The following is a 71,768-nucleotide window of genomic DNA, read 5'->3' as shown; positions in this document are numbered from 1 at the left end:
ATCACTATTGAAATCAACATACTCGGGGTGTGTTACCTTAGGACCTTTGGCCATGAAGCATCTTCCAATTCCTTCATTTGGTGAGTCAAATATGTCGTAGGAGTTGGTTGACACAAGTGCTAGACCGGCAACACCTTCATCTTGAGTATCTTCGGAGTCGGAGTGATAACTTCTCTCGGAGTGGCTGTCGGAGTCGGAGCCGGATACCCATTCACCAACATGAGCTTGATGTCTTCGTCTTGTATAGCTCCTTGATGATTTTTCCTTCCTTTCCGAATCCTTGCTTCTCCGTGAGTATCTTCGTTCATAACGATCATCTCTACTCCTTCTCTCTCTTGGTGGTGATCCTTTGCTTCTTCTTTTTGGAGAATCTTCTCTTCTCTTGTAGGGAGCCGTACACTCATTGGAATAGTGTCTGGGTCTTCCACAATTGTAGCAGTTTCGCTCTCGACTAGAAGATCTTTTGTCATTGTAGGACCTTGATTTGGAGCTTCTATCTTTGCTTCTATTCTTGTAGAACTTGTTGAAGTTCCTCACCATTAAGCTCAATTCTTCATTGAAGTCTTGTTTCTCACTTGATGATGTAGAGGCTTTGTAGGCACCACTTGATTTGTTGTGAAGTTCCTCTTTATCCTTAAGTGACATCTCATGAGCAACAATCCTTCCAATCACCTCCGTTGGCTTGAGATCTTTGTAATTGGGCATCATTTGGATCAATGTGCACACGGTATCATATTTTCCATCCAAGGCTCTTAGGATCTTCTTGATGATGAATTTATCAGTCATCTCTTCACTTCCTAAGCCGGCAATCTCATTTGTGATGAGAGCAAGCCTAGAGTACATTTCGGCGACACCTTCACCATCCTTCATCTTGAACTTGTCAAGTTGGCTTTGAAGCACATCCAACTTGGATAACTTGATGGAGTCAGTACCTTCGTGCATATCAATCAAAGTGTCCCAAATTTCCTTTGCATTCTCAAGGCGGCTGATTTTGTTGAATTCTTCGGGGCACAATCCGTTGAAGAGAATATCACAAGCTTGAGCATTGTATTGCAACATCTTCAACTCATCCGCGGTAGCTTCACGGTTTGGTTCTCTCCCATCAAAGAAGTCACCTTGCAAACCAACACACACAATAGCCCAAACGGCGGGGTTATGTCCAAGAATATGCATTTTCATTTTATGCTTCCAACTAGCAAAATTAGTACCATCAAAGTAAGGACCTCTACGGTGATAATTTCCCTCGCTAGACGCCATACTCTCCTAGGTTGTGAAACCAAGGCTATGACCACCAAAAGCTATGGAGATCAAGCAAATGGAGACCAAAGCTCTGATACCACTTGTAGGATCGAAGTATGTCTAGAGGGGGGGGTGATTAGACTACTTGACCAAATAAAAAACTTAACCTTTTCCCAATTTTAGTTCTTGGCAGATTTTAGCTATTTTAGGACAAGTCAAGCAATCATCACACAATTCAAGCAAACATGCAAAGAGTATATTGGCAGCGGAAAGTAAAGCATGCAACTTGCAAGAATATAAAGGGAAGGGTTTGGAGAATTCAAACGCTATTGGAGACACGAATGTTTTTCCCGTGGTTCAGATAGGTGGTGCTATCCTACATCCACGTTGATGGAGACTTCAACCCACGAAGGGTAACGGTTGCGCGAGTCCACACAGGGCTCCACCCAAGGGCAACGGTTGCGCGAGTCCATGAAGGGCTCCACCCACGAAGGGTCCACGAAGAAGCAACCACCCACAAAGGGTCCACGAAGAAGCAACCTTGTCTATCCCACCATGGCCATCGCCCACGAAGGACTTGCCTCACTAGCGGTAGATCTTCATGAAGTAGGCTATCTCCTTGCCCTTACAAACTCCTTGGTTCAACTCCACAATCTTGTCGGAGGCTCCCAAGTGACACCTTGCCAATCTAGGAGACACCACTCTCCAAGAAGTAACAAATGGTGTGTAGGTAACGAACTCCTTGCTCTTGTGCTTCAAATGATAGTCTCCCCAACACTCAACTCTCTCTCATAGGATTTGGATTTGGTGGAAAGAAGATTTGAGTGGAAAGCAACTTGGGAAGGCTAGAAATCAAGATTCATATGGTAGGAATGGAATGTCTTGATCTCAACACATGAGTAGGTGGTTTTCTCTCAGAACATATGAGTAGGAATGATGTGTGTGTTCTGATGGCTCTCTCATCGAATGAGAAGGAGGTGGAGGGGTATATATAGCCTCCACACAAAATCCAACCGTTACACAGTTTTCCAATCTCGGTGGGACCGAATAAATAAACTCGGTCTGACCGAAGTAGTAAACCTAGTGACCGTTAGGAATTTCGGTGGGACTGACATGCAACTCGGTAGGACCGATTCGGTTAGGGTTTGGGCATAACGTAATCTCGGTGAGACCGATTACACAAACTCGGTGAGACCGAGTTTGGTAATTAGCTAACCAGAGAGTTGGTCAGGCAAACTCAGTGGGACCGATTTGCTTTTTCGGTGGGACCGAGTGGAACTCGGTGAGACCGAAAAGTTATAAAGGGGAAACACTGAGTTTACATTGCAATCTCGGTGGGACCGATTAGCTCTTTTGGTGGGACCGAAAAGTTACGAAAGGGAAACAGAGAGTTTGCAACCCCATCTCGGTGGGACCGAGATCCTTATCGGTGGACCGAATTGCTAGGGTTTGGCAGTGGCTAATGACAATTGAAACTCGGTGGCGCCGGATAGGAAAAATCGGTAGGACCGAGTTTGGCTTAGAGTTTAGGTCATATGTGGATATGGGAAAGTAGTTGAGGGTTTTGGAGCATATCATTAAGCACATGAAGCAAGAGGCTCATTAAGCAACACCTCATCCCTCCTTGATAGTATTGGCTTTTCCTATGGACTCAATATGATCTTGGATCACTAAAAATATAAAACGAAGAGTCTTGAGCTTTTGAGCTTGAGCCAATCCTTTGTCCTTAGCATTTTGAGGGTTCCACTTTCACATCCATGCCATGCCAATCATTGAGCTTTCCTGAAATAATCATCTTGGAATAGCATTAGCTCAATGAGCTATATGTTGTTATGAATTACCAAAACCACCTAGGGATAGTTGGACTTTCACTTACCGTGATCATGGAGGTGTGGGAGCGGGCCGGCTCGTGCCGGTAGTTGGAGAAGGATCGTGCGATGCTTGTCTGGAGTTACGCCGCACCAAAGATCATTTCCAATGTCTTGTTAGCATGATGACACTCAAATGTTAAGACTAGCAAGTAGTGTCCATTCAAATTAAACTCACCGTCGTCCCAGGAGCAATCTCTGGCATCAGCGGAGCGGTCTGACCGGACTTCTCGCACACAGACTGCACATTTGGTTTTGACGACTCAGTCATACTAGTTAGTAATGAGACAAACACTACATGAATGTTTTGGCTAATCAGCAGAAGAAACTTACCACAAGGAGCTCGTACATTGCCCTTGCCTGCATGTCATTCTGTGCCCTCTCCTCCTCCAACACCTTTGTCGTCCTCTCCTCCAACTCCCGCTGCCTCTCCGCCGCCTCCGACAGAAGTTTCTCCATTCTATCTCTCTCACTCTGTATAGCAGCCTGCAACACCACTCCCCGTTAGCATTTGTAATCATTGATGGAAGCGCACACAATGTAATGGAGAAAGATAGCTTAGTACGTATAACTAACCTTGAAGGCGAGTTGGACTGGCCGTTCACGAGGCCTTATCTCAGGAGCGGATCTCGACTGGCGCGCCTTGATCTCCGCGAGAGTGCTAGGACAACGGATAAGCCATCTCCAATGGCTATCGAGCCATGGGACCTCCCGCCACCAGCTATCATCACCAACTCTGGATCAATGGGACCCTGGCTCGGGTTAAAGTCCTCCCCTTTCCTCGCCTTCCCTTGATCTCTATATTTCACGAGCTTGTCGTGGGAGGAGATGTTGGTGAAGTTGTTTGCATCATTGAGGTCAGACGGAGAGAATGCCTTGACTTTCTTGTAAGAGGCGGTATGGGCCATGGCATAGAGGTCGTACACCTCTGGCACCTTATCCGCCTTATTGTAGCGTGCGTGAAAGAGAGAAACAACATAAATTAGTAATTAAAGGGCTCAAGCTAGCATGATGAATGAATTGCATGAATCATGAAGCAAACCACATACCCAGTTCTGCCCGAACTGATATAAGTTGGAGCTGCCTTGATGGTGTGGCGCACTGTCGGGGATACCCCGCAGTATGACCCGGCTGGATGTATAACCCAGCCGGACTTGGCGACTCACTAATGACCCGCCCTGACTGGATGACACACTAAGTGATCTGCCCGATCCTGGCGACTTATGGGTGACCTGCAAGCGGATCAGAGGAGCGACAAGACCCGGGGGCCCAGGAGGCTCAAGGCCCAGAAGGCCGGCTTACGTTATGGTAGGCCGGCTTAAGAGGAAAGGCGTGAGGAATATCTCCCTTACAAGGAATCAAGAACCAGACTTGTATCCGGCTTGTAATAGAAGATAGGCTAGTCCTAATCCTATTTGGACTCCACATGTAACCCGCCCCTCTAACTTATATAAGGAGGGGCAGGGCTCCCCAAAGGGGGACAGAAGAGGCAACAAGAAACAATATCTAGGACTAGACACAAAGAGGAGAGCTGGCTTACGGCGACTCCCTCATGAGCATAATGAGACCTAGCCACAAACAACATGTAGGGTTATTACCGAATGATGTTTCCCGGGGACCGAAGCTGTCTAAATCCTTGTCTTGCATGTTGCGTCTCTCGTCCCGATCAACCCCTCTCAAGCTACCACATAGATGCGTTGGCCTCGCGACTAAGTCCTGACACTAAGGACATCTGCTGTGACAAATCCACGACACACACCTTCCATTTGGGCACGTTTGTCCTTGGCCACGTTGTGGACGGCTAGCCATTCTTTTGAGCACCACTCATTGACCAACACCTCCAAACAATCCATCCGATCCGCACACCATCTCGGAGGCGCCTAAGTTAGCAAATAGAAACTTGAGCGCTACGGCTATGAATTACTAAATGAAGGAAGTAAGTACAAGGCCTTAAGAATTACCTTCATGTACTGCTCCTTACTCAGGAACTTCTCGCGGCACGCCGGCTTGGGCTTCTTGATACCACGCAAGGCGTAGTAGTCTCGAACAACCTACACCCGAGCCTCGTGCCATAAGTTATGTAGTAGGCGCTTGCAGACGTTCTCGATAACATTTGCCGCCTCCTCGTATCCCTCCTCACACCTGTAGAATGCCTGCAATCAAATGAGACAATATTGATTAGTACCATTAATAACTAGCTAGTTGAAGATTTTTAATTGTGTAAAGGAGAAATTACCCAGAACTTTCTGATCACCATGTCTACCCTCGTGTCGCACACGACACCGTCGATAATCTCATCCGGCGGGGCCGGGGCAGCCACGTAGTGCTCCCAGCTCAATCCAAGCTCTGGAAGCCGACCCTCACCAGGCAACGTGACAAACCCCGGGAAGTTTTGCCAGCAAAGAACTCCAAGGACGGAGTTGGGCTGGCGGACACTATGATGGTGGTCCCAACCCCTGCAGCATGACAAGGCCAACGCATTAGTTATTTGAAGAAACGTGAATGCAGAAGGTACAAAAATATTAAATGCACTTACGTACCTCTCCCCATCAGGGAAAATCAACCACCTCTGCTCGCGGGTCACCGGCACGGACGGGAGCCGTGTAGCACCACGCTGGTAGACGTTGCCCCCCTCCTCCCCCTCCTCATCAGTCGGCTCCCCGCCATCATCAGCATGGCCACTCGGCTCCCCGCCATGCTCAGGCTGACCCGACCAGGTACCCCATCCAGACGTGTGCTCCTCCGGGGTCTCGTGGGCCCAAGTCTGCTCGCGGGTCGCCGGCACGGACGGGAGCCATGTACAACCACGCTGGTAGACGGTGCCCCCTCCTCCTCAATATCGGTCGGCTCCCCGCCATCATCAGCATGGCCACTCGGCCCCTCAGGCTGATTCGGCTAGGTACCCCATCCAGACGTGTGCTCGTCCGGGGTCTCGTGGGCCCAACTCTCCTAGGCCGAAGGCCCGTGGACCCAAGGCTCGTGGACCGGAGTCCGTGTAGCCTCCTCCTCGGACGAGTCCACCCTAGCAGTCACGTGCTTGGGTGAAACAACTAGGGGTGGCGGCGAGGAAGGCACCCTAGCAGTCACGTGCTCGGGTGAAACAGCTGGGGATGGCGGCGAGGAAGGCACCCTAGCAGTCACCGTACCTCCTCTCCCGTGACCACGTGCTCCAGCTCCTCTCTTCTTCCCTCCCTTTCCTCATCCCCTGCTGGGCACCGCGGTTGACGAAGAAGGGCCCGGCGGTGTCGCCATACTGTCCAGCAACGCTCGGCGGATTTGTGCGGGTGGAATGGAAGACCTCCCACCACGCGCCGACGAAGAAGGGGCCTCGGAGCGCTCCGGACCAGCGCCCACCATCTTTCAACACCTCCCATGAAAAAGAGTAAACAAAATTAATACAACATAAAAAATACCGACATGAATAATAATATATGATGTTTTTCATAACAAAATCAAAAAAAATTTATGTTTAAATGATATGTTGGGGTGTCGGGGTCGGGGTCGGGGTGTGGTGTCAGGGTGTCGGGGGTCGGGGTCGGGGTGTCGTGCCGAGGTGTCGGGGTGGCGTGTCGGGGTCGGGGTGCTGTGTCGGGGTGGGGTGCTGTCTGGGGTCGGGGTGTCGGGGTCGGAGTGTGGTGTCAGGGTGTCGGGGGTCGGGGGTCGGGGTCGGGGTGTCGGGCCGGGGTGTCGGGGTGGCGTGTCGGGGTCGGGGTGTGGGTCGGGGTCGGGGCACGTGACAACCTTTTCTTCTTCTCTTCTTCTCCTCCTCCTCTTCCTCCCTCCTCCTCCTCCTCCTCCTCTTCTTCTTTCTTCTTCTTCTTCTTCTTCTTCTTCTTTTCTTTCTTCTTCTCCCTCCTCCTCCTCCTTCTACTCTTCTTCTTCTTCTGAACTAAAACTAAAACTAATCTAAAATAAACTAAACTAAAAAAAACTAAAACTAAACTGAAACTAAAACTAAAGTAAAACTATAACTAAAACTAGGGTTTGGGGTTTCCTCTTTTTTCTTTCTTCTTCTCCCTCCTCCTCTTCCTCCCTTCTCCCCTCTTCTTCTTCTTATTCTTCTTCTTCTTCCCCTTCTACATATTCTAGCACTAAAACTAAACTGAATCTAACACTAAATCTAACACTAAATCTAATAGTAAGACATATCTAGCACTAAATCTAACACTAACAATTAAACAACAAAAAAAAGAAAAAACAAAAAAATAACTCACTGGAGCGGCGGCGACGGGGCCGACTGTGGCGCCGGGGCGGTGAGCGGCGGCACCGAGCCGGCAGGGAGGTGGGGCCGATGGGGCCGCGGTGGCGCCGGGTGGTGGGCGGGTGGTGGGGGCGCCGGGGCGGTGGGGCGGTCGGGTGGCGACGTGGTGGGGCGCTGGGGCGGCGGGGTGGTGGGGGCGACGAGGCGTCGATGCGTGGGGGGCGGCAGGGTGGTGGGTCAACGGGGCAAGCGGCGGCGGGCGACGGGGGCTGCTCTGGTCGTCGGGGAGGAGAGAGGGAGAGAAACAGAGAGAGGAAGGGGCGGAGTGGGGCTCGGCCGTTAGTTAGGTTATTTCTTTGCCGTCCGCCCACCCTTTGCCGTCCGCTTTGTTTTCTCTTTGCCGTCTGCTAGCAGACGGCAAAGAGGGGGGCCGTTAAGTTTTTTCCAATTAGCTCGTTAGTGGGGGCCAGCTCTCTCTTTGCTGTCAGCCAGCAGACGGCAAAGAACAGGCTGATGGCAGAGAATATCTTTGCCATCAGCCTGTTCTTTGTCGTCTGTTTTCTGTAAGCGGGCGGCAAAGACCTTCTTTGCCGTCCGCCAGCAGACGGCAAAGAACTGGCAGACGACAAATAAGCTAATTCCAGTAGTGCTCTACCCTCGAGAACTGTTGCGATCCCCTATACTTGTGGGTTTTCAAGACTATTTTCTGGCGCCGTTGCCGGAGAGCATAGCTCTATTCTTTGAGTCACTTGGGATTTATATCTGCTGATCACTATGAAGAACTTGAAAGATAAAAGAACCAAAAAATTTCCCTCAACTATGAGGGGAGGTAAGGAACTGCCATCTAGCTCGGCACTTGATTCACCTTCTGTTTTGAGTAAACTTGCGACACCTACTCCTGCTATTCATTCTGATATGTCGCATGTTATTGATGATGCCACTTGTGCTTTGCATGATACTTATGATGAAACTACTTCTATGCTTGATAATACTGTGCCATTAGGTGAATTTCTTGATGAACAACTTGCTAGGGTTAGAGAGAATGAAATTATTGAAACTGATAATATTGATGAAAGTGATGATGAAGATTCTCCCCCTAGATATGAATTGCCTGTTGTGCCTGAGGGTTATGTTATGGATGAAGAAACTGCTAGAGACTTCTTAGATTGCAATGATAGATCTGATCTTCAGAAATTATTAGCTAAGCTTAAAGAAAAGTCTTTGAATGCTAGAATGAAATATGACCCTGCTTTTGCTACTTCACCTATCTTTATTTCCGATAAGGATTATGATTTCTCTGTCGATCCTGAGTTAATTACTTTGGTTGATTCTGATCCTTTTATGGCTATGAATCTGAAACTGTTGTGGCATATCTTACTAAATTAAATGATATAGCCACCCTATTCACTAATGATGAGAAAACTCGCTATTACTTTATCCTTAAGTTATTCTCGTTCTCATTAAAGGGTGATGCTAAAACATGGTTTAATTCTCTTGATCCTGGTTGTGTGCGTAGTCCTCAGGATATGATTTATTATTTCTCTGCTAAATATTTCCATGCTTGTTGTGGGATTGTCACGGCAGATGTCCTAGTGTGAGGACTTAGTCGTGGAGCCATCGCAACATAGTGAACTTAAAGGGGTTAAAGAGGACAAAGGACGCAAGGAATTATACTGGTTCGGCCCCTTACGGTGAAGGTAAAGCCTACTCCAGTTATGATGGGATTGCTATGGTTTCGATGACCAGGGAGCGAATACGCTTTGCCTGGCTCTCGAGTTGTTGTTTCTTGTCCTTGAACCACCACCAGGTCATCCCTTTATATACACAGGTTGGTTTACAGAATCCCGACCGGCTCATAAATGTGTCCGGCTCGGTTTCTACTCTTTCCTATCTTACAACACAAGTTACACACCTTATGGCGGTTTATGTCTACGGGCCCTAATCTCTTATATTAAAGCGCCATACTCCTTGTCTTCATGGGCTTCAATATGAATAACTGATTACAGGTATAACCTGGCCCCTCCTGGGCGGTTTATACTCAGTAGTTATATCCCCAACATTAGGCCTCAGATTGATTTGAACATGTTCATGTCAATCTTCAACACTTTAGAAAAACTTCTTAAGTACCTTCGAGTAAACCTTGTAATCCGCCATGACGTCATCTTCCAGGATTATAATAATCCGCCATGATGTCATCTTCCAGGATTATAATAAATCACCATGATGTCACCTGTTCATTAAAAAACCATATATACCTTACTTTTATTAATGAGCCTCCGAAAATCGAGGCGACAACTCTGGGACATATCCATTTTTTTGGGCTCCTCGATTCCCGCGCCTGTAGCTTATCTCTTCGTCTTATAAATAGGGCCGAGGGTCCCTTTCCTTTTATCCCCTTGCCTCTTCGTCTTTCTTCCACCTCATGTCGCCTCAGCACTCGAGCGCTGCCCCCGCCGTTGACCTTCACCTCTGCCCCGACCTTGGCCGCTGCATCACCCTGCCCGTACCAGAAAATCACGGCGCCTCTCCGCTGTTCAACAGTTTTTGGTGAGTTCTTCTTCCTTTCCTTCATAGATCTATTTAGGGTTCGCACGGGCTCCTCGAAGCTTCATGGTGTTCTTCCCCTGTTCTTCATTAAGGCCTATAGGATAGACTCCAAACGTGATATACTCTTATGCGGTAGTAATGATAATCCTTCTTTTGCCATCAGATCATCTCTTTTGTGTATAAAAACCCGATATGGAACTTCATGAACTGCTCAAGCACCAACCTTTAGGTCTAAATATTTTCCTTTTCCTATCATGCGGTAGATCTGAAATTCTAATGTGAAACTATGAAACTTGTTCGGCTTCAGATCTATACTCTGATTCTCCATCATTGCCATGTTTTGATGTGCTGGAGTGGTATCCATGATAGGAAATTTTTTCTGTCACCTCAAGAGTTGTGTTCAAATTACATGATGCAATCTATGTAAATTGAACTTGCACCATCGAGGCTGCAAGAAGTGCCTCCAGACAAGTTCAGTACACAATTTTAGAGTGATAGACTCTGGGTTGACACTGAAATATTTCAATACTGCAAGTTCAGTAGATAGTTGTAGGCATTGAAATATTTCAGTACTGACCGGTTCACACTGAAAGATTTGAGTAGTGCAATTGCAATACACACGGGTACACACTGAAATATTTCAGTAGTGCAATGCAATTTCAGTAGACATGGGTAGACACTAAAAAATTTCAGTACTGCAGTTTTAGTACACGCACGCAACCCCTGAAATAATTCAATACTACAGTTTCGGTACACGCACGCAACCCGTGAAATATTTCAGTGTAGCAGTTTCAGGACACGCGCGTAGCCACTGAAATATTTCTGGGGTGTTGTTTCAGTACAAGCAAGTAGCCGCTGAAATATTTTGGTAGTACACTTTTAGTACACGCACGTATGCACTGAAATATTTCAGTGGTTCACTTTTAGTACACGCACGTACCAACTGAAATATTTCAGTGGTGCTGTTTCAGTAGACGCATGTAGCAACTGAAATATTTCAGTGGTGCTATTTCAGTACACACACACGTAGTGCTACCTCCTGAGCACTGCGTTGGTTTCCCTTGAGGAGGAAAGGGTGATGTAGTAAAGCAGCGTAAGTATTTCCCTCAGTTTTGAGAACCAAGGTATCAATCCAGTAGGAGGCCACGCACGAGTCCCTCGCACCTACACAAACAAACAAGTACCTCGCAACCAACGCGATAAAGGGGTTTTCAATCCCTTCTCGGTCACTTACGAGAGTGAGATCTGATAGAGATGATAGATAATATTTTTGGTATTTTTGTGATAAAGATGCAAAGTAAATAAAGCAAAATAAACGGCAACGAAAATAGAAAAGTATTGGAAGAATAATATGATGGAAAATAGACCCGGGGGCCATAGGTTTCACTAGTGGCTTCTCTCAAGATAGCATAAGTATTTGCGATGGGTGAACGAATTACTATCGAGCAATTGATAGAATTGAGCATAGTTATGATAATATCTAGGTATGATCATGTATATACGCATCACATCCGAAACGATTCTGCATCTACTACTATTACTCCACACATCGACCTCTATCCAACATGCATCTAGAGTATTAAGTTCATGAAGGACAGAGTAATGCATTAAGAAAGATGACATGATGTAGAGGGATAAACTCATGCAATATGATATAAACCCCATCTTTTTATCCTCGATGGCAACAATACAATACGTGCGTTGCTGCCCCTACTGTCAATGGGAAAGGACACCGCAAGATTGAACCCAAAGCTAAGCACTTCTCCCACTGCAAGAAAGATCAATCTAGTAGGCCAAACCAAACTGATAATTCGAAGAGACTTGCAAAGATAACCAATCATACATAAAATAATTCAGATTTGACTCAAATAATGTTCATACATAATCTTGATCATAAACCCACAATTCATCGGATCTCGACAAACACACCGCAAAAGAAGATTACATCGAATAGATCTCCACAAGAGAGGGGGAGAACATTGTATTGAGATCCAAAAAGAGAGAAGAAGCCATCTAGCTAATAACTATGGACCCGAAGGTCTGAGGTAAACTACTCACACTTCATCGGAGAGGCCTTGGAGATGATGTAGAGGCCCTCCGTGATCGGTCCCCCTTCCGGCGGAGCTCCGGAACAGGCCTCAAGATGGGATCTCGCGGGTACAGAAAGTTGCGGCGGTGGAATTAGGTTTTTGGCTCCGTATCTGGTAGTTTGGGGGTACGTAGGTATATATAGGAGGAAGAAGTACGTCGGTGGAGCAACGAGGGGCCCACGAGGGTGGAGGGCGCGCCGGGGAGGGGGGGTAGGCGCGCCCCCTACCTCGTGCCCTCCTGGTTGATTGCTTTACGTAGGGTCCAAGTCCTCTGGATCACGTTCGTTCCGAAAATCACGTTCCCGAAGGTTTCATTCTGTTTGGACTCCGTTTGATATTCTTTTTCTGCAAAACTCTGAAATAGGCGAAAAAACAGCAATTCTGGGCTGGGCCTCCGGTTAGTAGGTTAGTCCCAAAAGTAATATAAAAGTGTATAATAAAGACCAATAATGTCCAAAACAGAATATAATATAGCATGAAGCAATAAAAAATTATAGATATGTTGGAGACGTATCAAGCATCCCAAGCTTAATTCCTGCTCGTCCTCGAGTAGGTAAATGATAAAAACAGAATTTTTGATGCGGAATGCTTCTTGGCATGGTTTTTAATGTAAACCTCTTAATTGTGGTATGAATATTCAGATCCGATAGATTAAAGATAAAAGTTTAATATTGACATAAAAATAATAATACTTCAAGCATACTAACTAAGCAATTATGTATTCTCAAAATAACATGGCCAAAGAAAGTTCATCCCTACAAAATCATATAGTTTGGTTATGCTCCATCTTCGTCACACAAAATACTCAAATCATGCACAACCCCGGTTTCAGCCAAGCAATTGTTTCATACTTTAGAATTTTCAAACTCTTTCAACTTTCACGCAATACATGAGCGTGAGCCATGGACATAGCACTATATGTGGAATAGAATATGATGGTTGTGGAGAAGACAAAAAAGGAGAAGATGGTCTCACATCAACTAGGCGTATCAACGGGCTATGGAGATGCCCATTAATAGATATCAATGTGAGGAGTAGGGATTGCCATGCAACGGATGCACTAAGAGCTATAAATGTATGAAAGCTCAACAAAATGCAACTAAGTGGGTGTGCATCCAACTTGCTTGCTCACGAAGACCTAGGGCATTTGAGGAAGCCCATTGTAGGAATATACAAGCCAAGTTCTATAATGAAAAATTCCCACTAGTATTTGAAAGTGACAAAACAAGAGACTCTCTAACATGAAGAACATGGTGCTACTTTGAAGCACAAGTGTGGAAAAAGAGATAGTAGCATTGCCCCTTTTTATTTTGTTTTTTTTGGGCCTCTTTTTTTTCTTTTGGCCTTTCTCTTTCTTTTGGGACAACGTTCTATGAATAATGATCATCACACTTCTATTTATTTACAACTCAATGATTACAACTCGATGCTAGAACAAAGTATGACTCTATATGCATGCCTCTGGCGGTGTACCGGGATGGGCAATGATTCATGAGCGACATGTATGAAAGAATTATGAAAGGTGGCCTTGCCACAAATACTATATCAACTACATGATCATGCAAGGCAATATTACAATGATGAATGTGTCATGATGAACGGAACGGTGGAAAGTTGCACGGCAATATATCTCGGAATGGCTATGGAAATGCCATAATAGGTAGGTATGGTGGCTGTTTTGAGGAAGGTATATGGGTGTAATGCACCGGCGAAAGTTGCGCGGTACTAGAGAGGCTAGCAATGGTGGAAGGATGAGAGTGCGTATAATCCATGGACTCAACATTAGTCATAATGAACTCACATACTTATTGCAAAAATCTACAAGTCATCAAAACCAAGCACTACGCGCATGCTCCTAGGGGGGAGGTTGGTAGGAGTTAACCATCGCGCGGCCCCGACCTCCACACAAGGGAAGACACTCAAAAAATATCTCATGTTTCAAATTTTTTACACAACGTTTACCATACGTGCATGCTACGGGACTTGCAACCTTCAACACAAGTATTTCTCAATTTCACAACTACTCAACTAGCATGACTCTAATATTATTACCTCCATGTCTCAAAACAATCATCAAGCGTCCAACTTTTCTTAGTATTCAACGCACTCATAAGAGAATTTTAATTTCTTACCATGCTGTTTTATGAGGTTCTCAAAATGATATAAGTGAAGCATGAGAGAACAATAGTTTCTACAAAACAAATCCACCACCGTGCTCTAAAATATATAAGTGAAGCACTAGAGCAAAAACTACATAGCTCAAAAGATATAAGTGAAGCACATAGAGTATTCTAATAAATTCCGGATTTAGTGTGGCTCTCTCAAAAGGTGTGTACAGCAAGGATAATTGTGGTAAAATAAATGGCAAAGACGCAAATAATACAAGATGCTCCAAGCAAAACACATATCATGTGGTGAATAAAAATATAGCTCCAAGTAAAGTTACCGATGGAAGTATACGAAAGAGGGGATGCCTTCCGGGGCATCCCCAAGCTTTGGCTTTTAGGTGTCCTTAGATTATCTTGGGGTGCCATGGGCATCCCCAAGCTTTGGCTCTTGCCACTCCTTGTTCCATAATCCATCAAATCTTTCACCCAAAATTTGAAAACTTCACAACACAAAACTCAACAGAAAATCTCATAAGCTCCATTAGCGAAAGAAAACAAAACACCACTTCAAGGTACTGTAATGAACTCATTCTTTATTTATATTGGTGTTTAACTTACTGTATTCCAACTTCCCTATGGTTCATAAACTATTTTACTAGCCATAGAATCATCAAAATAAGCAAACAACACACGAAAAACAGAATCTGTCAAAAACAGAACAATGTGTAGTAATCTGTAACTAATGCAAACTTCTGGAACGTGAAAAATGCAGAAAAATTAGGAAGTTCTAGATAATTTGTTTATTGATCTACAGAAAAAAGAATCAACTAAAAAGCACGTTCCTGTGATTTATGAAAACTAATCTCGTGCACGCAAAGTTTCTGTTTTCTGCAGCAAAATCAAAATAACTACTACCGTAGGTTATCCTAACGGTTTTACTTGGCACAAACACTAAATAAAACACAAAAACGAATCTAACAAGAGGGTAGACAAATTATTTATTCCTAAACAGAAGCAAAAAAGCAAAAAAAACTAAAATAAAATTGGGTTGCCTCCCAACAAGCGCTATCGTTTAACGCCCCTAGCTAGGCATTGATAATTCTAACGATGCTCACATGAAAGATAGGAATTGAAGCACAAAGAGAGCATCATAAAACACGTGACAGACACATCTAAGTCTAACATACTTCCAATGCATAGGCATCTTATAGGCAACCAAATTATCATAGCAAGCAAAAACTAGCATATGCAAGGAAGTGGAAAGAAACAATAGCAATCTCAACATAACGAGAGGTAATTTATTATCATGAAAATTTCTACAACCAATTTTTCCTCTCTCATAATAATTACATGTGGGATCATAAGCAAATTCAACAAAATAGCTATCACATAAAATATTTTCAACATGATCCACATGCATGCAAAGTTGACACTCTTCCAAAACAGTGGGATTAACATTAACTAAAGTCATGACCTCTCCAAACCCACTTTTATCAAAAATACCATAAGATTGAACATTCTTCAAATATGTGGGATCTAAAGTTGACACTCTTCCAAACCCACTTTCAATATTATTGCAAACACTATTATCAATCTCATATTCATCATGGGGCTTAAATAAATTTTCAAGATCATAAAAAGAATCACCCCAATCATGATCATTGCAACAAGTAGAGGACATAGCAAAACTAGCATCACCAAGCTTAGGGTTTTGCATATTATTAGCACAATTGACATCAAGAGAATTTATAATAACATCATGCAATCATGCTTTTCATCAAAGGAACTACCAAGTATGGGTGCAATAGCAACGATCTCATGTTTAACATAAGGAACTATAGCAAATTCTTCTTCATAAATATTGGCATCATGGCCACAAGAATAGCAAGCATCATGTTCATCCAGGGATATTTCAATCAAATCATCGGAATCATCATTATCTATAGATTCATGCAAATCATTATTTCCTTCCAAAGCAACGGTCATTCTCTCAATAAATTCTTTGACATAGACATTGTGAGCATAGTTTTCATTGCAATAATTAAGTATGACGGAATTTTCAGATTTGTTGAGAGTAAAATCATACTTTTCAATCAAAAAAGCAACTTCATGAGCACCCTTAAAAACATCAAATTCTTCAATTTGTTCGATATCATAGTAACAATAAACACCCTTTGCATAAGAAGATAGGATTTCATTATCATTGAACTCACATAGGTAGGGAAGGTGTTTTTAGGGTTCTTAGAGCAACAAGTAAAATCACACATTTCACAAAGATTTCAAGCATAACATAGTAATTTGTTTATTTGACCCCATAGGAGTCTCCCTTTTTCAGACAAACGGTGACGCACAAAATGAGCATGCTCATCTAAAGATTTCCCATCAACTAGGCTAGTTGGGGTTTCAGCACGAGTGCATAAGGATCGAAGATGATCCAAGTAGAACACTTTAAGTGGGTCCATATCAATAGATTTTTAGCAAGCAAAGATGCAAGAAAATAGAAGGCACATGGAAACACAAACAGAAAGGCATACGGGAAGAAGGCGAATAAAAACGGCAAGGGTGAAGTGGGGGGAGAGGAAAACGAGAGGCAAATGGCAAATAATGTAGTGCGAGGGAGATGAGTTTGTGATGGGTACTTGGTATGGCTTGACTTGAGCGTAGACTCCCCGGCAACAGTGCCAGAAATCCTTCTTGCTACCTCTTGAGCATTGCGTTGGTTTTCCCTTGAAGAGGAAAGGGTGATGCAGTAAAGCAGCGTAAGTATTTCCCTCAGTTTTGAGAACCAAGGTATCAATCCAGTATGAGGCCATGCACGAGTCCCTCGCACCTACACAAACAAACAAGAACCTCGCAACCAACGCGATAAAGGGGTTGTCAATCCCTTCTCGGTCACTTACGAGAGTGAGATCTGATAGAGATGATAGATAATATTTTTGGTATTTTTGTGATAAAGATGCAAAGTAAATAAAGCAAAATAAACGGCAACGAAAATAGAAAAGTATTGGAAGAATAATATGATGGAAAATAGACCCGGGGGCCATAGGTTTCACTAGTGGCTTCTCTCAAGATAGCATAAGTATTTGCGATGGGTGAACGAATTATTGTCGAGCAATTAATAGAATTGAGCATAGTTATGAGAATATCTAGGTATGATCATGTATATAGGCATCACATCCGAAACAAGTAGACCGAAACGATTCTGCATCTACTACTATTACTCCACACATCGACCGCTATCCAGCATGCATCTAGAGTATTAAGTTCATGAAGGACAGAGTAATGCATTAAGAAAGATGACATGATGTAGAGGGATAAACTCATGCAATATGATATAAACCCCATCTTTTTATCCTCGATGGCAACAATACAATATGTGCCTTGCTGCCCCTACTGTCAATGGGAAATGACACCGCAAGATTGAACCCAAAGCTAAGCACTTCTCCCATTGCAAGAAAGATCAATCTAGTAGGCCAAACCAAACTGATAATTCAAAGAGACTTGCAAAGATAACCAATCATACATAAAAGAATTCAGATTTGACTCAAATATTGTTCATAGATAATCTTGATCATAAACCCACAATTCATCGGATCTCGACAAAGACACCGCAATAGAAGATTACATCGAATAGATCTCCACAAGAGAGGGGGAGAACATTGTATTGAGATCCAAAAAGAGAGAAGAAGCCATCTAGCTAATAACTATGGACCCGAAGATCTGAGGTAAACTACTCACACTTCATCGGAGAGGCCTTGGAGATGATGTAGAGGCCCTCTGTGATCGATGCCCCTTCCGGCGGAGCTCCGGAACAGGCCCCAAGATGGGATCTCGCGGGTACAGAAAGTTGTGGTGGTGGAATTAGGTTTTTGGCTCTGTATCTGGTAGTTTGGGGGTACGTAGGTATATATAGGAGGAAGAAGTACGTCGGTGGAGCAATGAGGGGCCCACGAGGGTGGAGAGCGCGCCTGGGGGGAGGGGTAGGCGCGCCCCCTACCTCGTGCCCTCCTGGTTGATTGCTTTACGTAGGGTCCAAGTCATCTGGATCACGTTCTTTCCGAAAATCACGTTCCCGAAGGTTTCATTCCGTTTGGACTCCGTTTGATATTCTTTTTCTGCGAAACTCTGAAATAGGCAAAAGCGAGCAATTCTGGGCTGGGCCTCCGGTTAGTAGGTTAGTCCTAAAAGTAATATAAAAGTGTATAATAAAGCCCAATAATGTCCAAAACAGAATATAATATAGCATGAAGCAATCAAAAATTATAGATACGTTGGAGACGTATCACGTAGCCACTGAAATATTTCAGTAACGCACTTTCAGTAGAGAGATGTAGACATTGAAATATTTCAGTAGTGCCCTGTCAGTGATCTTGCATCAAAATATTTAGGGCTTCCTAATGATTCAAGAAAAAAACTAGACATAAGCAGTGAAATAATTTTAGTAGGGATGTTGGCTTACTCATGTTGTCGTGTTGTACAACCTTTTGCTTCACTTCCTGTAAGTGCTTCTTGCATGTGCTATGGCCTACATGCTGTTTACTCTCATCACAGCAGTGATTTTTCATCTTGCAAAGGTCTTATTAATTCAACATTGACTTCTATGAACTTTGTATTCAAATTTGTATCCTCCTACAGTTGTTGTGACAGATTTCCTTGGCATCTACAAATTACCGTACTATCATTTTTCCAATACCAACTGTATTCAATCTAAATTTTTTAGTTACTTATATGCTACAAGTGGAATCATGGATAGGTTGCTGAAGATGCTGCGCCTCACAATAAAAGTCCCTTGCTCAATCTCAACATCAGAAGTTGTTTTGCATTTCTAGTTGTCTCAGTATTTCATGTGATGTATTTGAATACCAGAAGTTGTTATGCATTAGAAGTTCACTCAGATAATCGTAGTACCTGCAATCTGTGATTTGTGTTATCTGTTTTGTATGTGTGGGATCAAAATCTAATACGGTTCTGATTCCTGTTTTCATGGCCTTGATGCTAAGTTAAGTACATGCTAGTCAGAGTGATCAGAGGGAAGGGTGGCGCTGGTGGGAAATATTTTAGGGTTTTATCGTCGTGATAACCCTAGAAAAATAATAAAACGTCGAAAATCAATGGAACTAGTCATGGATGCTTCTCATGTTGGTACAAGGGTGTAGAAAGAATATAGGTCCATTTGAAGCATGTCGATAAAAAACCGTCCTTCCACATGGACCCTTACCTCCTACCCGAACGGCCGCCGGTGAAGGAGGTGAATTTTTGGCCATGTTAAGAATGACACCAAATTTTTCCTTGTTGTGGGCATGGCCACCCCAGTGGATCGACAACGTGCGCTTGTCGCATCACCCCCGAGAAGTATTTTAAGCACTTAATCGTACTAGAAAATCCATACAAATCCATACAAGAATGATACAAAGAAGTAGAAATTTTTTGGGTCCATTTACATCATGCCCGGCAAGTTTGTTTGTATGTGTTCTCCGTGTGTGTGAATGACATGTGGGATCCACATGTAAAAACCACGTAGGCAAAAAAGAGGGAACTAAACTGCACGACGGAATTTCGAACCAAGGGCATTAGTATGTGATCGTGAGGGTGTTACCGCTAAGCTGATGATGCATTTTGATACAAATTACGTGCCCTCAGATTTAAGAAATTCATTTACCATATCTATCATGTGTAACCACTGCTGGTGTCCACGTGTCAGCAGTTTGAAGGGCGGCGTGGGGCAGACCGCACGCGAGGTGCACGGTGCAGGGCAAACCCCACGCGTCCTCATTGTGGAAGGCCCTGGTAGGTGAGACAAATCACCCCCCTCAACCCCTCGGTAACTCCAAGAGGCATCCGCATTCATTTTCTTCCACAAATCGGGTAGAAAACCCTCGTCCTCTCCCACTCCAGCCATACCACCTCGTCCTCTCCCAAACCCTCCTCCCTTCCTCACCACTCCACTCCTCTCCTCCCTTCCAACACGTCCCTCGTCCTCTCGTCGACCGCCGATGAAGCGCGGCCGTGAAGATGCGGCGGACGAGCCGGAGGCAACCATCGGTGGAGAGCAGTCTGCTGTCGTGGCTGCCGCAGCGGTTGCAGCGACTGAGTCCGCCGTAGCGGCCACGGGGCGGTGCAACAACTGTTGTGCCTCCTCCCGCTGTCATCCCAGCCGGCGAGCTACCCGACGGCGAGCCTGTGCAAGAGAAGGTCGATGAAGATCTGGACGAGCAGAAGGCGAGGCTGAAGCGCGAGCTCTATGACAAAATCGAGGAGTTCTACGTGGGGAATGACGTGGAGGAGATAGAGTTCGAGATGGTTGTGGATCCCAGGAAGGGCAGCGACTTCGACGAGGACGTCATCGACGAGCTATCTGAGGTACTAATCTGATTTTATTATATTTATATTTCCTGTAAGTACTCTGTTTTTTCATGGCATTGGGGTTTTTCTTGTTAATTACATGAGCATCAATTTCATATGGGCATGCTAGTTGAAAGGGTCTAGCTTAGATTTTCTTGCATAATGAATGGTGGTTTCTGAATCTGAATCATTTTCTTCACGTATTGATGAGGTATTTCTACTCATGCACTGGCCCACCCAGAATGTTTGCATACATGTAGGATTGTAGGGATCTAGCATATATTTTCGGGTTAATTATCCTTTTGCCCTTAGTGGTGTCCATCTGCTCAGTTTTGCCCTCAGATGCAAATTGTGCTCAGTTTTGCCCCTAGTCCGTGCGCACCGACTCGTTCTGTGAACTTTGGCGTCTCCGTCAGGTCAACGTTTTGACTCGACCCTTACAGGTGGGACCAGGCGGCAGAGGCGGCCAATTTTATTCAGACCGTTGCACGCGTGGCTTGCGGGGCCCAGCAGAGAGCCGTTGAGCATAGAGCCGTTGCGGGTGTGCTATATAAGCGGGGACAGCGGCAGTGACCACGGCGACAGAGAGCACGGCGCTGACCACGGCGAGAGAGCGAGAGCACGACGGCGGTGGGAAGCTAGCTGTGGAGGGTGCGACGGTGGGAAGCTAGCTGTGGAGGGCGCGGCGGCGTTGAGATCCCGTTCGGCTCCGAGCTTCATGTCTTTCGCAAGCTCCCGCGCCACCTCGCGGATGCAGAACCAGGCGCATGTGGAGATGCCTGTCCTCGTCTGTCCGCGGTGCCGGGCGAGCGTTGATCGGAGGGTTTCTCACACACCGAGGAACCAGAATCGTCCGTTCTACGTGTGCAGCGAGAATGGGGTAAGAATCGGGGCAATTGCACCATTTTCGTGGTCGGGATCTTTGACCAATCGGTTGATCTGTTCCGTGTTCATGCAGGTGACATGCTTCTTTGTTTGGGTCGATGCTCTGGCCAAGACTCTGATAAATGAACTGCAAGAAGAGCATGAAGAATGGTTGCGCATGCTGCCCCAAACCGCAGTGGCCGCAGCACGAGCTCCCGAAGAAGAGATGGAGGGCGAAGCACACACTGACAGAGAGTTAGCTGTTGAGCTTAGGATGTTTAAGAAGAAGGTTAGGAAACTTGAAGATCAAGCACTACCAATACCCATTTGCAAATACTTTTGGGCATTTGTAGGTATGGTAATCGCACTGGTTGTAATGTTGAAAATGTATGGAAAGGCATGAATTATGGAGGAATTTGTAATCTTGAAATTGTATGAGAAATTCACCTAGTTTAAATGTTGGTCAAAGTTGTTTAAATGTTGAGAAAAAGAGAAGAAGTGACCAACATTTAAATATGTTGAAAAAAAGGAGAAGAAATGAGGAATTCAGAAACTTTTGATCAATGAAATGCAGCTAATGAATTATTCCAGAGCCAAACAATTAAGGATAGAATTTTTTTGGAGCTGTTAAATATTTAATAGCAATTTAAGTAATCCAATTCAAATTCAAATACACCGTGATTTAAATCAAAGACCAAAATGTCATGGAAAATGTGCCTCAGCTCTGGTAGATGTTTACACCTAGTGCCAAAATAAATGAACATTTTTTAAGGGCATTACATTGAGTAAAAACTAATTTGTCTAAAAAAATGAAGGGTGGAAAATGCACAAAAAATTGGAGCGGCTGGGACTCGAACCCAAGATCGCGTGGGTTTGTGGTGTTTAGGGCTGCGCTGGTAACCGCTAGGACAGATGGCAAGAGTTTGACATGGATAGGGAAGGAATGTATACGTAGTGAGACTGTGAAATTTGTCAAAAAAAATAGTGAGACCGTGAATGTTTGCACACGCGTGAGAGTGGTTTTCCTTTGTTGTGCACTAAAATTTTGGAGGGTTGGAAGGTTGAAAATGTATGTTTGCACTGCCCCGTGGTTTTGGTTAGAGTGGCACTTGGTTTAGTGTTAGAGTGGCACTTGGTTTAGGATTTAAACGGAATAAATTTGCATGTTAGTTCATGAATTATTTTTTTGAATAAAACGGAGGGCTTCTCACCCCTCCGATTTTCATTAATGAAAACCACAAGTTCTCGAGCTTCATGACTTGGTTTAGGGAAGAAATTATATGCTTGGGCACGAACATTTTTTAACACACATAATAAACCCTAATAAATAACTTAGATAAGAAGCAACACAAGTACCATTACAATAAGGGTTCAAAGTTCCATTACAATAACTTAGATAAGCGGCCAAAGTTCACGGACACATGACGAAACATGACACGACACGACACGACATAGAAAAGCAACAAATAAAAAACGAAACAGTCTTCATCTTGATCTCCTCCTTCCACTTTTGGCCGCGCGCGCCCCTTCAACACCGTCTTCATCTTCACACCTCCTCCTCGTCGTCGTAGGGAAGGGAGTGCATCCCGGCTGGAGTGGGGAAGATGTTCTCGTAGTTGGTGTAGATGTTGTAGACGGTGAAGAAGATGGCCTCGCAGCCGCACCAAAAGACTTGGCCGAGGAGCTCGCGCGCGTCAAACGGGTTGGTGAAGGTGACCGTGAGCAGTAGGAGGATGCCGCCGCGGTCACAAACCTCGCTGAGGGTGAACATCCTCGGCGAGCCCCGTGGGAGGTGGGCATAGCCGGCTCTGAGGAAGGCGCGGGTGAGTTCGACGGAACCCCTCCACCTTGAAAAAGCCCACACGCGGAGCTCCCTCTCCACGAGCACGCCGGTGGGTAGCGCAGCTCCGGCACGACAGGCGGACAACTGAAGATCGGCTCGTTGAACTGCATGGTCTCGCTTGGGGAGGGCTCGGTCGATTGGGTGTTTGAAGTTGGAGAGATTGGATCGGATCTGGCTTATGGGTGGGAGAGGAAGATAGGCACCCCATTTATAGGCCTGTGGGTGGGAGAGGAAGAGAGAAAGGATGAGAATGGTGCGTGTGTGAATCTGAACGCGTGTGTGTATCCGTTACGCTTTGCACTCTTAAACTTTTGCACAAAAACGATGCAGGCATGGGGCGCGTGCGTGCATTTGAATCACTGCATAGCTCTTTGACCGGACAGTGCACCCGACTCGTTGAACCACCTAGCTGGCCTCGCTAGCCTAGCGCGCCTAGCACGCCTCGCTCGCCTCGCTCGCATGCATGCACATCGCAGCCTCCCGCGCATGCAAACCCACGTCGCAGCCTATGCACGTCGCCGCCTCCCATGCATGCACGCAAGGCCTGGAAAGGCTGAGACGGGCTATTTACTGCGGTCTCAGGCCCAGACAACGAGACGGCCCAACGGTTCATCTAGCGCGCCCGATATTTGTTAAAAAAAAAGAATCTCCCAGCCAATCAGATTGCATCTCGTGGATCGCCCCCCTCCTCCCCGCAGATTCCTTCTAGAAGTGTTAGATCGACGGCCCTTGTTCAGCGCTAGGGTTAGATGAACGGTCCTGGTTCAGCGCTAGGGTTAGCGGGGTTTGGGAGGGGTTTGGAGCAGTCAAAGCTATATTTGACCAGATTTCAAATGAGCATAATAAATTAAATAAAAATTAGAAAAATAAAAAACCTGCGCACATAGTCTTCTTATGTCATATACTAACGATTTAAGTTGATAAACAAGGTTTACATACATTTAAACGATAAGTTCATGTGTATTGTATGATATCTCGAGTATCTCAAACTCTTTTGTATGAAGTGAAGAGAAGTGTTTTGGGGAAATAAACATGAAAATTTCAAAAAACTCACCACAGTTTCATTTTAGAGTGACTAAGAAGGATCTAGGCTTAGTTTTTCATTTTGATGTTTTACACTTGTTTAAATCTTGGTCAAAGTTAAGTTTGACCAGAATTCAAATGAGCAAAACAAATTTAAAAAAAATCAAAAAATGGAAAAACCAGCGCACATAGTCTTCTTATGTCATATACTAATGATTTAAGTTGATAAACAAGGTTTACATACATTTAAATGATAAGTTCATGTGTATTGTATGATATCTCGAGTATCTCAACTTTTGTATGAAGTGAAGAGAAGTGTTTTGGGGAAATAAACATGAAAATTTCAAAAAACTCACCACAGCTTCATTTTAGAGTGACTAAGAAGGATCTAGGCTTAGTTTTTCATTTTGATGTTTTACACTTGTTTAAATCTTGGTCAAAGTTAAGTTTGACCAGAATTCAAATGAGCAAAACAAATTTAAAAAAAATCAAAAAATGGAAAAACCAGCGCACATAGTCCATATATATAGAATATATGTTTAGGAAAGTTATTTGGCTGATTTAGACAAGGTCGAAAAAAACCTTGCTTAGAAATGAGGCCGTTTACCCTACCTTTGGACCCCTCATTTTAGCACATTTTTCATGAAAATTTCAAAAACCTCACCACATCTTCATTTTGGATTGACTAAGAAGGATCCAGGCTTAGTTCTTCATTTTGATGTTTTAGACTTGTTTAAATCTTGGTCAAAGTTAGGTTGGACCAGAATTCAAATGAGCAAAACAAAATTCAAAAAAATCAAAAAAAGGAAAAACCATGTGCTCATTCAAACATCATCCAACAGATTTAAACATCATGTCAGACATAGTTCTAACATAGGTCCAACATCATCCAACAGAAATACAACATTATTCATAATGCTTCATAATTATTCACATATAGCGTTCGGGCTTCTGTCTGTTCCTTGAGCTTCTTGCCATCACTTTGCTCCTTGTGCACCTTGTGCTCATTGCTTCTTCTCTTCTCCTCTTGGTTGTTGGTACCTTGTGTGTCTTCTTCAAACCTATCATAGAGCTGTGCACAACATAAAGGGTAATGAGATCATGTCAAGTGACCCATAAATGTACAGTAGTATTTGACCCTTGCAAGATTTACATACCTAGCAGAACTCAGAACAACAGAAGGTTGGTCACCATTTGGAGCCTCACTTGGATCATCATTTGGAGCCTCACTTGGATCACCATGATCATCATTTGGAGCCTCACTTGGATCACCATGATCATGATTTGGAGCCTCACTTGGATCACCATGATCACTATTTGGAGCCTCACTTGGATCACCATGATCACTATTTGGAGCCTCACTTGGATCATCATCAAAATCATGCGGCTGTTGACCATCATCATTTCGAACCTCGTCAAAATCCTCATCTGATGCAACCGGCTGTTGTCCATCATTTTCATCATCTGTTGAGGCAACCGGCTGCTGACCAACATTTTCATCGAAGCCTTCATCGAAACTCTCTCCGAATGCTGGATCTACTGTGTTATCACAATACTTACCGAAATGACCAGACCCACCACATCTTGTGCACTTACGCTTCCTCACTCCAAGTCCAGCTCCTTCGCTGCGAGGTCTGATTTGACTCTTCCTTGGTCTACCTACTGCTCTCTTCATAACTGGAGCGCAAAGCTTGAATCCAGGGTCCACCATGTCCCATTGTTGTTTTCCCTCCATAGCAGGCAAGGCATAAGCATATGTGGCTTTGAACCTTGCAACAGAGTAGTAATCATGCACATACTGTTGAATGTTCCCTGCTGGACCTGGGAGAGAAGTGATGAAAAACAAGGCATGAATGCATGGCAACCCAGTTATCTGCCATTGCCTACAACTGCAAGTTCTAGCTTCTAAATCCACTGGATATCACCATTCCCTCTTCTCCTTATCCAAATATGATATCTCTGCTGTGGTACCCGAGCAAAGAGTCATGTTCATTTCCAAGCTTGTTGTTTTCTGCATCAGTTCATTCATCACGGCAGGGATGATAATGTGGCCCATGAATTTTGCCTCGGCTATTCCTGCACGATAATGAAATTTCTGCATGTATTCTATTCTTATCCTGTCCAGCAAATCCACCACATAATGACCCTTTAGTTTCCGGATCGTTGAGTTGAAAGACTCTGCTAGATTATTGTGCACATAGTCAACTTTGCTTAGTTCACTGAATTGGCTTCTGGCCCATAACTTGGAGTGGTGTGTTTCCAAGTATTCTTTCACTTTGGGATTCATGTATAACTGCCTCAAGTGGTAGTTGTGCTTCTTCACACTGCAAATCAAAGCTGTTGGCCATAAATTGTCGGTATACACCTTTCCTTTGAATTTCTTCATGAAATTTGCAGCAAGGTGACGCATGCATTCCCTATGCTCTACTCCAGGGAACACATTGTCCACGGCCACTTCTAAACCTTTGCAGGCATCTGTATGAATGACCAACCCATTGGGATGTGCAATAGCCCGGCGCAGATTATGCAAAAACCAAGTCTAGCTCTCCTCAGACTCTGTCTCCAGCACACCGTAGGCAACTGGAAATACAAAACTGTGTGCATCAACTGCACAAGCTGCTACTAACTATCCTTTAAACCTCCATGTGAGAAAAGTGGCATCAATAGCCAAATAAGGCCTGCAACCTGCCAAAAAACCCCGGCGACAAGCCTCAAAGCAGACAAAAACCCTCCTAAAGCATTCCTTGGTCTTTATCACTCCCCTGAATGTGTACTCCACGGTGTGGTGATCAATATCTACAATACTACCTGGGCTTGTCCTCTCCACTTCACCTTTGAATGAATACAACAATTGAAAACTTTCCTGGCAGTTACCATAAATAGAATCCATAGCATGTTGTTTACCATTGAACAACCTCATGTATGGTAAATCTATCTTGAATTTATCTTTGATGTTCTTCTGCAATTCCTTTGGACCCACTTGCTGGTTTTCTTTCACCCACTTCTTTACTTCTTCTGCCACCCATCTTGACTTGGCTCTACTAATTGTATCCTTCCTAAGGGTTGATTCCTGGCATGTGTGCTTAAAAGGGTTCACTTTGACCTGAACATTAGTGCTATTTCGCATTTTAGATGCGAGCAGCCTCCATGGACAACCCTCAGTCGGACAGTGCACTCTGTAACGTACTTGATCGCTCTTGTCAACTTTGAAAGTACGTTCTACCTTGATGCAGTATGTCACAACTGCATTTCTACACTCATTCATGGATGCAAAAATTGTACCTTCTTCCAAATGAGGGTTCAAAGGGTCCCATTCAAAAGTTGCAAGGTCTTCGTCCTCACCCACCGCGTCTTCATCCACACGGACTGCATTGTGAGCCTCATCTTGGTTATCAGCCCGAGGTGCCCGTCGTAAATTCTGAATAACATCAGAATATAGCTTCTCTTCATCAACCCCAGAATTGTAGTCATCAGGCTCCACTTTCAAGGGGGACCCTACTGCTGTTGCCCACACTTGTCGAGCCACCACGTCGTCGTGCACCAACTGAACTGTTCTGGCTAGAGATGCCATTACGATGACTTGGTTCTCCCCGAGATGTTGCACCCGTCATCCTAGGTCCAAATGCCTGCTCAAGCACATCAACTTGCAGCCTCACATGAAAATTATCTTTCTCTTTATGCCTAACAAACATGGTAGCTAGCTCTTCATCATTACTAACTGTCACCCATTTCTTTTCCCCATCATAGTATTTGTATACCACTTCATCAAGCAAACCCCAAGGATATTGGCTACAAATTACCTCCCCAAATTGTCTGAAACTCCAATTACTAGCCATTGGCAACCGATAATCAAAACCTCCTTGGTATTTCTTCTGATCCTTTGCATCGAACGTGTACCGGTCCCTTCTAATGTGCATCAAGAAAGAAAACCGCAAATCCATCCTAACCGGCGAAAAATAGAGACGCAATCAGCACACTAATTGGGCAAACCTACTCGAATCGAGTGTTCAAATGCACAACTAAGCTCAATCTAAACAGGAGGCGAGACTTACCCCTCGAAAAACCCAGTCGTGGACGCGGCGGATCTCCGACCCGATGCCTGCCTCGCCAAATACTCCGGGGTCGCCGCTGCTCTCCATTTCGCCCTAGGGTTCTTCCTCCTAGTTCAAATAGCTCCAGCATCCCCCCACCTTTGAGCGCTCTGGCCGGGCGCACGGAAGGAGGCCGCGCCGCGGGTCGAGCAGGTGGCGGGTGCCCCACCCGTGGCGTTGCAGGAAGGTGGCGGGCGTTGCAGGTAGCCGTGGAGCGTAGGTGCAGAAAGGTAGCGGTGGAGTAGGCGTGCAGCTGGTGGCGGGGCAGGTGCTAGCTGCGGTGCAAGTGCCGGCGACGGCTCAGGTCAGCCGGCCGGCGGGGAAGCCGATGGGCAGAGTGAGCTATGAATGATTTGGAGATTTAGTTGCACGGGCCTACATGTCAGCTCCGGACCCACGCCCACACGGTCCCACATGTAAGCTCCAGACCCACAACCACTAACGCTGGCGGACGGAATGGACTCAAATATGGCCGTTTGGCCTTGTCATAGTAGCTGTGCATGGACTAGGGGCAAAACTGAGCACAATTTGCATCTGAGGGCAAAACTGAGCACAGAGACACCACTGAGGGCAAAAGGATAATTAACCCTATATTTTCTTGTTGGATGGTGGTTTTAGAATCTGATTCATTTTCTGATTCGAATAGACGGAAGAAAAAACCCACTAGTATAGCTAAAACAGAGATTCATTATCTGATTCCATCATGGCATGCTTTATTGATTAAGCAAACTTACATCGTTCACAAGGGATACATGAATGAAAGAAGTGGGGTAATCAACCCAAATACAAGATAGATGATTCTCATAGCTATTTCTAGCGATCTCATGTGCGACACCATTGGCTTCCCGAGGACAGTGAGAAAATGCGGCAGTTCCTATCTCCAGAACTAGATCAAAACAATCAGCAATAATATGTGATCCTTTGTTCCACCATGTGTTACCTCGAGTAAAAGCTTGAACAACTTGTAAGCAATCCCATTCTACAATAATTTGATGATAGCCTACATGTGCTACCAAAGATAGGCCTTCTTTCATTGCCACCGACTCCATCAAGCAGGCAGATGATGCATTTGGAATATAATGGTAATTTACTGCATTGACACAACGTTGCCATACTGATCTCTTAAAACACCACCCGTTGACTCATCTCCTTCTTAACTATCATATGATGCATCTACATTCAGTTTTAATTGGTAAGAATCATGTTCCGACCACTTGATTATTTCTTTGACAACCCCTGTTTGCATGACAACATTTCCTTTTTCTAGCAATTGGTCTGCCTTGTTGCATGAGGACGGAACCAATACCTTGACCTGATGCATCTATTTAAAAAGTAAATGGTAGGCTCAAATAAGGCAAAGCCATAACAAGAGCAGTGACCAGACAATTCTTCAATGTTGTGAAGGCCTCAATTTGAGCATCTAACCACTGGAATGAATGTTTTTTAGACAACATGCCCTCAATACCCAACTTGTATTTGTAAAACTAGAATTCAATTTCTGAATCTTTTTTAGACCACTGGAATGAATCTTTTTTAGCATATATTTGTAAAGCTAGAATTCAATTTCTGATTCCAATAAATAGATAAAAAAACACTTTGTTTTGCATGACAACATTTCCTTTTCCAAGTTAAGTTCCTCCAAAGTATTTTCCTCACCGGTATCATCAGAGTCACAAGATAAGGGATAAAGATAGTAGCCCATAGCTCCTTTATCAATTTCCTTCTAAAACTTATTAGGGGCTAACAATGTTGGAGAATTAGTATTGCTGCTCTCAGAAAGAATAATGGTTTCTTGATTCCAGTAGATAGAAGAATACCCCCTTGTGTGTAACATGAAGGAGTATAATGAAGCCTTTTTTCTGATTCCAATTAGAATTACACCTGTAACAAGTATCAAGTATCATTAAACCAAGCCACATCATGAATTCTTTCGTGTGTTAATGATGTACTTCTTGTGCACTAATCTATCAATGCAACTATTCCACCGCCCATATTTATGCATGTCAAATTATTTGGGTCAATTATGTATGTGCATATACGCCTTATTTCCAGCAAATAGATAGTTGTCATGTTACACATTTGTACTTTTCAAACATTCTAATTAAGAGCAATGTAGCAGAATAGATTAACTGAGTTCTTCTTTGTGTACTAATTCACAGGAGGATGACGATGATGTGGGGTATGACATGGACAGCAGGCACAGCAAGAGCCGCTACATCATGAGGTAGCTGATTGCCGGAAAATTCAAGTACCTTTAATATGGCAAGCTTGGCTGCCCCTTCTGTGGCAAGGCGATCAAGGGCGGCATAGATGGCTTGATGCGGCATGCCGTCACCACTGGCAACTCCTACAATAGGAAGCAAAAGGCCAGTACTCTGGCCAAACATGCGGCCTACGGGCGCTTCCTAAAGATTGTCAAAGTCAATGAGCCCTACTACATCCCGCCGTGCCGCCGCTGAACAAGGGAGACAAGTGATGTGCTGCTAGACTGCTGCTGCTGCCCCAGGACCGCCGTGTCCTTTTATGTTATTGGTATTCGCTGGTCGACTCTAAAACTTATTGTCTATGGTGTGTAAGAACTTATGTCCTATGGTCTGTGGTGGGTGTGAACTTATGGTGTGCGGTGGTTAAGCTGCTGTTTATCTAAGTGTTTTCTGCTAACCTGCTTAAGTGGTCTAAGTTGTTATTAGTACTATTTTGCTGATGCATGTTAGGAATTGTACAATGGTAGATGCTAAGGGTGGTGCTTAGAAAAATAAACCGGGTTTTTCCGAAGCACCATTGCCTATTTGTATAGGACAGACGCCTAGTTATGCGTCTACCCTGTACAAATAAGCACCGGTGCTTAAGAAAAGTCTGGTTTATCTCTCTAAACACCTCGCCTAATCACCTTGCATTGTACAAGGCCATAGCAACTCAAGTATCGTATGGTGGTCTATGTTATGTTAGCTGTGTTAATTCTGCCGTTCTAGAATCGTACGGTGATGCATGCTAGGAACTCTACTACTATGACTATGGTAGTTATAGCTTGGCATGATTATGTTCAGTTTATAAATCAGGATGTTCCAGCCATATCTATGACCAGTTACAACTGAACTATGCATTAGTTTTTGCCAAAAGTAAAGCATGCAAATGATTGCCAATTCTACCTATTTCCAATTGAAGCTTTGTACTGAGGATGCATTAGTTATTGCAATAAGTAGAGGACGCTCATGTTTCCCAAAAGTGCATGTTTCCACTTTCTGGTAAGAACTGAACATGTATCAAATTATGCCAAAAGTAGAGCATGAGCATGAACATGTATCAATTGCTGCTTCCTATTTGTGTTTGAATGGGCTCAACATATCTGGTGATGGTTTAGGGTCTCTGCATGACCGTGATGATAACTCTAGATGTTCCAGCCATATCTATGACCAGTTATAACTCAACTATGCATTAATTTTGCCAAAAGTAAAGCATGCAGATGATTGCCAATACAACCGTATTGCCAATTCAATTTTTGTACCGAGGATGCATTAGTTATAGCAGTAAGTAGAGGATGCTCATGATTGCCAAAGGTACATATATCCACTTTATGATAAGAACTCAACATGTATCAAATGATGCTAAAAGTAGAGCATGAGCAAGATCAAGTATCAATTGATGCTACCTATTTGTGTTTGAATGGGCTCAAAATAGCTGCTCATGGCTCTGCGTGACCGTGATGATAACAAAAACATTTGTTTGCCTACGTTCTTGCTGTCAAATTTCAGTTTGAGTTCTTCGAGGCTTTTCTCTGTTACAAAGACTTTTATCTAAAACTGACATTGCTAGCTTGTATGCAATGATGCAAACCGGGTCAATTAATCTGAAGACAATAATTAAAAGATGTATAACAAAATTAGCAGTCAACTAATATAAAAAATAAATTAAGTGGGTCATTTAACATATGATCCACTTATGACTTTAAGCACACAACCTAGTTGGTCGTGCATAAAATAAGCGCAGGTTAACAAGGGTATCCAATTGCTTAACCACGTGAAGTTGTGCAAAACCTATGAGGGTTCAACTACTAAAGGAGCGGCCGACAATGATTAAAAAAAGCTACGATCAAGAAATACCTTCTCTCGGAGACGGCGGCGCCGAGTTGATGGCCGCGGATAGTGCGTCGCAAACTAGAAGTGCCCCTATAGCGCGGTAGACGGCGGCAAGGATAAACGGAGGGGCGGCAAGAAGAACGCTGAAGTCCGACCCCTCATGGATGTGGGCGGTGGCCGGCGACTCCTGTAATCCGTGTGAGCCCGGCGTCTCCGATCTGACCTTGCAGCGGTCGTGGGAGCTGCGGATGGCACGGCCGGGTGGTTAGAATGAGGCGCTGTAATCGCGGGATTTAGGGAGGGGTGGGCCGCGTGAGTTATGTGAGATTTCAATAATACCACAATGATATCCCAAAAAATCTAGAAAATATTGCCCTTGTTTTTTAAGTATTAAAAATGGTTTTTTCGTGTCGCATATGCCCAAAAAATGCCATACGTGACAAAGCTTGCAATAAATGTTGAAAATGGTCCACATTGTACTAATGACCGAAAAAATCCCGCATGTGACGAAACTTTCAAAATTTGTTGAAGATGGTTGAAACATGGCAAGTAGCCCTAACATGGCCATGACTTGTCATCCTAAAATGTTGGGTTGGTTTCATACAGGTGAGAAACCGAGCTAGTGCTCTCGGGGTGGTGACAGGCTATCCCCGAAAAGCGCATTTCAGAGACCCTACTTGCGTATACATGCAATAATGATCCCAATTTTGCTGCATCGCATCCCATGACCACATAGAGCATGCATGCATAATATGCTTTTCACGTTGGGCAAAATTTGGAATGTTTTCACATATGCGGAACGAAAATGACCAATAAACGGCTCTCGGGAGGTCTACCCCCCCCCCCCACACACACACACAAATTAAACCGTGATTTTTTTCAACCTCCTCTAAATCACCTCTAATTTTGCACACTTGATATGTTACACAAACATAGCTAGGTTTTCAAGGTTTTATAATTCTTTAATTTTTTTGAATTTATTCTGCCCTGTAGACTGACTGATCAAAATATCGGTCTACACCTTAAGCGGGCATTGTAGGATACATTTTTTTAAATTTCTTTCATAGACATGCTTGGCACATCTATTTGAGCATCTAGAACAAATTTGGGGTGGTTTGGAGGTGGTGGAAAAAAATCACATTTTCTACAAAAACTGGCTTAAGTGAGAGCAAATGGTCCCTCCTGTTTAAGCAATTTTTTGACCTTCTCTAAATCACCTATAATTTTGCACACTTGATATGTTGCACAAACATAGCTATATTTTCAAGGTTTTATAATTTATAATTTTTTTTGAATTTATTCTGCCTTGTAGACTGACTGATCAAAACAACGGTCTACACCTTAAGCGGGCATTGTAGGATACATTTTATTTCCAAATTTATCTCATAGACATGCTAGACACATCTATTTAAGCATGTAGAACAAATTTGTGGTGATTTGGAGGTGGTGGAAAAAAATACATTTTCTACAAAAACTGGCTTAGGTGACCAAATGGTCCCTCGTGTTTTAGCGTGATTTTTTCGACCTCCTCTAAACCACCTATAATTTTGCACACTTGATATGTTGCACAAACATATCTAGGTTTTCAAGGTTTTATAATTTTTAAATTTTTTGAATTTATTCTGCGCTATAGACTGGCTGATCAAAACATCGGTCTACACCTTAAGCGGGCATTGTAGGATACATTTTTTTAAAATTCTTTCATAGACATGCTTGGCACATCTATTTGAGCATCTAGAACAAATTTGGAGTGATTTGGAGGTGGTGGAAAAAAATACATTTTCTACAAAAACTGGCTTAAGTGACCAAATGGTCCCTCGTGTTTTAGCGTGATTTTTTTGACCTCCTCTAAACCACCTATAATTTTGCACACTTGATATGTTGCACAAACATATCTAGGTTTTCAAGGTTTTATAATTTTATAATTTTTTTGAATTTATTCTGCGCTATAGACTGGCTGATCAAAACATCGATCTACACCTTAAGCGGACATTGTAGGATACATTTTTTTTAAATTTCTTTCATAGACATGCTTGGCACATCTATTTGAGCATCTAGAACAAATTTGGGGTGATTTGGAGGTGGTAGAAAAAAAATCACATTTTCTACAAAAAATGGCTTAAGTGAGACCAAATGGCCCCTCGTGTTTAAGCGTGATTTTTTAGACCTTCTATAAATCACCTATAATTTTGCACACTTGATATGTTGCACAAACATAGCTAGGTTTTCCAGGTTTTATAATTTTTTTATTTTTTTGAATTTATTCTGCCCTGTAGACTGACTCATCAAAACAACGGTCTACATCTTAAGCGGGCATTGTAGGATACTTTTTTCCAAATTTCTCTCATAGACATGCTAGGCATATCTATTTAAGCATGTAGAACAAATTTGTGGTGATTTGGAGGTGGTGGGAAAAAATCACATTTTCTACAAAAACTAGCTTAAGTGAAGACCAAATGGTCCCTCGTGTTTTAGCGTGGTTTTCTCGACCTCCTCTAAATCACCTCTAATTTTGCACACTTGATATGTTGCACAAACATAGCTAGGTTTTCAAGGTTTTATAATTTTGTAATTGTTTTTAATTTATTCGGCCCTGTAGACTGACTGATCAAAACATCTCTACACCTTAAGCAGGCATTGTAGGATACATTTTTTCCAAAAATTTTCATAGACATGTTTGGCACATCTATTTGAGCATCTAGAACAAATTTGGGGTGATTTGGAGGTGGTGGAAAAAATCACATTTTCTACAAAAACTGGCTTAAGTGAGACCAAATGGTCCCTCGTGTTTAAGCATGATTTTTTTAACCTTCTCTAAATCACCTATAATTTTGCACACTTGATATGTTGCACAAACATAGCTAGGTTTTCAAGGTTTTATAATTTTTTAATTGTTTATGAATTTATTCTGCCCTGTAGACTGACTGATCAAAACAACGGTCTACACCTTAAGCGGGCATTGTAGGATACATTTTTTCCAAATTTCTCTCATAGACATGCTAGGCACATCTATTTAAGCATGTAGAACAAATTTGTGGTGATTTGGAGGTGGTGAAAAAAATCACATTTTCTACAAAAACTGGCTTAAGTGAGACCAAATGGTCCCTCTGTTTTAGCGTGATTTTTTCGACCTTCTCTAAAGTATCTCCAATTTTGCACACTTGATATGTTGCACAAACAAAGCTAGGTTTTCAATGTTTTATATTTTTTAAATTTGTTTTGAATTTATTCTGCCCTGTAGACTGACTGATCAAAAGAACGGTCTACACCTTAAGCGGGCATTATAGGATACATTTTTCCAAATTTCTTTCATAGACATGTTTGGCTCATCTATTTGAGCATGTAGAACAAATTTGAGGTGATTTGTAGGTGGTGAAAAAAACCACCTTTTCTCGACCACATCTAAATCACCTTAGTTTTTGCACACATGATCTGTAAATAACAATGTTTGTCACATGTATGTGACAATGTAAAACAAATTTGGTTTGATTTGGAGATGGTCTACAAATTAACTGCAATATTTCAAATTTATTTTAAAATTAAAATTCAATGATGCAAGGTTTTACATGTTTTTCAATTGTTTTCAAACTTCAACTTTTTACACATGTCCAAGAAAGCCAATGTGGCAAGGTTTTAAATGTTTTTAATTGTTATCAAACTTAAACTTTTCACATAAGACACGTGTACCTAAAATAGGAACTGTTATTTTAGTATAAGTCAACATGTCGCATAGGCAAAAAAAAGATTTTATAGAAAAAAATCCCACCTACCTAACATGATATTTCGCACACCACGGCCCGCATACGACTACAAACCTAGTGATATGGGCCAGGATGCAGGCCCGTGGTGGGACTAAACTCAGACACACGCGCACCCAGCAGTGCACAGAGCGCGGTTGCCACGGCGGATTGCAACTGCGCCCCACCACCACTACCCCCACGTCCTACACGAACCACCTCCCCCACGTCCCCATCCCAGGCGTGAAAAAGCCCCAAATCGACTACATCACTGCCTCATTCCGAGAACCTCCATTGCCGCTTCCATCTCTTCTACAAACAACCCACAAACATCACTCTTCGAAGCCCGCAGTCGCAGAAGGAGGGCAATGAGGGAGGAAGCGTCTACCAAGCGTCATTGTGGCCAGACGTCCGACTAGAGCGGCAACGTCGACGTCGTTCACGTTCCCGGTCAGAAGCGCGAGTACACCGTAACCCTCAAAGGGGTTGAGCTCCACGGCAAGGAGACGATGGAGGTTGTCTGCACCAGCGAACCAGACAAGGCCGACGAGATGATCTTTAGGATGAGGAGGAGCGCATGCGGCTCGTATCCCCACATCATCGGCGTTGATGTGGAGTTTACCAAAGATGATGAACCTCTGCAGATGGCAGCAGTTCTGCAGTTCCGCGTGGAGGGTCTCTGCCTCGTGTACCACATCGTTGCGGCCACAAAATGGTGAAAAATCCTACTCATTCACCCTCTTCCATTCATCAATACTGCTCCCTCGAAATTTCATTAGACTAGTTTCATACTGGATGTACTAGTGTAGTTTGTGAAAATGGATGCACTAGTGCAGTTCCTCAAAGTAGATGCACCCGAATATATTTTGAACCTGATGCACTTGAATATTATCTGAAATTGTTGCACAAGATTAATTTGTGAGCTTGATGTACAAGTGTAGTTTCTCATCTTGATTTATTAGTGTAGTTTCTGAACTTGATGTAGTGAAGTAGTTTCTGAACTTGGTCTGGTGTTATTTTAACCACCAAAAAAACTTAAGAACTTGGTGAAGCAGAGGTATATGTTATTTTATTCAACAAAATAAAACTAAACTGGCACTAAGAAAGCAAATAGATCATTGACTCAACTATATATTCCAAAAAGAAAAATAACATGTTGTACTTGATTTTAATTTCAGAACTTTGTGTACTAGTTTCTGAACTACATTCATCCATGACTTATACTGTATAAACATCTACTCCATGTATTATTCACTTGTAAACCGTAAAAAACAGATGATTAAATCTTGAAAAATAAACACTAGTACTCCATGTTCATCACTTGTCTCTCCCCTAGCAGGCCAAAGCGCCTCAAAGAGTTCCTACAGGAGGAGAAGTTGTTCACCTTTGCCGGTTTCAGCATTAAAAATGGCAGGGACAAGTTGAAGATGTCTGATTTGGAGATAAACCCCAACAAGCACATCGACATTCAGCGCAACTGGAGAGTTCCATACAATGGAAAACCGTATGACTCCTTGGATGGTGTTACAGCCAGCGTCATCCACCCATTCTACAGCAAGATGAAGAACAAGATCAACAAGCAGGCAGACCATAAACTGTGGGGGGGGGGGTTCAGCCCACTGCCAGATTACCTCATCGAGTACGGAGCAATAGATGTGTATGCCACCTACAAGGTGTGGAAGATAATCGACAACATCAAAAGAGGTCTGGATATTTCAAAAGAGCAGGAAGAGGACCCCTACTACCACTGCCACTATGCGGGATGAGGAGACATCAAAATCTGCCTTCGTGTTGCTTGCGCTTGTGCTTGTCCTTTATCTTGTTGTTTGAAATTTGTAGTTGGCTTTTCTTGGGTTAAACCAGCTTGTTTATGTCATGTGTGTCAGAGTTGAACCAGTTTGTTTATGTCATGTTTGTTAGGGTTGAACAAGTTTGCTTATGTAATCAAGTACATAATTTGCTTATCTCGTTAAATAAGTTTGCTAGCTTCCTATTTTGTTTATCCATCGAAACAAAAATTCAAGTAAATTGTGAATGGAACTCTGTGGCTGCTCTTCAATACTCCTTCCGTAAACTAATATAAGAGCATTTAGATCACTATTTTAGTAATCTAAACTCTCTTATATTAGTTTACAGAGGGAGTACTAGTTATCAAAGGAACTAATCACAGAAGGTTGTGCCATGTGTAGTTTGGGTTCCGAATTATATGGAAAAGAAAACAATAAGTACAATTAGAGCTAAACTCCATTAACCGAACCTACGAAAAAGGTCCCCAACGCCCTGTGACGCCCGGATGATTAAGCTACAGTAATCCCACGTTAACGATGCCATGTCACCTCGGTTATTGTTGCTAATCTCGCATTAGTTTGGAACCAATTCAAATTCAAAATTTAAAATGAGGGAAACAATAAAAGTTTTCAATAGTCAAAACTAAAATGTTGTAAAGGCGTTAAATAAATCATGGATAATAGTGGTGGAGAAACCTAAATTTAATAAAATGTTTAAGTGTTCAAAATAATTAAAACATAGGTTTAAATACTAAAATAAATACCTTTTGAACTTTATAAATTATTAAAGTATATTAATTTGGGTTGAGAATTAATGTGGCAGTAGTATATTTAAAAGTATTAACTTAGGTGCTAGTGATGATTTTATTTTATATAAAACTAAAATAAAGAAAACTAAAAGTAAAAAAAAAGGAGAACAAACCCCCTCCCCACATGGGCCAATCGGCCCAGCCGGCCAACCCAACTGGCCCAGGCCCGCCCACCCCTGGCCTACACATGCCCCCACCCCCAGGAACGCTAACCGCACACCCCACTCACCCCCACGATTCCTCCCCTCCCCTCTGCACCCGCCCCCGATCCAGATCGGGGCAGCGCCCCTGCGCTCGCCGCCGCTCGCCTTGCGCCCGCCCGATGCCGCCCGTCGTCGCCCGGAGCCCGCGCCGCCGCCTGGACCTCGCCGCCTCGACCCCCGACGCCACCGTCGCCTTCCTCCTCGCCGGCGTCGTCGTCCCCGGCTCCGCCTCAACCCCCGCTGCCACGTCCCTGCGCCTCGCAGTGAGGCCCCGACCTCCTCTCTTTCCCCTCCATCGTCGGCGCCGTCCGCGCGCATGCACGCGCGCTCACTGCCGAGCCCCGCCCGCTGCCTGCAGCCACTCCCTCCCCTGACCAGCGCTCGACGCGACCGGGTCGTGCCGTGGCCATGCTTGGCCCCTGCACGCACGCGCTCGCCGCCCGCGCGTGTCTGCGCGCCCGCCTCGCTCCCGCGTCCCCCTGCTCCGCGCTTGCCTGTGGCCGACGGCTTCCCCCTTCGATCTGGGCGTACGCCGGCTCGGGCTGGGCGCCAACGCCCGTGCGCTCTGCCCGCATCCCGCTCCGGCCATGGACACGCCGTGGCCACCGGCCTCTTCTTCCTTCGCCTGGCGCCGTCCACCGCTGGCCCGCGCCCTACCTCACCCTCCCACGCGCGCCATGGAATGCCCCTGTCGCTGGAGCCGCAGCCTCCATCGACCGCCGCCACCACTCTCCGACGGCGCCGCCCTTCGCCGGCGCCGTTCGCTGCCGGCTCCCCCTCGCTCCACCTACCGCGGCCGACGCCACAATGGCCGCGCCCGCTGGAGCCCCGTTCCAGCCTCGCCCGCGCCCGTTAAGCCCCCAGGGGCCTATGACAAGGGGGCCCCATCCCCAGAACTTTTTAAAAAAAAAGAATTAAAAAAATATAATAATAATAAAAATAATTAATTAATTAAGGAATTAATTAAGTTAATTAATCATAATTAGATTAACCTAACTAACTAATTAGTTTAATTAAACAGTAGTTAGTTTAGTTAAACACTTATTAGGCTAAACAGTCAATGACCAGTGGGTCCGACACGTCGGGTTGACCAGTCAACCCCTGTTGACTGCCGACGTCAGCATGACATCATGCTGATGTCATATATCCATTTTTGAATTAAATTAATTAATTAATTAAATATCAGAAAATGATTTAAATCTTTAGAAAATCATATCTTTTAATCCGTAACTCGGATGAAAAAACTTTGTACATGAAAGTTGCTCAGAACGACGAGACGAATCCGGATACGCAGCCCGTTCGTCCGCCACACACCCCTAGCATATCAAACACGCAATTTTCCCCCTCCGGTTCATCTGTCCGAAAACGCGAGACACCGGGAATACTTTCCCGGATGTTTCCCCCCTTCGCCGGTATCACATAATACCGCGTTAGGGCATACCTAGCACCGCGTATTGCCACGTCTTGCTTTGTGTTAAATTTGATTGCTCTGTTATTTATTGTGTTCCCCCTCCGTTACTTCTTTCCGGTAGACCCTGAGGCCGATGTCGGTACCCCTGTGATCGACTACTTCGACGACCCCTCCTTGTCTGAGCAATCAGGCAAGCCCCCCCTTTGATCACCAGATACCGCCTACTCTTCTCTATACTGCTTGCATTAGAGTAGTGTAGCATGTTACTGCTTTCCGTTATTCCTATCCTGATGCATAGCCTGTCCTTGCTACTACTGTTGTTACCATTACCTGCTATCCTACTGCTTAGTATAGGATGCTAGTGTTCCATCAGTGGCCCTACACTCTTGTCCGTTTGTCATGCTATACTACTGGGCCGTGATCACTCGGGAGGTGATCACGGGCATATACTATATACTTTACATTGTTACATTACCGGAGAAACTGTTTGGAGATGGGGGCTGAAGGGGCAGGTGGCTCCATCCCGGTAGAGGTGGGCCTGGGTTCCCGACGGCCCCCGACTGTTACTTTGTGGCGGAGCGACAGGGCAGGTTCAGACCACCTAGGAGAGAGGTGGGCCTGGCCCTGTTCGGCGTTCGCGGATATTTAACACGCTTAACGAGATCTGGGTATTTGATCTGAGTCTGGCCATTTGGTCTATACGCACTAACCATCTATGTGGGAGTAGTTATGGGTATCCCGGCGTCGTGGTATCAGCCGAAGCCTTCTTGACGTCAGCGACGGAGCGGCGCGCGCTGGATTGGACTGGAACGCCACTAGGCTAGGTCTGCTTCCGGCCGCCCACGCAACGTGCAGGTGTGCTAAGGGCGATGGGCCCAGACCCCTGTGCGCTTAGGTTTAGATCGGCGTGCTGACCTCTCTGTTGTGCCTAGGTGGGGCTGCGACGTGTTGATCTTCCGAGGCCGGGCATGAACCAGGAAAGTGTGTCCGGCCAAATGGGATCGAGCGTGTTGGGGTATGTGGTGCACCCCTGCAGGGAAGTTAATCTATTCGAATAGCCGTGATCTTTGGTAACAGGACGACTTGGAGTTGTACCTTGACCTTATGACAACTAGAACCGGATACTTAATAAAACACACCCTTCCAAGTGCCAGATACAACCGGTGATCGCTCTCTCACAGGGCGACGAGGAGAGGATCATCGGTTAGGATTATGCTATGCGATGCTACTTGGAGGACTTCAGTCTACTCCCTTCTACATGCTGCAAGACGGAGGCTGCCAGAAGTGTAGTCTTCGAAAGGATTAGCTATCCCCCTCTTATTCTGGCTTTCTGCAGTTCAGTCCACCGATATGGCCCTTTACACATTTACCCATGCATATGTAGTGTAGCTTCTTGCTTGCGAGTACTTTGGATGAGTACTCACGGTTGCTTTCTCCCCCTTTTCCCCCTTTCCTTTCTTTCTGGTTGTCGCAACCAGATGCTGGAGTCCAGGAGCCAGACGCCACCGTCGACGACGACTCCTACTACATCGGAGGTGCCTACTACTACGTGCTGCCCGCTGACGACGACCAGGAGTAGTTTAGGAGGATCCCAGGCAGGAGGCCTACGCCTCTTTCGATCTGTATCCCAGTTTGTGCTAGCCTTCTTAAGGCAAACTTGTTTAACTTATGTCTGTACTCAGATATTGTTGCTTCCGCTGACTCGTCTATGATCGAGCTCTTGTATTCGAGCCCTCGAGGCCCCTGGCTTGTAATATGATGCTTGTATGACTTATTTTATTTGTAGAGTTGTGTTGTGATATCTTCCCGTGAGTCCCTGATCTTGATCGTACACGTTTGCGTGTATGATTAGTGTACGGTCAAATCGGGGGCGTCACACGCCCCCAGCTTTATACTATAAAGCAACAGCACCAAGCATCCAACAACATTTCAAGACAGATTCAAGTTCAAGGAAGTTACAAATAATCGCTGGGGCAACAGCAAAACAAGCCCCAAACATAACAAGTTCATTTCACATCGATACATGGCCCATTTACTGAACCTATATATATATATAGGTACGGTAATACACGGCAAGTACTCGGAAACAAGAGCTAACATACCAAGTTCATTTCACATCCAAACATGGCCCAGCCAGTTCTAAATGAGGTTAATGGTGATCATCATCCTCAAGTCACGGCGACGGGTATTCGCAACAGTGAGTAGGATGCCCTGACCTACCAGAAGATTCTTGCCATGAAGGAACTTCTTCCACCCCGCCCGGTTGAAGATAGTGCGACCGTCCGTGTCCACTGCGTAGGCACAGGTGGTGATGGAGCCCGTTCTGGTAAGGCGTAGTCCAGTAGCCATGCCTTCTTCATCCGGCTCGATGCCACAACTATTAGATAACCTCTTAGGTAATTTCTGAAAACAGTTGATATGATATATGAGCATGTCACGTGCAATTATCAACAAACCATACACTTCAAGACACATATGTCACATCACATCACTACACTACACGCTAATCATCAAATTACTACAGTAATTAAGCATATCATTAGATTATATACTACATACACTAAGCATATCATCGCATATTACTACACTACATAAGCATATATCGCATTACTACAACACATGCATACCATAAAATTCTGCACTAAATGAATTCTACACTAGGCATATCATCACAGTACTACAACATGCATATCATATCAACTACTACACTAATTAAGCATGCATATCATGTAATTACCACACTAAGTAACATACCATGAGATGTTGTTTAACATTCGTCCTTGTGAGGCGGGTCACGAATGGCATCCCGACGTAGTCTTCACGTAGCGGAAGCATGTCCCAGAGGTTGCCGGTTTCCTCATCGCTCAGCCTCACTCCTTGGGCATAGAGGGCTTCATCAAGTGGGTTCTCATCATCATCTGAATCCTCACCATCGTCCTCCTCATGAACTTCATCCTCACTATCAGCAATCAAATTCAGATAGATAACACAAATCCTGGGCCTTTCTCCTCTTAAGGAGAAGAGGATCCGTTCACCCCCACTAAGACGCAAGCGGGCGATGAAACGATCCCATTCATCTCCTCCAATCTGTGTTATCGTTCGCCCCTTATCGACCTGCATAGTGTACGGCCCCCCAAGAGCGTCGAAGGTCACGGTGTCTCCGACGAGCTCATTGAATGCCAATCTCACATTGCATGGGACGATCTGTGCAAGAAAAAAACAAATAACAGACACAATGCATTAGTGGAAATAGAAAAAAACAAAAATAACTCAGAAGGTTCATATAAATTGTTACCGCTGCAAAAACAAAAGTAGGCTGGAAGTAGATGCCGAACAGCGTGGCAGTACAAAGGCTGGTCCGGCACTGTGACTTGCACCGTCCACATGGTGCTTCCTCCATTCTACACAGAACATGTTGAACTCTAAGTTGAATTGTACGCTACCATAGTACAATACAAAGATCACACATATAATAAATCATAGTGATAACCTAAAATGCAATACCTATTAAATCTGTTTACTATCATCTACCTAAAAAAGCAATGCCAATGACAATGGCAATGCCAGTATTATCTACCTAATAAATCCCAATCCAATCCAATCCAATGTCAGTACTACATACTATAGTGAAGAACGGATGAATTATTTTGATTTATTTTTTTACACATAGGGCCTCATTTTGATTTGCACAGGGCCTCTCTTTTCCCTGGTACGGCTCAGATCCTACACTACGACATCCATCAATCTATGAAAGAACCATCATATCGATCAACAAATCATCTACCGCGTGTACCAATTAAAATTTCTGGATCAGATCCGCGTCCGGAGGGAGACGCACGCGGTTGGGGAAGGGAAGAAGATTCGCGAGGGGGATGAGGGGAGATCTCACCTACTTGCCGGAGTTGGCGGCGGCCACGTAGATCCGGCGGCGAAGAGAGGCATCGTCTGGAGATGGCGGCGGCGGCGCTTGTCGAGAAGGGGACAAAGAAAGTTGAAAATGATGTGGAGTAGTAGGTGCACTTAGCCAAATGTGGTACATGTGGTGGCGTGTTTGTGTGGATGACAAGGGGACCCCACGTGTCAGTAACCATAGAAAAAATGGCATTTCCAACTGCCTCACGGGGATTCGAACCAGGGCCATGCGGGTGTGAGGTAAAGGGTCTAGCCAGTTCGGCTGATGCAGTGTGTTCGGCAGAACCAATTTGCCTCTCCTTAAGACATTTATCCAGACACAGACGCACGGAAAAAAACCATGCACCAAGGCTGCGCTTCATGTGTGGCATAAGTGGTCCTATATAGCTGCAACTAGGACCAATGTTGATATATGTTGTTATTAGCTAGGGTACCAACACTATATAATGGCTTATGTGATCGTTGCTAGTAAAGAAACCATGATCCATGTTGGCCCAAGTGGCACGTTTGAGTGCAACATGTCAATATTGGTGCATTTGGCCCTTATGGCATCCGTGAGGCCAAAGAGACCATGATTAGTGAAAACACATGAAGATTGCTACATGACGGGCCGTTGGTGTGTCTTGGTATGCACTGTGCGTGCAATGTGACTACAAAAAGTTGTTGCATGTCGAGACGTAGTTTATCGGTGCATGTGGATCCTATAGGCTTATTTGTTCCTTGTATGTGGGCATGGTGCGTGTTGGCCCAAGTGACATGTGTCAGTGCATTGTGACATCTATTGGTGCATCTGGCCCTTATACCAATTATTTGTGCAAATAGATCAAGATTGATACATGTCGGTCCATTGTCGCATCTTGGAGTGGAATGTGACTAGAAGAATTGGTGAATGATTTGGACCCCTTTTGGCATGTGTGAGTCCAATGAGACCAATGTTGTTGCGTGTTGGTCAAGATGGTATCGACACGTGCAGTGTGAATATTACTGGTACATGTCCGTCGTTATAGCATCTGTGTGTCGAAGGAGAACAAGTTTGGTGCATGCTCTTGTGTGCCAACATGTTATGTGGGAACAAAAAAACTGTCAATAGTTCATTTCTATGGGCCCAGAAACAATGAGAATTATTTCTGGAGTACCTATTTGTAAATTTTGCACAGTTCTAGTTGGGTGCTGATGTGGAATGTTTTTTTCCCGCAGTGCACTTACAAACAGGACTCACTTGTCAGAAATCATGTCAACCCACCCAAAATGGCGGATTAGACCTTGCTGCAACAAATTACCCCAATATGTGTTTTTTTGCAACAAACCTGTAAAGTAGGTGTTCTATGCAAAAGTAACACCAAAAGTAGGTGGTTTGTGCAATTTCCTCGCTAAACCACAGGTTAAAAAATATACAAATTCATGACAAAAAAATTTAAAGCGGTTGGGGCGTGCACGAGCGCACGACGCCACACGTCTAGCCTCGGTCACTCCAAACGTCCACCCACACGCCAAATAAAGTCCGCCTCCCCCACCCCCGTCTCCCCCACTCCCCCACCCCTGCTGCTTTTCTTCCCCAAATCAGCAAAAACCCTCTCCTCTCACCTCGAACCCTACCTCCTACGAGCCAGCAACCACCTCCCTTGCCCTTCGTCGTCGGAAGATGAAGGCCGGCCGTGAAGACACGACAGTGGAGAAGGATGCAGTGGTAGAAGCAGTGGAGAAGCATGTTGTGGTCATTGCCGCCGCGGTTGGCGCGGCCGACGGCGCCGTCACGGCGATGGGAGGCGGTGCACTATCTGCTGTGACTGCTCCGGCCGCCGTCGCAACGGTCGAGCTTGTGGTCGGGGAGCAGGTGGAGGAGGAGGTGGCGGTGGATCTGGAGGAGCAGAGGGCCAAGCGAAAGTGCGAGCAGTACGAGCTCATCTACAAGTACTACGAGGAGGCCGAGCTCGACGCTCAGGAAGTGCAGGACGAGGCTGTTGAGTTCGACGAGGAGGTCGACGAGCTCTCGGAGGTACTACTCTGTTCTGTTCTATTCTCCTACTCTGTTTTTGGGGTTTTCTCCCATGGGGTTTTCTCCTAAATTGCATGCAGCACGGATTAGATTTCGTCCAGATAGGTTATGTTTCTTGATCTCTCCCTTAGGGTTAGGATTAGTACTAGTTGTTTCATACATTTGGAAGAAAACCCCTTCAATCTAAAACCTGGCATGGAACAGTAGTCATGTAGGCCTAAAATCCCCCTGTGCGTGCAATTATTTTGTGAAGATGAGTAAGAATATGATTTAGAAACTGATTATGAATCAGTTCTGCTGTAGAAAACGGTGTATTTCTTAGGTATCACCTCTTTGATTCGTATAATTTCCAAAACGCAGGAATAGGGAAAACGTGGGATTAGAGTGGCATGTCATCTTGAATCCTACAGGATTGTATGAGTGTTTGATTGTGCATACTAAAAACGTAGGATTCTTTCAGACAGGTTTGAGTGGATGGAAAATTTCCTACAAATTTGTTTATTTCATGACAGTCAACAAGAGGATCAATGATTAATATCTAGAACTTGAAAAGTTGACATGCAACAGTAAATATTTATCAACGGTGCTTGAGCTTCTATAAATGTTAACTTTTAAAACATGTACTTTGGAAACAACTTTGAATATTTGCTGTTGGATGAAGCCAATCCAACGATGGATAGATGGTAAATCCCAGCATTGTTGGCCATTCGATATCTTATTTACTACAAAAGAAAAATTCCAAGCATGCGTACTATCTAGAATATTCCATTTGTAAGCTTAAGCACAATGCTACATATGCACAAACAACCTCATAGCACTATGTTTCTCCATTGTTATAGAATCTTGGATACTTTAACAGTGCAAACTCTTTTCTTCTAAATGAATGGCTAATGCTTTGAACTTTGTGAATCTGAATGCATATTATGCACAAACATTATCACTTTATTAAAGAAAACACACACAAAAAATCCATTGCTACAGTAGCATAGCAATGTAAAGTGCATCTGAAATAATTGACATCAACTGTTGCTTTCACGCCCAATGCACGTGTGCCTCGCTAGTAACCAACAATACTATCAATGATGAGAGTTTAAATTAGTAGAACCCCTGTTACAACTATGCTCTATTCCTCAATTGTGCAACCCATTATCTGGTTTTGCTATTCATGAAACTATGCTCCGTTCTTCAATAGTGGCAACCGATTATCTGGTTTTGGTATGCATGAAACAGGACCACATCATCGAGTTATGCATCTGGTCAGTACTGATGCATGCAGTAACAATTTACGGCCACTGCCTGCCATTAACAACAAACATGGATTAGTTCTTCTCTTGCACAAATCAATCCATGAAACTATGCCACATCAGTAATCATGCATGCCAAGTCCATGCAATAGTACATTTCTAGCAACAAGATTTTCTATTGCATTCTTACTATATAGAATTTTTCATTACTAAGCGTAATCATAATGCTCCATATGCACAAAGCTGATACCACATTTTCTCATTTCTTATAGAATCTTTCATACCTTAACAGTGCAAACTTTTTCTATCTGCTTCATGATTTCCATATAATGAAGTGGACTATGCTTATTATTTGCAATCTGATTGCCAAATCTGTTGAGACCTTGTAAACAGTACATTTATTTAGTTGTCAGAAAAACTAGTTTATTTGATGAAAATCATGAAGCCTTACAGCTATATTGTGAAGACATTTTCTGATTGCAGTCAGTAATTCATTGCAGAATTTCTTATGTACGCACCCTATGTAATTATTAGCAACAAGGATGAGTAATTAAATCCATAATTTCTTATGTTCGCAACCGATGTATCTCAGTCAAAAATTTCTCTTTTTATACATAATTCATGACATGATTCATATGATTTGTTGTCTTCAAAATATCAAGTGAGGGCAATCTTTTCTTTGTTGATGCGGTAGTTTTACTTTGTAGTATGTACTCATCTAGTTTGAATATAATTAAATTAGATATTGTCTGGTATCTCTTTATGATAAACCAGATCATACAAAATATTGTTGCAAGAAATGACAAGAAATGATCCTGTTTTTGGAATTATCTATTTTCAGTATGAAATAAAATATGTGCTTGAATGCAGTAAAATGATTTGTTCATACCCTAAAACCTGAACCCTTTAGTTAATTGTCAACTTAGATTGTACAAATAGGAGTACTTCTTTACAGGGGAGAACAGGTACGCATGCAAAGCAAAGAAAAAAGAACAAGAAAGATAACAAATAATACATAAACATATATTGCAATACATGAGGTACATGTTGTGTGAATCATCTGATTGATCATATTTTTGTGTTCCTTCTTTCGGAATGTACTTGATACTCTTATGGAATGCTACATTTCTGTATTCCTAATCTGACATAGCTGTCGATCAACTAACAGACAGGAAGATGACGATGATAGTAAGGAGAGCAAGGACAGCAAGAGCCGCTACGTCCTCCGGAGGCTGCGGAATGGGGGAATCCCATACCGTAGCGGCTCCGACAGGCTCTACTGCAACATAGCCTGCCCCTTCTATTGCGCGACAATCAAGAGCGACTACGACAGCCTGATCATGCATGGCACTGATATCGGCCGTGGTAATGGGAGGAACTGCAAGCCCCACGTCCGGGCTGAACATGCCGCTTTTGGTGCCTTCCTCGGGAAGTACGCGAAGGGGCATCTGCCATTCTACCTCCCGAGGCCTCCTCGTCCGGCCAAGATGAACACTAATGGCGCACTATACATGTGGCGCGTCATGTGTAGATACGTCATTAGTAACCAAAACAGTAATGGCGCACCAGGTGAAAAGTGCGCCATTACTAAGTTTGACCAAGGTTTGACCCAGTCATACACATAGTAATGGCGCACTTTTTATAGGTGCGTCATTACTAAGTTGACATAGTAATGGCGCACCTTTACAAAGTGCGTCATAATTATGTGTATGACTGGGTCAAACATTGGTCAAACTTAATAATGGCGCACTTTGCATAGGTGCGTCATTACTATGTCAAACTTAGTAATGACGCACCTATACAAAGTGCGCCATTACTAACTTTGACCAAGTCATACACATAGTAATGGCGCAGTGCGCCATTACTAAATGCACCCATCTGGGACTGCCTTTTCAGTTTTAAAAATAATAAAAGAAAAAGATGGAAATGTCAAAAAATAAAAGAATATAAGTTTCCCATGTGATATGTGGTCTAGTTGTAATTTCGGCTTTATTTGCAAAATCTCTCTGGAATTTAGTAAAATGGGCATAACTTTTGCATACGAACTCGGATTAAAAAGTTTTTTATATGAAAAATCATCTACTTAAAAAGTTACATCCGAATTCAACTGGGGGAACCCCGTTGAAGATTTTTAGAATCACCAAAAACCTAACCGAATAAAAGATACGGGGCTTTTAAGATCTAGAGGGTTTAGGGCATGTCAGGAGAAGGGAGAGGTGGGCGGAGAAAGGGCTGGTGACGGCAAGGTGGAGCAGCCTAGTTTAGTTGAGGACTCCAGCGCGGCTCCCGGACCGCACGGTGGTGGAGCTCGTTGTGGCTAGGGTTGTTGCGCGGCGACCGGCACAACTAGATCTGCGTGTCAGGAGAAGGGGGAGGTGGGCGGAGAAGAGGCTGATGACGGCAAGGTGGAGCAGAGGACTGCGGCGCGGCTCCCGGACCGCACGGTGGTGGAGCTCGTCGTGGCTAGGGTTGTTGCGCAACGACCGACGCAACTAGATCTGCGTGTCAGGAGAAGGGGGAGGTGGGCGGAGAAGGGGCAGGTGACGGCAACGTGGAGCAGCCTAGTTTAATTGAGGACTGCGGCGCGACAAGAGGAAATGGAGATATGGAGGATGGAATGATGGCGCACGATGGGGGCTAATCATATTTCAATTCAATTCAGCTTCAAGTACAAGGTAACGTTTTGTATATGGTATTTGCAAAGCTTTAATCATGGACACTCACAGACCCCCCGTTCCTAAATATATAAGTCTTTTAATAAGAGATTTCACTAGTAGAAAACTACATACGGAGCAAAATGAATGAATCCATCCACGTTCGAAAGTATGTCTATATTCATCCGTATGTAGTCTTTTAGTAAAACCTCTTAAAAGACTTCTATTTGGGATTTCTTTTCTAACATACTATATTCTTCTGGCATATATTTCTTTTAGCGAATACCTCCATGTGACTGTACAGTAAAACACAGAATGGATGTTTCTCAAAAAAAAAAAACTGAAGTAATTGCAAGTTGTACCCTACTAGCACAGAATGAGAAAACACTACCCAAGATACATATCATTTAAAATCCATTAATAACACATCCAAACATAAAGGAGGGTCCAAGAAATACATCGCAACATTTGATTCTAAACTGTTTGCCACGCCCCAACACAACAGCCTCGAGCTGGCTGATAAGTCTACTCACCAGAATCACAGAAACGAACCGGGGTCTCCAACATAATGGTGACCAGCCGGGCCAGCACCGGGAGACGCGCCCGAAGCCAGAAAATGTTGCCTCGGAGTACATGAAGAACAATATCATCTAACATTATGCTCACATCTTCGGCTCGGCATGAGACCAGATCCTGCAATACGCCCAAGGCTTCCTTAAAGCACTTCGCCAGATGTAAGAGCTTAGTTGCTGAGTTCTGCATGACTAGGAGGGCTTCCAGGAAGCCCCGTTCCAGCTTGGACTCCTGAACCATGAGCCGGGGTAACACATCATGCTCGAGCTTTTGGATTTCCAGCGACAAGGTTGCCACCACCGAGAGGGAATCCAGCTCCGGGCATGCCCAGGACATCGGCTCCTTGGTCAGCGGCCAGAGGAGTGCATACGACTCGCGCGCTATGCGCACCGACTCCAGAGAGACAAGCTTCACATCCATGTGCTCATTGGAGTGGCCCAGCTCATCGGAGCGGGCCTGCAGGGCTTGGATTTGGGCATGGGAGTGGATTTCATAGAGCATCTTTTCCTTTTGGCGGCGAAGAAGACTGCAGCAGCAGAACAGTTGGTTGCTGCTACCTGGTACAGACAGCAGAAACAGAGGAGAATTTAATGCCAGGAAGAGACCATACAGCACCAATCCAAGCTTCTACTTAATTAGTTAGGACAGCATGTATATATTTGCTTTGTGCGACAGAATAGTTATTAATATGAAGTGAAAGCAGCAATTCAACCATGTACTATACTGATAGGCAACTAAACAAAATGAATGAATACACTCAATCACCCAAAACAGAAAAATAATTAACAGAGGGAATATATATAATTTGGTTCAAAGTACCATAGAGATGCCATCATTCATTGTATTATTGTGAGCAAGAAAATTGCATCTCCAGAATTAATGCCTCACCATCAAGGAAACAAAAACTAAACAGCTGGGAAATAAAAAATTGCATCCCATGTGCAAGGGCATAGTGAGGACAGAAAACCAAACCAGCATTTACAGAACTCCTCAAGAAGAAGACTAGAGATTGGTTGGTTGGCAAAAGATACATCATCATTGGCAAATATTAGTATCACATAAAATAAATAAACTTCCAAACAACAGAGCTGGAAAGCAGCGCATATGACTACAGGTTAAGTGCTGCCTGTGCATAAATATTTTAGGATCCCAAAAAATATTGTTACCTATCCAAACAGAGCTAGAACATGAATATGCAACAAATCTACTACGCTCAAACACAGTTGATAAAACAAAAAATTTAACATTCTGGCATAAACTGAAATCGAACAACATAGCATGAATTCCATCCAAATTAATATTCGTTTTCTAGCTTGATTTTGTTGTTTTTCGTCCTAATTTGAAACTTCCCCACCAAAAATAGCCCCAATTTTTTTTTGTGATTTGTTGGCATGATGAAGTTTTGTTGATTTTGATCCATGGATTTGCTTGGTTTCGAGTGGATCTAGCATTTCCCCAAGTTTCCCCATCTTTCATCCACAAAATCCCTCGGATTTCGCCCCCGAAATCATCAATTTCCGCCCAAAATCGCGACAGGCACAGTTGAAGAATTCATACACCATTTGAGAAACCAAAATCTGACCACAGCCAACCAAGCAAACCCTAACTAAAACGTCAGATTGATTCCTTATTACGGATAATCGAACCCTAGCTAGGTGGTGTTACCAAACAAACAAACCCTAACTAATTAAATCCTACTATCCTAGTCGAGGTAGGGTTCCTCATACGAATGAATACTCAAAGCCAGGCAGGAAAGGATACAAGACGGCGCTGGATCCGAGACCTATGAACCCTAAGCGCCTACCAACCACAATCGGAACGAGCAACTCCGGAGGGAGACCACGCTGGCTGGATCCGAGACCTACGAACCAGCGCCGCGCCTACCAACCAATCGGAACTCCAAGCTGATCGGGATGTACAAGTGCGGGCGGGCGGGCGTAAGATCTGGAGAGGACGAGGCGTCGGGTGATGCTGATTGGGTCGATAGACAGGTTGCGGGTAACGGCGGCGAGGCGATGGAGTGCGGGGGAGAAACGGAGGCGGGCGAGGGCAAGAGGGGTTCGGGGGTAAAAAGCACAGAGCCGTGCCTGGCCCGTTTAACCCAGGCCGTGCCGTGCCGGGCCGGGCCGGCCCATTTGGCCAGGCTTGGTCCAGGCACAAGAAATCAGAGATGGCGCTCGTGCTCACACTAGCTCGGCAGCAACCCACTAACGCTTCGCTCAGTCACTTCGAAGGTCTAGCGCTTCCCTCAATCATCTGGATCACTAGCTATTTAAAAGCCAGTAATTACCAGTTTAATATTTTTTAACAGATTTAGAAAATCATTATATTTCAAAAATGTTCATGAAAGAAGGAAATTCATAACATTTTGAAAATTTTGTAAATCCAAAAAAATGTCGGCAGTTTCAGAATATATTCTAAACCCGAAAAAAAATCACGAATTGGGAAAAAATATTCATGAATTTGAAAATGTTAACGCATTTGAAAGAAAGTCACAAATTTTAAAATAAAAATTTAAAAATCGTTCATGTATTAGAAAAAACGATCACAAATTTTTTAAAAAATATGAATTTTAAAATTAAATGCAGATAAAAATGAAGACATATACATAAATTTAAGAAATTGATACAAAAAAGTAAATGAAAAAACAAAAAAGACTAACCGATAAAAACCAATAGATATTTTAGAACATTTAAATAATGTAATTGTATTAGAATAAGTAAAATAATAATAGTTTCGGACACATACGAGATGAAACAAGATTCTTTAGAACATTTTTAAATAAATAAAATATGAGGGAAAAAAGGAGCTACCGCTCCTGATGACACTAGCTCAGGCTAGGCCCAGTAAGGCTTCGCTCACCCGGTTGAAAGGTCTACTGTTTCCCTCGCTCAGTGGCGAGTAGAAAGCCTACAACAAGCGGTCTAATAAATCGTTGTTTCTTGTTTCTTTTATTTAGATAATTATTTTACTTAAAATATATTCTCGAAATAAAAAATTCCGAAAGTTTATAATATTTTCGATTTCCAAAGACATGTTGGCAATTTACAAAAATGTGCATGATTTGTTTTGAAAAAACAAAATAGCTAAAAATATTCATGAATATGAAAAATGTTCATGCATTTGAAAGAACTTGATGATTGTTTTAAAACATAATGAATTTCAAAATTTGTTAATGTATTTGGTATAATATTCACGAATTTAAACAATGTTCTTGCATTTAGTAAATGAACATGTATTTAAAATAGAGAGGGAATTAAGATATGTTCACTTTTAAAAAATTGAAATGAAAAAAGTAAAAGGAAAACCCAAAAATTCTGAATGGATATTTTAGAATATTTTTATTACATGATGAAATATTTTTCCCCATGTTTCATAGCGTTGAACACACATGTAACCTTTGGAAAACACTTTGCCCTCTGTTCTCAGGGTTCAAGCCAACAAGAATTGTACTCCCGGGATTGCTTCTTACTAGTTCTACCTCGTAACCAAAGACCTTGATGTACTCGTCTTTCATCCTCGTTAGTAGTTTCTCTAACACTAAATTTTTGGCAGCCTTACACTTTGATGTTGATAGATTAACAAAGGAATCTTTCAGAACAATAGATTTAACGCTACTTGTTGGGGAAAGTTGCAGAAAACAAAAAATTTCCTACTCGTTTCACCAAGATCATCTAGGAGTTCATCTAGCAACGAGTCATTGGATGCATCTACATACCTTTGTAGATCGCGCACGGAAGCGTTCAAAAGAACGGTGATGATGTAGTCGTACTCGACGTGATCCAAATCACCGATGACCAAGCGCCGAACGGACGGCACCTCCGCGTTCAACACACGTACGGGACGGGAGACGTCTCCTCCTTCTTGATCCAGCAAGGGGGGAGGAGAGGTTGATGAAGATCCAGCAGCACGACGGCGTGGTGGTGGATGCAGGGCGTCACAGTAGCAGGGCTTCGCCTATGCTACAAGAGGGAGAGACGTAACGGGGGGGAGGGAGGCGCCAGGGGCTGGGGTATGAAGTCCCTCCTCTCCCCCACTATATAAACAAGATGCAAAACATGATAAACATCACATGCAATCATATGATAAACGTGACATGATATGGCCAATATCACATAGCTCCTTTGATCTTCATCTTGGGGCTCCATGATCATCTTGTCACCGGCTTGACACCATGATCTCCATCATCATGATCTCCATCATCATGATCTCCATGAAGTTGCTCGCCAACTATTACTTCTACTACTATGGCTAACGCGTTTAGCAATAAAGTAAAGTAATTTACATGGCGTTTCTCAATGACACGCAGGTCATATAAAAGAATAAGGACAACTCCTATGGCTCCTGCCGGTTGTCATACTCATCGACATGCAAGTCGTGATTCCTATTACAATAGCATGAACATCTCATACATCACATATAGATCATTCATCATTCATCACAACTTTGGCCATATCATATCACGAACCACTTGCTGCAAAAACAAGTTAGACGTCCTCTAATTGTTGTTTGCAAGTTTTACGTGGCTGAATTAGGGTTCTAGCAAGAACGTCTTCTTACCTACGTTAAAGCCACAACGTGATTTGTCAACTTCTATTTACCCTTCATAAGGACCCTGTTCATCGAATCCGCTCCAACTAAAGTGGGAGAGACAGACACCCGCCAGCCACCTTATGCAACTAGTGCATGTTAGTCGGTGGAACCGGTCTCACGTAAGCGTACGTGTAAGGTTGGTCCGGGCCGCTTCATCCCACAATACCGCTGAAGCAAGAAAAGACTAGTAGCGGCAAGAAAGTTGACAAATCTACGCCCACAACAAATTGTGTTCTACTCGCGCAAGAAGAACTACGCATAGACCTAGCTCTGATACCACTGTTGGGGAACGTTGCAGAAAACAAAAAATTTCCTACTCGTTTCACCAAGATCCATCTAGGAGTTCATCTAGCAACGAGTCATCAGATGCATCTACATACCTTTGTAGATCGCGTGCGGAAGCGTTCAAAGAACGATGATGATGTAGTCGTACACGACGTGATCCAAATCACCGATGACCAAGCGTCGAACGGACGGCACCTCCGCGTTCAACACACGTACGGGACGGGAAACGTCTCCTCCTACTTGATCCAGCAAGGGGAAGGAGAGGTTGATGAAGATCCAGCAGCACGACGGCGTGGTGGTGGATGCAGGGCGTCACAGTAGTAGGGCTTCGCCTATACTACGAGAGGGAGAGACGTAACGGGGGGGAGGGAGGCGCCAGGGGCTGGGGTATGAAGTCCCTCCTCTCCCCCACTATATATAGGGGTGCCAAGGGGGGGCGCCGGCCCTAGTAGATGAGATCTACTAGGGGGGCGGCGGCCTAGGGTGGGGGGCTTGCCCCCCAAGCAAGGGGGCGCCCCCTCTAGGGTTTCCCCTCAACCCTAGCCGCATGGGCCCTAGGGGGGTGGCGCCCCAGCCCACTATGGGCTGGGTTCCCTCCTACTTCAGCCCATGGGGCCCTCCGGGATAGGTGGCCCCACCCGGTGGACCCCCGAGACCCTTCCGGTGGTCCCGGTACAATACCGGTGACCCCGAAACTTGTCCCGATGGCCGAAACAACACTTCCTATATATAATTATTTGCCTCCGAACCATTCCGGAACTCCTCGTGACGTCCGGGATCTCATCCGGGACTCCGAACAATATTCGGGTTACTGCATATACATATCTTCACAACCCTAGCGTCACCGAACCTTAAGTGTGTAGACCCTACGGGTTCGGGAGACAAGCAGACATGACCGAGACGACTCTCCGGTCAATAACCAACAGCGGGATCTGGATACCCATGTTGGCTCCCACATGCTCCACGATGATCTCATCGGATGAACCACGATGTCGAGGATTCAATCAACCCCGTATGCAATTCCCTTTGTCAATCGATATGTTACTTGCCCGAGATTCAATCGTCGGTATCCCAATACCTCGTTCAATCTCGTTACCGGCAAGTCACTTTACTCGTACCGTAATGCATGATCCCGTGACCAGACACTTGGTCACTTTGAGCTCATTATGATGATGCATTACCGAGTGGGCCCAGTGATACCTCTCCGTCATACGGAGTGACAAATCCCAGTCTTGATCCATGTCAACCCAACAGACACTTTCGGAGATACCCGTAGTCTACCTTTATAGTCACCCAGTTACGTTGTGACGTTTGGCATACCCAAAGCACTCCTACGGTATCCAGGAGTTACACGATCTCATGGTCTAAGGAAAAGATACTTTGACATTGGAAAACTCTAGCAAACGAACTATACGATCTTGTGCTATGTTTAGGATTGGGTCTTGTCCATCACATCATTCTCCTAATGATGTGATCTCGTGATCAATGACATCCAATGTCCATAGTCAGGAAACCATGACTATCTGTTGATCAACGAGCTAGTCAACTAGAGGCTTACTAGGGACATGTTGGTGTCTGTTATTCACACATGTATTACGATTTCCGGATAACACAATTATAGCATGAATAAAGACAATTATCATGAACAAGGAAATATAATAATAATGCTTTTATTATTGCCTCTAGGGCATATTTCCAACACTACTAACATAGCATCTTTTGGCACAAGGGTCGGTCAGTGCGCATCTTTTTTCTCACATAGAATCTTCTTGCATATGCAGGCTGTAGAGTGCGAGAAGCTCCTCTGGATGCGTTTTCTTACCCTCTCCCATTAATTGCAACGTTTTGCTCAAAACAATGATTTGCTGTAGTCAATTAAGGTTTATCCGTGAGCCAATCACCATCTCCTTCTCTTGGGCAAAGATAATGCTACCCCGACCTCTGGTTGTGTCTTGCCCTCATCATCATCAGACCATAGTTCCTTCTCTTGTGTTCTGAACTAGATCCAAAACGTGATGGTGGAGGTGTGATAAGAGCAGCTTGAACAGCCTTTGTATATTTGCACTTAATTACTATTTTAGCAATATAGCTAAAAAAGCCCGTGCATTGCAACGGGAGAAAAAACATAACACACGCTCTTAACCCAACAATAATCACTCAAGACCACAATAGGTCCATCTCCTTTATTTTAGCGAGGCACTAATACAGCTCAAAGCAGAGAATAAACTATGTATAATCCAATCTAATAAGCAGCCAGTCATACATTTCAAAGAAGATTGTCAAACACGCATAAACAAATCATCCATTTCGAAGAAAATAACACATCAAGACTCCTAAAAAGATAGAAAGATTGCTAACTGCAGGGCATGAAGTACATCGAGTGGACGGCGAAGAAGAGCACCTGAGATGGATACCCACGAGGTAGGTTGTCCAATTCCAAAGGAACAACAGCCATGCACCCGGCAATGACCCTAGCACCAAACCCTAACCACCACCTTGAACCAGCTGGTGTGAGATGTGTGATTAAGGGCCTCTGGTTCAATGAAATGAATGTTGGCATCATTGTCACTGCTGAAGACATTAAGCAATAATCAATATAAAAGCCTATGAGGCATATACGATGTGAGGTCAGGAAAAATAAAGCAATGTGGGAGGGAGACAATTACCGAACCATCTTCCATTCAAGGTAAAGGAAGGGCTTCTTAAAGTCGTAGTTGCTCTTGGCGGGAACTTCGTAGTACTAAGGTTTCTTCTTCCTGTGGAATGTGACCACTTTGTTAAAGAACAATCATAACAGAGGCGGTCAACGACATGGATAAATAACTCTGGAAGGGCATAACAACAAAATATCTGAACGCCAAGCACAGTGCAAGAAACACAATTACTGCACATACTTACTTGAAACCGATTGAATAACCCAAACATTTGAGAGTTATGTGAACAAATAAGTCTTCTTTATATATGCATTCAAAATTGGAAATATGATGAAATTCTACCGGTGTCTTATTTCTATGTTCAGCGAAGATTCTAGAAAAATGGCATTATAAATAAAAATATGTTGACATTAAATATACCAAAATTGGATAATGCATCACTACCATCCAATGGGCAGCATTGCAAATAAAAATAAATACAAAAGTATGCCACCATAACGCAAATAGCTAGACCAACGACATATATATTTGGAACTGGCATTAACAACAACTAGAACAGCCAACTATTAATTCTACATCATTCTTGAGGCCAATTCCAATCTGGTAACAAAAGGAAACCATGGCATCACACTCACACACACACGGACTGTAAACAAAGTAAAACTAAATATGGCACTGCAGATTCTGAAATTACTAAGGTCATCCAAAAGATTCATTGCTTAACATTACAAAATAACAAAGAAATTTGCAATTGTGATCGAGCAAACCTACTGCTGCTACTCCTTGCTGCCATAGTGCTATTCATTGATGTTCAATGCAAGTATCACGCTATCAAGCACAACAGAGTAAGCGCAAAGTAAAATAGAGATAAGAGGAATAAAGAAGAGGCTACCAGTGTGCAATGGAAGCTGGAGTATGGAGAGGATGAGGTCTTTGCCATGCCTCACCATGTGCAGCCTCCCCTTCACCCCCATCCCGTCCCAATCCGCACCTCCTCCCTGCGCCGCCGCCACCAATCCACGCTAGGAGCCTAGGGTTTGCACAGGACGGCCAGGGGTGCCAAGATCAGCATGCGGACACCGACCCTGAGCCCCAAGCAACGGCAACAGCCGGAGCAACCACCCCATGCCATTGTCGATCCTCTCTACAGGGTGGTGTTCATGATCCCCACATCCACCTCCGCCGCCGCTGGCCATGTTACCTGGGTGAAGAGGACGGATCCAAGAAGCCGTCAATGAGAAGAGGGAGCACGAGAGGAGCACCAGGGGAGCCATAGTCGCATCCGCATAAACCCACCGCAGTCGCTCCTGGCTTCGCTGCCCTTCATGGCCGTGAGTGGCTAGCACAAGGGAGGGCCGCTTTCGATTCCATGAGGAGGAGTAGGGAGGCACGATGGGGATGGGAAGCGGGAGAACAAGGATGAGTGGGTGAGAGGGGATGAGCCAGAGGTGGCGGCCGGAGGGGAGGAGGCAGAGATGGCGGCGGCGGGGGAGTGGGGGCAGGAGGAAGGGGATGGGGAGGCGCGGCTGGGAAGAGTAGAGGGGGCACGAGTGCGGGAGGAGGCAGGCAGCTAGGTCTCCGCTGGAGCCGCTTCCTTTTATACGCCAACTGATGAAATGATGAAAATGCCCTCGACTGGAATTACAAGCGATGGCACGAACGAGAGGTAACTATTCATTGCTACAGCGCCTTCTTTGATCCGACGACCCAGATCGTCCACGCGCAAGATCTGACGGTCGCAATCGCATCAAGCAAACGTAACGGACGACCGGATGTTGCTAAACTCTGAGGAGGCCGGGTTCTCCCGTGATTCTTGTTTCTGGATTAGCATATGAGACCTCCTCTTCAGTGTGTCAGGCGGCAGCAAATTGGAGCTGGTCCTTGTGCTCGCGCTGGTTAGGCCTGGCTCAGTAAGACTTTGCTTAGTCACTCGATCTATCTAGCGCTTCTCTCACTCCCTGCTGGGTAGCCAGTGAAAAGTCCACAACTACTCATTTAATAAAAATAAGAATTTAATCTCTTTTATATATTTAAAAAATTCTTAAATTTAAAAAATGTTCATGAAATAAAAATGATAATAAATATGGTCGTGAATTCAAAAAAGTGTTGACGAATTTGAAAAAATCCCGAATTAGGAATCAATGTTGAAGAATTTCAAAATTTTACAAAACAGTGGATGGATTTTAAAAAAGATTCAAGAATTCAAATATCCATAAATTTGAAAACAATTGTACATAGATTAAAAAAAGATAGTGAAATGAAAAAATGTTATGTTTTAAAAACAGTGAAATGAAATAAATAAAAGCAAAAACTAAAAAAATTGAATAGATATTTTCATAGTAAGTATAGAAATAAATAAAAAGAGAGAAAAAAGGGGGGGTCTAAGTGAAGCGTACCTACTACGTTGCTTGTTTCTCTAGGGGTGCTACCTACTACGTTGCTTGTGGGCGGTAAAAAAAGAGTATAGCAGTTCTAGCGAGTGACGGGACGAGCCGTGCTTTGTGCTCTGGCTAAGTACTAGCTATGCCGCGCGGTGACACGGCATGCCCTGTTTATTCATTGCCTTGAAATTGGTTCGATGTTGCTAATGAAATTTGTCATGTTGTGTGAGGTGTTGCTGAGTTGACATTCCTTTTTTTTCAATCGGTTGTGATTCAATATAGAAGATATGTGTGTGAAATTGTACAGTCATAATAAGGCAAGTAATGATGCTGTTAGTAAATTGCCTTGATATTTTCAATTGTAAATACCTCTTCCCACATAGAATTTGTGTGATATACTCCTCTATTACAGTTTGCACTAAAAAGAAACAAAGAAGTTGAACAAATGTTCAACAGAAACTACTGTCAAATCTAAAGTTAATTCACTGAGAAGAGTATGAGGAGATATTCTATACATGCTACTTATTTCATTGAGAGGAGCATGATGAGATGTTACATGCTAATTGATTTCTCTTTTCGCCTGTTTGGAGTAGTGTGACTGATTTTATCCCTAAAACTCCCAACTCTTCATAACAGAACAAAACTATAAGTTTTAGATCACATTATTAAATATCTTGAAGAATTCAATGATAAGAAGAATGCTATTTCATTTTACAACACAAGAAAGGAACAAGTAGCTAGATGCATCAACACTATAAATGGACAAACTAAATTAAAGACTACTTTGTGATCCCAAACCATGAAATAAAGTAATTCAAGGTTCTTACAGAAGATAGTGGAAGCACGACAGGGGAAGGGACTTTGATCGTTGTAAACTAGCCAATGATAACACAGAAAAAAGAAGATCATAAGATATTTGCACAAAATAATTAGAAGAAATCACTTGCGTTACATGAGTTCTGATGTGAATCCGTATCAAATTTTCACTCAACTTTCCGTCATACAAAAATGGCCGCCTTCACTCAGTTTGGCCTAGCCGCGCACAGCCGCGATCACACGAGAGTTGTGCCGATGCGTTTACGTGTCCGTCGTCAACACTAACTGTTTTGGCCAATTCTGACCTGTTTCGTGGACTATTACTCACTGTTTTGGGGTCCCGAAACGATTTCCATGGTTTTTGAAGAACCCCAAGGTGCGCTTACGTGTCGGTCGGCAACAATCACAGTTTTGGCCGATTCTGGCCCGATTCTTGGACTATTACTCACTGTTTTGGGGTCCCGGAGTGATTTCCACGATTAACGAACCCCGGGGTGCGTTTACGTGTTGGTCATCAACACTAGCGGTTTTTTTCGATTCTGGTCCGTTTCGTGCACTATTACTCACCATATTGGGGTCCCTGAGCGATTTCCACGATTGACGATCCCCGGGGTGCGTTTACGTGTCCGTAGTCAACACCCACAGTTTTGGCCAATTCTGAGCCGTTTCGTGGACTGTTACTCACCGTTTTGGTGTCCCGAAACGATTTCCAAAAATTTTGAACCCTAAGGTGTGCTTAGGTGTCGGTCATCAACACTCGCAGTTTTGGCCGATTCTAGCCCGTTTCGTAGACTATTACTCACTTTTTGGGGGGCGGGAGGGATTTCCATGATTAACGAACCCAGGGGTGCGTTTACTTGTTGGTCATCAACACTCGCAATTTTTGTCGATTCTGGTCCGTTTCGTGCACTATTACTTACCGTTCTGGGGTCCCAGAGCGATTTCCACGATTGACGATCCCTGGGATGCGTTTACGTGTCCGTTGTCAACACTCACAGTTTTGGCCAATTCTGACCCGTTTCGTGGACTTACTCACCGTTTTGGGGTACCGAAACGATTTCCATGGTTGTTGAACCCCAAGGTGCGCTTACGTGTCGGTCAGCAACAATCACAGTTTTGGCCGATTCTGGCCTGTTTTGTGGACTTACTCACTGTTTTGGGGTCTCGGAGCGATTTCCACGGCTGGCGATCCCCGGGGTGCGTTTACGTGTCGGTCATCAACACTCACAAGTTTGGCCGATTCTGGTCCGTTTCGTGGACTATTACTCACCGTTTTGGGGTCCCAGAGCGATTTCCACGGTTGACGATCACCGGGGTGCGTTTACGTGTCGGTCATCAACACTCACAATTTTGGCCGATTCTGGTCCGTTTCATGGGCTATTACTCACCGTTTTGGGGTCCCAAAGCGATTTCCATGGTTGTTGAACCCCAAGGTGCGCTTACGTGTCGGTCAGCAACAATCACAGTTTGGGCCGATTCTGGCCCGATTCTTGGACTATTACTCACTGTTTTGGGGTCCCGGAGTGATTTCCACGATTAACAAACCCCGGGGTGCGTTTACGTGTAGGTCATCAACACTCACAGTTTTGGCCAATTCTGGTCCGTTTCATGCACTATTACTCACCGTTTTGGGGTCCCAGAGCGATTTCCACGATTGACGATCCCCGGGGTGCGTTTACGTGTCCGTCGTCAACACCCACAGTTTTGGCCTATTCTGAGCCGTTTCGTGGACTGTTACTCACCGTTTTGGTGTCCCGAAACGATTTCCATAGTTTTTGAACCCTAAGGTGTGCTTAGGTGTCGGTCATCAACACTCGCAGTTTTGGCCGATTCTGGCCCGTTTCGTGGACTATTACTCACTTTTTTGGGGGTCGGGAGGGATTTCCACGATTAACGAACCCCGGGGTGCGTTTACCTGTCGGTCATCAACACTCGCAATTTTTGTCGATTCTGGTCCGTTTCGTGCACTATTACTTACCGTTCTGGGGTCCCAGAGCGATTTCCACGATTGACGATCCCTGGGATGCGTTTACGTGTCCGTCGTCAACACTCACAGTTTTGGCCAATTCTGACCCGTTTCGTGGACTATTACTCACCGTTTTGGGGTCCCGAAACGATTTCCATGGTTGTTGAACCCCAAGGTGCGCTTACGTGTCGGTCAGCAACAATCACAGTTTTGGCCGATTCTGGCCCGTTTCGTGGACTATTACTCACTGTTTTGGGGTTTCGGAGCGATTTCCACGGCTGACGATCCCCGGGGTGCGTTTACGTGTCGGTCACCAACACTCACAGTTTTGGCCGATTCTGGTCCGTTTCGTGGACTATTACTCACCTTTTGGGGGTCCAGAGCGATTTCCACGGTTGACGATCACCGGGGTGCATTTACGTGTCGGTCATCAACACTCACAATTTTGGCCGATTCTGGTCCGTTTTGTGGACTATTACTCACCGTTTTGGGGTCCCAAAGCGATTTCCATAGTTGTTGAACCCCAAGGTGCGCTTACGTGTCGGTCAGCAACAATCACAGTTTTGGCCGATTCTGGCCCGATTCTTGGACTCACCGTTTTGGGGTCCCGGAGTGATTTCCACGATTAACGAACCCCGGGGTGCATTTACGTGTAGGTCATCAACACTAGCGGTTTTTTCGATTCTGGTCCGTTTCGTGCACTATTACTCACCGTTTTGGGGTCCCAGAGCGATTTCCACGATTGACGATCCCCGGGGTGTGTTTACGTGTCCGTCGTCAACACCCACAGTTTTGGCCAATTCTGAGCCGTTCGTGGACTGTTACTCACCGTTTTGGTGTCCCGAAACGATTTCCATAGTTTTTGAACCCTAAGGTGTGCTTAGGTGTCGGTCATCAACACTCGCAGTTTTGGCCGATTCTGGCCCGTTTCGTGGACTATTACTCACTTTTTGGGGGGCCGAGAGGGATTTCCACGATTAACGAACCCCGGGGTGCGTTTACCTGTCGGTCATCAACACTCGCAATTTTTGTAGATTCTGGTCCGTTTAATGGATTATTACTCACTTTTTGGGGGTCCCGGAGGGATTTCCACGATTAACGAACCCCGGGGTGCGTTTACCTGTCGGTCATCAACACTTGTAGTTTTTGTCGATTCTGGTCCGTTTCGTGCACTATTACTTACCGTTCTGGGGTCCCAGAGCGATTTCCACGATTGACGATCCCTGGGATGCGTTTACGTGACCGTCGTCAACACTCACAGTTTTGGCCAATTCTGAGCTGTTTGTGGACTATTACTCACTGTTTTTGGGTCCCGAAACGATTTCCATGGTTGTTGAACCCCAAGGTGCGCTTACGTGTCGGCCAGCAACAATCATAGTTTTAGCCGATTCTGGCCCGATTCTTGGACTATTACTCACTGTTTTGGGGTCCCGGAGTAATTTCCACGATTAACGAACCCCGGGATGCGTTTATGTGTAGGTCATCACACTAGCGGTTTTTTTATTCTGGTCTGTTTCGTGCACTATTACTCACCGTTTTGGGGTCCCAGAGCGATTTCCACGATTGGCGATCCCCGGGGTGCGTTTATGTGTCCGTCGTCAACACCCACAGTTTTGGCCAATTCTGAGCCGTTTCGTGGACCGTTACTCACCGTTTTGGTGTCCCGAAACGATTTCCATAGTTTTTGAACCCTAAGGTGTGCTTAGGTGTCGGTCATCAACACTCGCAGTTTTGGCCGATTCTGGCCCGTTTCATGGACTATTACTCACTTTTTTGGGGGCCGGGAGGGATTTCCACGATTAACGAACCCCGGGGTGCGTTTACCTGTAGGTCATCAACACTCGCAATTTTTGTCGATTCTGGTCCGTTTCGTGCACTATTACTTACCGTTCTGGGGTCCCAGAGCGATTTCCACGATTGACGATCCCTGGGATGCGTTTACGTGTCCGTCGTCAACATTCACAGTTTTGGCCAATTCTGACCCGTTTCGTGGACTATTACTCATCGTTTTGGGGTCCTGAAACGATTTTCATGGTTGTTGAACCCCAAGGTGCGCTTACGTGTCGGTCAGCAACAATCACAGTTTTGGCCGATTCTGGCCGTTTCGTGGACTATTACTCACCGTTTTGGGGTCCCAGAGCGATTTCCACGGTTGACGATCACCGGGGTGCGTTTAGGTGTCGGTCATCAACACTCGCGATTTTTGCATATACCATGATTAAATTGCATATGATACACAAGTCTTTCGATACATAAGATACACGAGCCTTTGGATGTACCACGATTAAATTCCATATGCTACAAGTACAAACAGATTGTAAAGCATTTCAATTAACTGTTTCATATACCAGGATGCAGTTTAAGATTGTCAATACGCCGCTAGTGAAATGCATAAGTAACTTGGAGAAGTTTTTGCGGATGGAATAAAGAGCGAAACAGAAAACAAGGGCATTAGGGACTTGGCTAACTTACGGCCGGCCGTATTATAGTCTTACGGTACGGCCTTGCCGTTTTAGGTAAGAATACCATTATTGTATTCTCTTTTTTTGGCAAGATGCTATTTAAGGCTGTATGTTGGCGCTTGCAGCAAGAAATTTTCCCGCCCTCGCGGCTTGCGAGCCCAGGCCCAGATACGAGCACGAATTATAGGAACAAAAGGCAAATCTGTCTCAGAAAAATGCTTTTAGGTACTGCATGTATATGTTCATAAAAAAGACAATGCATTTAGCAAAAGCAAATTTGCATCCGCAGTTTTTTTTTAAAAAAGCACAACATGTACATCTAGTCCCTAGGAAAAACATAGGTTTGCACATTCTTCTCTATACATGGCACATATCTTGTTTCTCTGTTCGACTGTACATAGTCTGCATCTTGGCATCCTGCATGTTAAAAAAAAACATTTGTCATAAGTTTGTTGCCTACATGTCAAGATATAGAAGCACATGTTGCATGCAAGGGACCATCTTAATGAGCTACTTCCAGATTTACAACAAAAAGGCTAATTTGCCATTTTAAAATAACATTATTGCCTAATAAGTGGCATTTAAATTGCCTAACAAATGACCCTTAAAAACAAGATCATCCCTAATGGTTGAAAATCTAGTATATAACCATGTCAAATGTGACGCAATTGAGCCTATCAGGAAAAAGTACATGTTGCCATGCAACTGATTTAATAAAGCAATAAAAAGACATCATAACAAACTTTCCACCATGTAGAAATTGCAGCCAGTGAGTATTTCAGTTATATAATTTCAGTTTGAATTGAGCAATCACACTAAATTAAGAGTATAGACTGCAGTGTCAAAAAATAGCAATACTAATCTTAATGAGTAATAGTGAGGAACTGGCCTGGTTAGAATGCCTTGTTGCTGCCAACAAATCAACACCTCCCCTACTGCCCCCTCCCATGCATAAACATGTAGGTCCAGCTGAGGACTCACCTAAAATCTGCAGTCTTAGGGGCTGTAAAAGGCAGAAGCACCATTCCAAGGTGTGCGATAGGGGGGCTGCAAAGGACAGAATTTGGTCAAGGTGAAGCCTGCAAGTGAAATAAAAGCAAGTTATGCCAAAATCAGAGTACAAATTGGACAACCGAGTGTTTCCATGTATGCTTAGAAATCAGAAGCTCAAATGAAGCAAATATGGTAATGTTATAGTGGAATGTATTTTTTTCAGGCAATTAGGCAATATTATCTTCGTAATGTAAGCAGTTTATAAATTCTGAATATGCAAGTATAGTTCATGAATGAGCTAGCTAGCTATTGCATCTTGCAATGAGGTAGTTAGATGGAGATGGAATAGGGCTTACGGGTGTATGAAGTGCTCGAAGAGAGAAGTGCAAAGGATAGAGATGCTCAGGGAGGGAGGCTGTGATGGGAAGCTAAGCGCCGCACAACATCATGCCGAGCTGTTGTAGCCTGTGGAACGTGCAGCTATCGGAGCTGGTGCTCGATATACCAAAGACGAGACCCCACGGTGCGGCCCCTAGCGATAGCAACATCCCCATCCATGACTAGCGCCCAGCTCACCACGCACACCTGCGCCACAAAACCGAAGAGCCAAGCATGAAGGATGAGGCGGAGTGTTGGGTCCATTGAAACACAAATCAAAGTTACGAATGCTACTTTTTCATATTATAGGCAATAATAGTGCTAAGTGTTAGACAATAGTAGGTTCTAGATTAGGAAAAATAGTATTCTTGATTAAGCAATAATAATGAATATAAAAAATGCTAAAGCTAACTATAAGATGCTTGATAATATATTTCTAAGTTACTAGGTAATGTAACTTAAAATGCTAAATCTAACTATTTCCTGATGCAACACTATACAGATTCGTTGCTTAATGGTGGAACTGTATTTTGGAGCTTATAATTGCTTAATGAAGGATTGAAATACTCTACTTGATGTCAGGTGGTTATTAGAATATTGTCTAAAAAATTGCTAGGTCCATATTAGGCAAAACTGTATTATTCACCTGATTATGTGAAGTACTATCCATGATGGAGAAATTGGTTTTTCTTATGCAGAATAGTATTTTTTTTCCATAACATAGAACTATGTTATGGAATAAGGAATATACCAATATCATTGCCTAATGCATAAATGTCTCTTAACCTGACATAAAAGTAATTTTGCCTAATGAAAAATTATACTAATGCCTAATGTGTATCAATATCATTTCATAATGCTAACTAGTTCTTAGTTCTAGTTTTATTGTGAAAACATGAAACAATATGGAATAGCATGCCATAATTTAATCTAGGATAATGCAGCATGCTCCATATTTGCATAACCATGCAGTTTTTTTGGCTAATGCAGTACATGAGGCACACCCAGATTTGTAACGAAAGGCTAAACTGCCTATTTAGGAGCACAATGTTGCCTAACAAAAATGACACTAAATTGCCTAACAAACACATGAAGCAATAAACACAGTTTATTTGCATAAAAGACGCCTTGGCTGTGCTACCTAGCTAGAAAACTAATACAAACAGTTCGCAATCACCGGCTCAGACACAACACATGCAAAAAGCACAAAAAGCTATATAAATGCTTCCACAGTATTACAATTGAAGTAACACCATTACTTCCGTAAAATCTCTGATTCCCAGCTAAAGTAACAAGCTAATCTGAAAGCAATAGTCCAGCGTCGGAAGAACTGTAAGCCTCCAGAGGACCAAAACCACACCTCTGGATTATTTTTGTACAAAAAATGCATCTGCCTACCGAAACAATGACGGAGCAAAAGAATTAACAGGTCCAATCCACTCCCAATTATGCGCAAAAATAGTTGAGTTGTCGCGGGGGAGACAAAGGAAGAACGACGGCGCAATGCTCACCTTAGTGGGGAAGATGGATGCAGAGCACCAGAGGAGGTGGCGTCCTCAGAACTGCGACCGTTGATGCCTGATCCACGGAGGGCGCGCGAGCTGGAGTCATAACCAACGATGCACTACAAAAATAATTATATATTATAAATTAGGCAAAACAAGTGAATAAGCTAGGCAAAATAGTGTTAAGAATTAAGCAACAAACCATGGATATGCCAAAATAAATGAAACGGGCAGCTATCGGCATGGGGTTCAGAGCTGTGGGATACAGATAGGAATAAATGCATCATTGGCAATGGGATGTGCAAACAAAAATTGCAATATAGTTTGAAATTTTCTGATATCAACATCAAAGTAGGCATATGCAGTTTTGCAAAAATAAATAAATAAATATAATCTCCTAGTGTTTTCCATGAGGTCATCAACATTGGTTTCACGCTGCACACATTTAAAAACTGGGAACAAAGGAATTAACCTTAGGAATTGGAAGCATAAATAAATATTAGCTTTGGAAAACAAATACCTTAACAGGGGAATCCCACAAGCAAAAACAAGCAGCGAGGGTGATTGGAAAAGAAGACAAGCAAATTCACTTTACAAAGAAACTGTCAATATGAGAAAAATATGATGATGTGAATCTGGTTTACCAATGAAGTTGTCCCAAAAAGTGCCAAAAGGTTTGGTACGCTATCTGAAATGATAGCCTTAATTCACTAGGAAACCGGCCAAATTTGATACCTTTAGTCAGGCAAGTTTAATGTCACTAGTTAAGAAATTTAATATCACTAATTAAGTAATTTAATATCTTTAGTCAGTCAAGTTATTAGTAATTTGGTAGCAATTATGTGTGTCCAACACCAAAAAGAAAAAGCCAATAACCTCTGTTAGACTATAGCAGAATCGGTTGTACTCATTTCAGGATGATTTGAATCATTTGCACGATAGCTAGGTTTAGTATTAATAGCGTAGAAAAACACTCAGTCCCAATACTTGTAACAATCTAACATCATATGCATTCAAGATGTGAAGCTGCACTTTGAGGAGAATCTCAACCATACTTGTGTACTCCAATGGACCAAGCGAGATGAGAGAAGTAGATATCATTTGCATGCTTCCATCACTAGCCACCCAGAGTTGATACAGCAAAGCATCAGCAACTGAGAACACAGCGAAGCTAAGTAGATACTGGAGAAATCACTTGCCTGTGTGCCAGCTTCACCAACAAATCTCTAGACACCTTCGCCAACAAAATCACTGCTGCAATAAGAACCGAGTCAGAGGACACATTGAGAAATCACTGCTGCAAAAAAATGAGTCAGAGGAGAGGAAACGTTGGTGTTGCACACCAGATGGGGGAGAGCAGTGGACGGGGGTGGGGACGCCTACAGCAGCAGCAGCATCGCACGGAGAAGGCGAGGTTTGCTGCCGCCTCTCGCTGGGCGCGGACTGCGGCGTCAGATTGCGTTCTGGGCCAGAGGGAGGCGATGTACGTCTGCGCATAGGGCTGTGGCTGGAGGGTGCGCTGCTGCGGCGTGGCTCCCGGACCGCACGATGGTGGAGCTCGTCGTGCCTAGGGTTGTTGCGCGGCGACCAGCGCAACTAGATCTGCCGCAGTCCTCAACTAGATCTGCGTGTCAGAAGAAGGGGAAGGTGGGCGGAGAAGGGGCTGGTGACGGCAAGGTGGAGCAGCCTAGTTTAGTTGAGGACTGTGGCGCGGCTCCCGGACCGCACGGTGGTGGAGCTCGTCGTGGCTAGGATTGTTGCGCGACGACCGACGCAACTAGATCTGCGTGTCAAGAGAGGGGGGGAGGTAGGCAAAGAAGGGGCTGGTGATGGCAACGTGGAGCAGCCTAGTTTAGTTGAGGACTGTGGCGCCACAAGAGGAAATGGAGATATGGAGGATGGAATGATGGCGCACGGTGGGGGCTAATCACATTTCAATTCAATTCAGCTTCAAGTACAAGGTAACGTTTTGTTTATGGTATTTGCAAAGCTTTAATCATGGACACTCACAGATCCCCCGTTCTTAAATATATGTCTTTTAAGAGATTTATAGAAAACTACATATGGAGCAAAATGAATGAATCCATCCACGTTCAAAAGTATGTCTATATTCATCCGTATGTAGTCTTTTAGTGAAACCTCTTAAAAGACTTCTATTTGGGATTTCTTTTCTTAACATACTATATTCTTCTGGCATATATTTCTTTTAGCGAATACCTCCATGTGACTGTACAATAAAACACAGAATGGATGTTTCTCAAAAAAAAACTGAAAGTAATTGCAAGTTGTACCCTACTAGCACAGAATGAGAAAACACTACCCAAGATACATATCATTTAAAATCCATTAATAACACACCCAAACATAAAGGAGGGTCCAAGAAATACATCGCAACATTTGATTCTAAACTGTTTGCCACGCCCCTAAGAAATACTCATCACAACAGCCTCGAGCTGGCTGATAAGTCTACTCATCAGTACTCATCAAGATCACAGAAACGAACCGGGGTCTCCAACACAGCGGTGACCAGCTGGACCAGCGACAGGACACGCTCCTCAAGCCAGGCAATGTTACCATTACCTTTGAGTACATGATCAGCAGTATCCTTTAGCATTATGCTCAGCTTTTTGACTTGGGCTAAGACCAGATCGTCCTCGGCAAGCAATACGCCCAAGGCTAACATAAAGCGCTTCCTCAGATCTAAGAGCATAATTGCTGAGTTCTTCATGAGTAGGAGGGCTTCCAGGGCGCCCTGTTCCAGCTTGGCTTCCTGAACCTTGAGCTGGGGTAACGCATCATGCTCGAGCATTTTGATTTCCAGCGACAGGCGTGCCACGACCGAGAGGTTTTCCAGCTCCGGGCATGCCCAGAACACAAACCCCTTGATCAGCGGGCAGAGGAGTTCATACGACTCGCACGCTATGCGCACCGACTCCAGAGAGACAAGCTTCACATGCATTATGTCTTCGGGGTGGCCCAGCTCATCGGAGCGGGCCTGCAGGTCTTGGATTTGGGCATGGGAGTGGATTTCGTAGAGCATCATTTCCTTTTGGCGGCGAAGAAGGCTGCAGCAGAAGGGTTGCTGCTACCTGGTACAGACAGCAGAAACAGAGGAGA

The 71,768-nt window shown here is 44.1% G+C and overlaps 6 protein-coding genes across 6 annotated transcripts; 3 read left to right on the top strand and 3 right to left on the bottom strand.

Annotated features, from left to right (window-relative positions):
* The first annotated feature begins 21,113 nt into the window (after positions 1-21,113).
* LOC147973702 (uncharacterized) lies at positions 21,114-21,662 on the top strand. The gene is made up of 2 exons (XM_087525074.1): positions 21,114-21,275; positions 21,354-21,662. Exons 1-2 carry the CDS (start codon positions 21,114-21,116, stop codon positions 21,660-21,662), a joined length of 471 nt encoding a protein of 156 aa, XP_087381200.1.
* Positions 21,663-36,538: 14,876 nt separating this feature from the next.
* On the top strand, positions 36,539-37,795 carry LOC147973701 (uncharacterized). The gene is made up of 2 exons (XM_087524765.1): positions 36,539-36,744; positions 37,444-37,795. Exons 1-2 carry the CDS (start codon positions 36,539-36,541, stop codon positions 37,793-37,795), a joined length of 558 nt encoding a protein of 185 aa, XP_087380891.1.
* A 4,317-nt stretch (positions 37,796-42,112) lies between these two features.
* On the bottom strand, positions 42,113-43,639 carry LOC147973700 (uncharacterized). The gene is made up of 4 exons (XM_087524764.1): positions 43,535-43,639; positions 42,994-43,443; positions 42,460-42,642; positions 42,113-42,133 (listed from the first exon to the last, which is right to left on the bottom strand). Exons 1-4 carry the CDS (start codon positions 43,637-43,639, stop codon positions 42,113-42,115), a joined length of 759 nt encoding a protein of 252 aa, XP_087380890.1.
* Positions 43,640-45,793: 2,154 nt separating this feature from the next.
* Positions 45,794-50,032, top strand: LOC147973699 (uncharacterized). The gene is made up of 3 exons (XM_087524763.1): positions 45,794-46,147; positions 48,564-48,926; positions 49,901-50,032. The coding sequence occupies exons 1-3, from the start codon at positions 45,794-45,796 to the stop codon at positions 50,030-50,032; spliced, it is 849 nt and encodes a 282-aa protein (XP_087380889.1).
* Positions 50,033-50,422: 390 nt separating this feature from the next.
* On the bottom strand, positions 50,423-52,678 carry LOC147973698 (uncharacterized). Its single transcript, XM_087522209.1, has one exon. It carries the CDS (start codon positions 51,117-51,119, stop codon positions 50,571-50,573), a length of 549 nt encoding a protein of 182 aa, XP_087378335.1. The 5' UTR covers positions 51,120-52,678; the 3' UTR covers positions 50,423-50,570.
* Positions 52,679-70,957: 18,279 nt separating this feature from the next.
* Positions 70,958-71,740, bottom strand: LOC125511346 (uncharacterized). The gene has a single exon (XM_048676693.2). It carries the CDS (start codon positions 71,692-71,694, stop codon positions 71,125-71,127), a length of 570 nt encoding a protein of 189 aa, XP_048532650.1. The 5' UTR covers positions 71,695-71,740; the 3' UTR covers positions 70,958-71,124.
* Positions 71,741-71,768: the final 28 nt, after the last annotated feature.

This window comes from Triticum urartu, chromosome 5A (genome assembly GCF_056163025.1).
Source record: "Triticum urartu cultivar PI428250 chromosome 5A, HENAU_Tu73, whole genome shotgun sequence".
In the NCBI taxonomy this organism is placed as follows: Eukaryota; Viridiplantae; Streptophyta; class Magnoliopsida; order Poales; family Poaceae; genus Triticum; species Triticum urartu.
The sequence above is the reverse complement of the archived record's forward strand: the minus strand, read 5'-3'. Positions and strand labels throughout refer to the sequence as shown.

Excerpts from the sequence above, each read along its gene's own strand:
- LOC147973702 (XM_087525074.1), top strand. The coding sequence starts at position 21,114 with ATGTCTTTCGCAAGCTCCCGCGCCACCTCGCGGATGCAGAACCAGGCG. Across the intron at positions 21,276-21,353 it reads ACGTGTGCAGCGAGAATGGG|GTGACATGCTTCTTTGTTTG; the intron begins GTAAGAATCGGG and ends GTGTTCATGCAG.
- LOC147973701 (XM_087524765.1), top strand. The coding sequence starts at position 36,539 with ATGGAGGTTGTCTGCACCAGCGAACCAGACAAGGCCGACGAGATGATC. Across the intron at positions 36,745-37,443 it reads ATCGTTGCGGCCACAAAATG|GGACAAGTTGAAGATGTCTG; the intron begins GTGAAAAATCCT and ends TAAAAATGGCAG.
- LOC147973699 (XM_087524763.1), top strand. The coding sequence starts at position 45,794 with ATGAAGGCCGGCCGTGAAGACACGACAGTGGAGAAGGATGCAGTGGTA. Across the intron at positions 46,148-48,563 it reads AGGTCGACGAGCTCTCGGAG|GAAGATGACGATGATAGTAA; the intron begins GTACTACTCTGT and ends ACTAACAGACAG. Across the intron at positions 48,927-49,900 it reads GGCGCGTCATGTGTAGATAC|GAGAAGGGGGAGGTGGGCGG; the intron begins GTCATTAGTAAC and ends TCTGCGTGTCAG.
- LOC147973700 (XM_087524764.1), bottom strand. The coding sequence starts at position 43,639 with ATGGAGGAAGCACCATGTGGACGGTGCAAGTCACAGTGCCGGACCAGC. Across the intron at positions 43,444-43,534 it reads CTACTTTTGTTTTTGCAGCG|ATCGTCCCATGCAATGTGAG; the intron begins GTAACAATTTAT and ends TTTCTTGCACAG. Across the intron at positions 42,134-42,459 it reads TTCATGGCAAGAATCTTCTG|TATAAAGCTGGGGGCGTGTG; the intron begins GTAGGTCAGGGC and ends GTTGCTTTATAG.
- LOC147973698 (XM_087522209.1), bottom strand. The coding sequence starts at position 51,119 with ATGCTCTATGAAATCCACTCCCATGCCCAAATCCAAGCCCTGCAGGCC.
- LOC125511346 (XM_048676693.2), bottom strand. The coding sequence starts at position 71,694 with ATGATGCTCTACGAAATCCACTCCCATGCCCAAATCCAAGACCTGCAG.